A 72,089-nucleotide genomic window follows, 5' to 3' on the forward strand; every position below is an offset into this window, starting at 1 on the left:
GTATCAGACGTGAAGCCAGCACAATTCTAGTTTCACCCAAGACATTCTGTAACGACTCCCTGGCTATATGTTCTCTGAAGGTCCTGGGACTCTACAATCAGCAAGTGGCAAAACCGGCCAGGCCTGTGTGTTTCACTTCAGGTGGTGAGATTCCCCAGACCCTGGGCATGTCCAGAGGTGCTGTCCAGGAGCCAAGGACTACAGTTGAAAACTTAGAAGTCTACCTGCTGTTCTATAGTACTATGGCTGAGGTGGCACTCAAACCACAAAATTCCTCCCCTTTCCTCCCCTTTCCACAGGCAGAGGAGCCTCACCCCCTGACCACCACCACTTCAGGCCCATGGGGAGTACTGCCAGAGTCTAACCAATGTTTCCTTAAGGCCCAAGGGGTCTTCAGTTTGCTTGCGGTGAATGATGCCTGGCCTGGGGCTCACCCTTCAGGAAAATAGTCTCCCTTCTGGCCCAAAGCAAGTCTAAAATGCCATACAAAAACCAAGTCCCAGAATTAGAGACCACAAGAACCCACTCGGTGTTCTACTTCCTGTTGTTGAGCTGATACCTAATATTCAAGACAACATCCCTGTTGCTTTTTTCTTCACTTTTTTCAAGTGAAAAGAGTCTCACCCCATAGCCACCACAGCCGGAAATGTGCTGAGTGTAATCTGAAGCCAGCAAATCTGAGTGTCACCCAAGGCACTTAATACCTGGGTATCACTGTTGGTTATTCAGGGCCCAGGAGCTGTCAGTTAGCAGGTGATGAATCCCGTCAGGACTCGGTCCTTCCTGTCAAGGCATTAGGCTCCTTTCTGGCCCAGGAAAATGCCTGGGAGCTAGGGCCTGGAAAAGGGGCCTCATGGCTCTGACCGATGCCTTATCCTGCTGTAGTTGAACTGGTATCCAAGATGCAAGACAAAGTCCTCCCGACTCTTCCATCTCCTCTCCTCTGGTGAAGGGAAGCAGTTCCTTTTGCAGCCATGAGCTGTGAGCTGGGATTGGGAGGGGTGGTGCCAGCACTCCCTTGGCCACCCCAGATGATATCTCTCAATAGGTCTTGTGCCCTGGCACCCACCCAGTCCACTGACTCTGGGCTCAGTTCAGCACTAGGGTTCACCTAAGTGTTGCAGTTATTGTGGCCTAGAGTGCCTTTCAAGATTATTTAGGGCCCCACAGAACTTTAGCTTGAGGTGTCAAGGTTTGCAGGAACTCAAATTCTGAGTGCTGGGATAGAAGATTCTGACTAGGGCTAGTTTAAATACAACCTACAAGGGCAGCAACAGCTGAGTTTGGTCTGGTTTAGTTTTCTGTTATAATAAGGCAGCACTGAGTTTAATTCCTCTCAAATACTGTGAGCACCTGTTCCCCAGCACACAGAAACACTCTCCACAGCTCACCACTGCTGCCGGGGATGGAGGAGGGATGGTATCGGCGATTCAAGACTGTTTTTTTTCCTTCCCCTTCAGTGCCTTTTTCAGCAATATGAAGTTAAAACCAAGTACTGTGAGTGCTCTCTTGATATTGTGTTCTTATGAAGCTTTTTTTACACGTGTGTAGATAGTTGTTAAATTGGTGTCCTATGTGGGGGATGATCAGCAGAGAATTCTGTTCCACCATCTTGCTCTGCCCCCTCCCTGTAGGTCAATTTTTAAAATGGAACTTAGGCAATATCCCTTTATGTGCACTCATTGTTCTTTATCATAATTATGATATTAACAGAAGCTGCTATATGTGTCATATACCAGGGCTTATATAACATGTGAGCCAGATATAGAACCTACTTTAATACACTCAGAGACCTAAAAATGGTGTTTGTATTTTCAAAAATTAAATAAAAATATTTTGATGTTATAATTATATAGATTTCAAATATAAATGTCCATAAATAAGGTTTTATTGGAATGCATTCACACCCAATTATCTCTGTATCATCTATGAGTGCTTTTGCATTAAATTTATAGAAATGGCTGGTTAGGATGAAAATTGTATAGCCCACTAAGCAGAAAATATTTACTAGCTGTCTCTTCACAGAAAAAGTTTGCCAACTCTTGTTATACCCTATAGTTTATGCAAATATTATAAAAATCTTTTATTTACCTCAAGTGATTATAAACAAACATTTATCCACTCCTACCTTGAGCCTTTCAGAATTTCAAAAAATACCAGGAGAAAGGGAGCAAGCAGATGGATGGAAAGTGGGAAGAAGTCAGCATTCATTTAAATCTCTTTCTATCTTTCAAAAAACATGGAATAATTTATCTAAAAGAAAGAAAGAGAAACAGAGAAAGGAGAAAAAGAAAATGTCACTTGAGAATAAAATGTTTGACTTTTAATATCTTCAAGCAATACAATTTAAGGTTCCTATGATTACGTCACGTGATCGCAGAACATTTAAATGAATGAATTCAGAAAATAAGTAGTGCCAGACTCCCAAAAATGTGTAATGTATTTTATAATAAGGCTGATAGGTCAATTAACTTGGTAAGAGATGAAATTTCAAAGATATAGCCTTAAAAATGTTATGTGTAGCTATGTAGTTACTTCAAAGATAGCTTTCACCTTCTATGAAACTCCTAGTGGCAGCATACCTACTTACTAAGGACAAACCACCAGGCCTGGAAAAGGAAAATAATGTGAATAATCAATTTGTCAAGAACATGTAAATAAATAAAAGTGTTATTTTACTTATCTCATACACCCAGAGCTTATTTATTAATAAATTTTCTGAGCTCAAAAAGGAAAATGTTCAGCTAGAACTGAACATTTTTCTACCTTCACTATAAAATCTCAACTTTTATGTTCAGTGTTAATGAAAGAGATATAAGTATATAGAAAAGAGAACAGGCACTGGATTATTTATAAAGGTGAACAATAAAACAGCGTAGGGAAACTAGGTACCTTGGAAGATGGTGATGAAATACGAATCATTGTCATGATGACTTCTGATCACTGGTTTGATTAATAGACCTCCGTAATCATCAGATTAAATCAGTTCCCTTACCAGAATGCATATATAAATTTGTAGTCAGAATAACTAATTTGTTTTACTCCATATAAATAGCTTTTGTTATGTTCAAAATTTACTTTGGAAACAAGTATACATGGCAAATTAAAACCGATATATAGTGTGTATCATAAGGCAGGAAGGAAAATATGCCTTGCTAAAATTGTCAACCCTTATATTATCTACAATTTTATGAATACTTAAAGCAATATCCTCAACTCATCCTTGCTTAACAATGTGACGTGACAGAAAACACACAAAAGAAGCCACAGGTTAGGGATCCTCTGGCAACTGTAGATCAGTGCATATGGTACATCATTACCAGGCTGATTTTAATGGGGTTTTAGAGCTTTAAATTTCACATCATAGTTGGCGCTGATATTCATTTTACTGTTATTGCCTTCTCTTTGCCAGATAAAGATAATTGATGATTTTAGTGGATTTTGAGATTTCAAAGCAATGTCTATATTTAGCTTTGATATTGATTTTTGCACTATCTCCAGTTGTTCCCAAGTTCAATTTTCATGGGTAATTGTTATTTAAATTGAACTCCAGGAATTCAGTTTTAAAATCATTTTGATGTTTAATTCATTTATTGTCAGGTTGGAGTATCCAACCTAATACCATTTTTTGATATTAGCATATAATATCTGATTCTCTATTTTTATCATGTAACCAAATACATTATAAAAATTCTAAAATTTTATTGTAATTTTTATTCTTGATTTTCTGTTAGTTCATATCAAATAATTTAAGAAGCAAAAATATTAAAGCTGCATATACTGACTTCGAACTCCTCCAATTTGTGAAAGTCATAATTTCTATATTTTCTGAACTTTTATGAGGTATATATTTAATATCAGTAAATTTAATACAAAAGTATATTATAAATCTTTTCTAAATCATTTAGATATATATCCATATTGCTTTCGTAGCAATACTGTAACCGACCTAAGGACCAGGAGTGTATCTCACACTACCTTTATATTTCTCAAAGCAAATGGCATAATACCTAGCATATAAGACTTTCCCAGGGAATTTCTACTAGAAATACTACAGATTGAAAAGGATCAGAGGAAGACATCAAGCTCCACCCTGACCTTTCCATTTCAAAATAGTGAAATTTCTGGAATACAAGTGGATCAGATTCCATGTGAACTAAGGTGATGACTTCTCACTAAAAAATGAAGGGAGGAGACCTGACCATTGTTTGGGTAAGGATGTAAAATAGAAAAGTACTTTTTCCCTTGGGAAATTTTCTCTAGTCAACTTTGAAATAGGTATAAAATCAAGTCAGTCAGCTACTATATTAGGGTTGGTTGTAGTTGTAAGTTTTGTGTGTTAACGGGGACAGAAGCAGTAACTCAAAGAAACAATAGTGACTTGAAATGGGAACCTCTGTTGCTGACCACAAATTTATGTCTTCAGTACTATTATTTCATGTAACCTCATTTTTAACAACACATTTAAGGCATTAATAATCAACTTGTTATAAGCTCTCTATAAATATTTGTTTTTATTTGTAAGAAATTGAACACAATTAAGTTATAAAATGAATGTGGTTTCAGAATAATACTACACTTCACAAGATGAATAATTGGACATTCTGAAACTTATTAAAATGTATAATATTTAAAACATTTCAATTTCTGTAACATCAATGTTACCAACACTTCAAGAATTTTTACTTTATGCAGATCATAATTATAGGCACTGTGATCTCAAATTCACTCTAGGAGATGGTATATCAGTTCATTACACTGTGGTCATTTCCCTTTCTTCTTTCTTTGTAGAAGCCTGTCTTATAAAGGTATTCCCTACCCCTTCTTCCAATCTCAACTCAATTTTTTCACCAAGTGGAAAATGTCTGAACCAGCCTTGGGGAAAGTTAACATCACCTGTGAAACCAGGGGTTCAACAATGAACATGTGAACAAATTCAGGACAGATGCAAGAAGTACGTTGTGAGCCTTTAGACAAAATTTCCACCATCTAAAGAGGAAGACTTAGAAAGCAGTGATGTCTCTTTTTCCTTTGATTTTGTTGAGTTATGATGTATGAATATGGCCCTTGCAATCACAGCAATGTTCTTACTATAGGCGCATGAATGAAGCTATATAGTGAATGTTGGTGAATGATGGGATTCTCATCGAGCCACTGTCCAATTTAAACCACCTTTCATCTATCATATGCACATATCTTTGGACTTCATGCTATGCACAAAAATGCATGTTATTAACATTACATGAGCCAAGTCTGACGGAAGTGTTTCAGTTATTTGCAGATCAAACACATCCTAACTCATATCCCATGAACTTCAGTAACTCTTGAGAATTTGTTGAGAAATACACATAAAATTATAATAATTGACATTGAGAGGTTTACCATTGGCCTGATACAGGACTCATTACTTTTAAGCGTGTTACCTCAATAATCCTCCCACTAACACACAAAAGGTAAGAGAGATATATATACACACACACACATATATGTATGTATATACTTATATACGTATATATATACAGAGAGATATTTATATATATATTTACATATTTATATCTGTGTGTGTGTGTGTGTATATATATATATATTTAGCCACATTTTATGAACAGACAAACTAGGGCATATACTCTAAGTCACAGAACCAGGAGTTTTTTTTAATTAATTAATTATTTATTATAGTTCAAGTTCTAGGGGACATGTGCACAATGTGCAGGTTTGTTACATATGTATAAATGTGCCATGTTGGTGTGCTGCACCCATTAACTTGTCATATACATTAGGTATATCTCCGAAGGCTATCCCTCCACCCTCCACCCCGTCCCCACTCCATGGCAGGCCCTGGTGTGTGATGTTCCCCTTCCTGTGTCCATGTGTTCTCATTGTTTAATTCCCACCTACGAGTGAGAACATACAGTGTTTGCTTTTCTGTTCCTGTGATAGTTTGCTGAGAATGATGGTTTCCATCTGCATCCATGTCCCTACAAAGGGCATTAACTCACCCTTTTTTATGGCTGCATAGTATTCCATGGTGTATATGTGCCACATTTTCTTAATCCAGTCTGTCACTGATGGACATTTGGGTTGGTTCCGAGTCTTTGCTATTATGAATAGTGCTGCAATAAATATACGTGTGCATGTGTCTTTATAGTAGCATGATTTATAATGCTTTGGGTATATACCCAGTAATGGGATGGCTGGGTCAAATGGTGTTTCTAGTTATAGATCCTTGAGGAATCGCCACACTGTGTTCCACAATGGTTGAACTAGTTTACAGTCCCACCAACAGTGTAAAAGTGTCCCTATTTCTCCACATCCTCTCCAGCACCTGTTGTTTCCTGACTTTTTAATGATTGCCATTCTAACTGGCGTGAGATGGTATCTCATTGTGGTTTTGTTTTGCATTTCTCTGATGGCCAGTGATGATGAGCATTTTTTCATGTGTCTGTTGGTTGCATAAATGTCTTCTTTTGAGAAGTGTCTGTTCATATCCTTTGCCCACTTTTTGATGGGGTTGTTTGATTTTTTCTTGTAAATTTGTTTGAGTTCTTTGTAGGTTCTGGATATTAGCCCTTTGTCAGATGAGTAGATTGCAAAAATTTTCTCCCATTCTGTAGGCTGCCTGTTCACTCTGATGGTAGTTTCGTTTGCTGTGCAGAAGCTCTTTAGTTTAATTAGATCCCATTTGTCAATTTTGGCTTTTGTTGCCATTGCTTTTGGTGTTTTAGACATAAAGTCCTTGCCCATGCCTATGTCCCGAATGGTATTGCCTAGGTTTTCTTCTAGGGTTTTTATGGTTTTAGGTCTAACATTTAAGTCTCTAGTCCATTCTGAATTATTTTTTGTGTAAGGTGTAAGGAAGGGATCCAGTTTCAGCTTTCTACATATGGCTAGCCAGTTTTCCCAGCACCATTTATTAAATAGGGAATCCTTTCCCCATTTCTTGTTTTTATCACGTTTGTGTCAAAGATCGGATGGTTGTAGATGTGTGGTATTATTTCTGAGGCCTCTGTTCTGTTCCATTGGTCTATATTTCTGTTTTGGTACCAGTACCATGCTGTTTTGGTTACTGTAGCCTTGTAGTATAATTTGAAGTCAGGTAGCATGATGTCTCCTCCTTTGTGCTTTTGGCTTAGGATTGTCTTGGCAATGGGGGCTCTTTTTTGGTTCCATATGAACTTTAAAGTAGTTTTTTTCCAATTCTGTGAAGAAAGTCATTGGTAGCTTAATGGGGATGACATTGAATCTATAAATTACCTTGGGCAGTATGACCATTTTCACATTATTGATTTTTCCTATCCATGAGCATGGAATGTTCTTCCATTTGTTTCTGTCCTCTTTTATTTCATTGAGCAGTGGTTTGTAGTTCTCCTTGAAGAGGTCCTTCACATCCAAATACTTGGATTCCTAGGTATTTTAATCTCTGTGAAGCAATTGTGAATGGGAGTTCACTCATGATATGGCTCTCTGTCTGTTATTGGTGTATAAGAATGCTTGTGATTTTTGCACATTAATTTTGTATCCTCAGACTTTGCTGAAGTTGCTTATCAGCTTAAGGAGATTGTGGGCTGAAATGATGGGGTTTTCTAAATATACAATCATGTCATCTGCAAACAGTGACAATTTGACTTCCTCTTTTCCTAATTGAATATCCTTTATTTCTTTCTCCTGGCTGATTGCCCTGGCCAGCACTTCCAACACTATGTTGAATAGGAGTGGTGAGAGAGGGCATCCCTGTCTTGTGCCAGGTTTCAAAGGCAATGCTTCTAGTTTTTGCCCGTTCAGTATGATATTGGCTGTGGGTTTGTCATAAATAGCTCTTGTATTTTGAGATACATTCCATCAATACCAAATTTATTGAGAGCTTTTAGCATGAAGGGCTGTTGAATTTTGTCAAAGGCCTTTTCTTTTGTCTTTGGTTCTGTTTATATGCTGGATTATGATTATCTATTTGCATACGTTGAACCAGCCTTGCATCCCAGGGATGAAGCCAGGTTGATCATGGTGGATAAGCTTTTTGATATGCTGCTGGATTCAGTTTGCCAGTATTTTATTGAGGATTTTTGCATCGATGTTCTTAAGGGATATTGGCCTAAAATTCTCTTTTTTTGTTGTGCCTCTGCCAGACTTTGTTATCAGGATGATGTTAGCCTCATAAAGTGAGTTAGGGAGGATTCGTTCTTTTTCTGTGGATTAGAATAGTTTCAGAAGGATTGGTACCAGCTCCTCCTTGTACCTCTGGTAAAATTTGGCTGTGAATCCATCTGGTCCTGGACTGTTTTTTGGTTGGTAGGCTATTAATTATTGCCTCAATTTCAGAACCTGTTATTGGTCTATTCAGGGATTCAACTTCTTCCTGGTTTAGTCTTGGGAGAGTGTATGTGTCCAGGAATTTATCCATTTCTTCTAGGTTTCCTAGTTTATTTGCATAGAGGTGTTTATAGCATTCTCTGATGGTAGTTTATATTTCTGTAGGATCGGTGGTGATATCCGTTTTATCATTTTTTATTGTGTCTATTTGATTCTTCTCTTTTCTTCTTTATTAGTCTTGCTAGCAGTCTATCAATTTTGTTGATCTTTTCAAAAAACCAACTCCTGGATTCATTGATTTTTTGGAGGGTTTTTTGTGTCTCTATCTCCTTCAGTTCTGCTCTGATCTTAGTTATTTCTTGCCTTCTGCTAGCTTTTGAATGTGTTTGCTCTTGCTTCTCTAGTTCTATTCATTGTGATGTTAGGGTGTCAATTTTAGATCTTTCCTGCTTTCTCTTGTGGGCATTTAGTGTTATAAATTTCCCTCTACACACTCCTATAAATGTATCCCAGAGATTCTGGTGTGTTGTATCTTTGTTCTAATTGGTTTCAAAGAACATCTTTATTTCTGCCTTCATTTTGTTGTGTACCCAGTAGTCACTCAGGACCAGGTTTTTCAGTTTCCATGTAGTTGACTGGTTTTGTGTGAGTTTATTAATCCTAATTTCTAGTTTGATTGCACTGTGGTCTGAGAGACAGTTTGTTATATTTTCTGTTGTTTTACATTTGCTGAGGAGTGCTGTACTTCCAACTATGTGGACATCTTTGGAATAAGTGTGATGTGCTGCTGAGAAGAAGAATGTATATTCTGTTGATTTGGGGTGGAGAGTTCTGTAGTTGTCTATTAGGTCCACTTGGTGCAGAGTTGAGTTCAATTTCTGGATATCTTTGTTAACTTTCTGTCTCGTTGATCTGTCTAATGTTGACAGTGGGATGTTAAAGTCTCCTGTTATTATTGTGTGTGAGTAAGTCTCTAGGGACTTGCTTATGAATCTGAGTGCTCCTGTATTGGGTGCATATATATTTAGGATAGTTAGCTCTTCTTGTTGAATTGATCCCTTTACCATTATGTAATGGCCTTCTTTGTCTCTTTTGATCTTTGATGGTTTAAAGTCTGTTTTATCAGAGACTAGGATTGCAACCCCTGCCTTTTTTTGTTTTCCATTTGCTTGGTAGATCTTCCTCCATCCCTTTATTTTGAGTGTATGTGTGTCTCTGAACACTGAATACAGCACACTGATGGGTCTTGACTCTTTATCCAATTTGCCAGTCTGTGTCTTTTAATTGGAGCATTTAGCCCAGTTACATTTAAGGTTAATATTGTTATGTGTGAATTTGATCCTGTCATTATGATGTTAGCTGGTTATTTTGCTCATTAGTTGACAGTTGCTTCCTCGCATCAATGGTCTTTACATTTTGGCATGTTTTTGCAGTGGCTGGTACTGGTTGTTCCTTTCCATGTTTAGTGCTTCCTTCAGGAGCTCTTGTAGGGTGGGTGGGTGGTGACAAAATCTCTCAGCATTTGCTTGTCTTTAAAGGATTTTATTTCTCCTTCACTTATGAAACTTAATTTGGCTGGATATGAAATTCTGAGTTGAAACTTCTTTTCTTTAAGAATGTTGAATATTGGCCCCCACTCTCTTCTGGCTCAGAGTTTCTGCCGAGAGATGTGCTGTTAGTCTGATGGGCTTCCCTTTGTGGCTAACCTGACCTTTCTTTCTGGCTGCCCTTAACATTTTTTCCTTCATTTCAACTTTGGTAAATCTGACAATTATGTGTCTTGGAGTTGCTCTTCCAAAGGATTATCTTTGTGGTGTTCTCTGTATTTCCTGAATTTGAATGTTGGCCCGTCTTCCTAGGTTGGGGAAGTTCTTTTGGATAATATCCTGCAGTGTTTTCCAACTTGGTTCCATTCTCCCCGTCATTTTCAGGTACACCAATCAGACGTAGATTTGGTTTTTTCATATAGTCCCATATTTCTTGGAGGCTTTGTTGGGTTTTTTTTACTCTTTTTTCTCTAAACTTCTCTTCTTGCTTCATTTCATTCATTTGATCTTCAATCACTGATATCCTTTCTTCCAGTTGATTGAATTGGTTACTGAAGCTTGTGTATTCATCACATAGTTCTCATGCCATGATTTTCAGCTCCATCAGGCCGTTTAAGGATTTCTCTACATTGGTTATTCTAGTTAGCCATTTGTCTAATATTTTTTTCAAAGTTTTTAGCTTCTTTGCGATGGGTTTGAAGTTGCTCCTTCAGCTCAGAGAAATTTGACCATCTGAAGCCTTCTTCTCTCAACTCATCAAAGTCATTCTCTGTCCAGCTTTGTTCCATTCCTGGCAAGGAGCTGCATTCCTTTGGTGGTGGAGAGGAACTTTGATTTTCAGAATTTTCAGCTTTTCTGCTCTGTTTTTGCCCCATCTTTGTGGTTTTATCTACCTTTGGTCTTTGGTGATGGTGACATATAGATGGGGTTTTGGTGTCGATGTCCTTTCTGTTTGTTAGTTTTCCTTCTAACAGTCAGGACCCTCAGCTACAGGTCTGTTGGAGTTTGCTGGAGGTCCACTCCAGAACCTGTTTGCCTAGGTATCAGCAGCGGAGGCTACAGAACAGCAAATGTTGCTGCCTGATCCTTCCTCTGTATCTGTTTTTTACTTTTAGTAATAGCCATTCTGACTTGTGTCAGATAGTATCTCATTGTGATTTTGATTTGGATCCTTCCTCTGTATCTGTTTTTTACTTTTAGTAATAGCCATTCTGACTTGTGTCAGATAGTATCTCATCGTGATTTTGATTTGCATTTCTCTGATGATTAGTGGTGATGAGCATTTTTTCAATTGTTGGCCACATGTGTCTTCTTTTGAGAAGTGTCTGTTCATGGCCTTTGACCATTTTTTAATGGGGTTATTTTTTTTTTTGCTAATTGAATTGTTTAAGCTCCTTAAAGACCCTGGATATTAGATCTTTGTCACATGCATAGTTTGTGAATATTTTCTCCCATTCTATAGCTTGCTAGTTTTCTTTGTTGAAAGTTTCTTTTGCTATACAGAAACTAGTTAGTTTAATTAGATTAGGTCCCAGTCACCAAATTTTGTTTTTGTTGCCATTACTTTTTGGGACTCACTTATAAATTCTTTGTCAAGGATGATGTCCTGAATGGTATTTCCAGATTTTCTTCTAGGATTTTTATAGTTTTAGATCTTACATTTAAGTCTTTAATCCATTTTAATTTAATGTTTATATATGGAAATATAGGGGTTCATTTTCAATCTTTTGCATATAGTTAGTCAGTTACCCCAGCATCCTTTATTGAGTAGGGAATCCTGATCCTGGATAATTTATAAACAATATAAATTTGTACCTCATGATTCTGGAGGCTGGGAAGTCCAAGATCAAGATGCCATCAGTTTTGGTGTCTAGTGAGGGCCTGGTCTCTGCTTTTAAGAAAGCACCTTATATGCTGTGTTCTCACATGGTGGAAAGGATCGGGGGTACAAAGAGGCTTACCTATCTCTCTCCAGTCCTTTTATAATAAACTAATCCCATCCATGATGGCAGATCCCTCATAGCCTGAGTACCTCCTAAAGGCCCCATCTCTTAAACCTGTTGCACTGGGGATTAAGTTCCAACATGAAAGTTGGAGGAGATACAAATATTCAACCTATAGCAGAAGGGCAGGTAAAAATAGCCATGATACAGTAAAAAAAAAAAAAAGAAAGAAAGAAAATTCAGACAAGGGGCAGAGTGTGAAAAAAAACAAAGGTGGAAATGAGGTTTTACTTTTCTTTTCTTTTGAAAGGTAGTGATAGTGCCTCAATTCATGAGAAGATTGAGATGAAGAACACTTAGAGGAACGGCAGGTAATATAGCCGAAAAAATAATGCCCTTTTCCCTACAAAGATGTTCACACCATAATTCCAGATACCTGTGAATATGTTATCTTAATTGCAAAAGAAATTTTGCAGATGTGATTAAAAGTTATAGACCCTGAAATAGAGCGATTACCCCAGAATATATGAGTAAGACCAATCTATTCGCATGAGCCGTGATTCCACTCATCAGAGAACTTTCTTCTGCTGGAAGAGAAGAAGAATGAGGCAGAAAAGAGAGCCAGGGAGATTTGAAGTATGAGAAAGGTTCAACATACCATTAGTGTCTTTGAGGATGGAAAAAGTGGCCACAAGCCAAGGAATGCAGATGGCCTCAATAAACTAAGAATGATCCACTGGCTGACAGCCAGCAAGAAAACAGGGAACTGAATTCATAGAACTAAATTCTGCCAACAAACTGAGTGTGTCTGAAAAGAGATTCATCCCCAGAGCCTCCAGAAAGACTCTCAGACCTGCCTACACCTTGATTTTTGCCTTGTGTAACCCAGTGTGGCTGAGGCACACTATGCCGGGAGTTCTAACAATTAGGACATAGTAAAAGAGTGTTGTGTTGTTTTTAGCCATTAAATATGGGTGGTTTTTATAGGCAGTAATAGAAAACTATTAGAAGTACTAAACAGGTACAGGACATCAGACAAAGTGAAGATAAAATCATATAAGCTAATGTCTTTCACATGGTGTTCTACAGAAAACTAATTTTTGAAGTAAAAATTATACATTAAACAAAATTAACAAAGTGCTTAATCACTTCTTACATTTAATTTGACAATAAAATGCTAATGTGAATGTCTAAGAAAAGGAATATGCGGTACTTTTTAAACTTTGGGTTCACATCGTCTAGGATTTATTGTAAATGGCTGATCTATTCATCCCAGTTAAAATGTATTCAATTAAACATTAATTTTAAAATTATCTGAAACTATATTTACCTGTTAATTTACTTATATGATTTTAAAATTTATTTTTCAGATTATCTGATTTTTTCTGAGATCTGAGTTTTTTATATTTTCTTTTTTCATTTTTCTTTTTAAAGATTTTTGTCATTATTCCATTTACTGCATTAGCTATCAGCATTTTTTAGAGAAAGTTAAAAGTTACTTGCAATTTACAAACATATAAATTACTCCCATAATCATGGGGAAACATTGTGGGATTTCTATGTAGTTATATGTTAAATATTTCAGTCTAACAAAATTGTATGGTAAAAACAAAACACTAGGGTATGAGATTTTCCAATCCATGAGAAAGTATTGTTTTCCCACTTATCTGTGTTGTCTCTGACTTCTTTCATCTCAGTTTTGTAGGTCTTCTTGTGGAGATCTTTCACCTCCTTGGTTAGCTGTATGCCTAGGTGTTTCCTTTCCTTTGTGACTATTTTAAATGTGATTATGTTCCTGATTTGATGCTCAAGCCTGGACATTAGTAGTGAATAGAAATGCTAATGACTTTTGTACCTTGATTTTGTATCCGGAAATTTTGCTGAAGTCATTTATCAGTTCTAGGAGCCTTTTAACAGTCTTTGGGGTTTTCTGGGTACAGGACCATATAGTCGGCGAAGACAGATAGTTTGACTTCTTCTTTTCCAATTTGGATGCCTTTTATTTCTTTCTCTTGCCTGATTGTTCTGGCTAGCACTTCTAGTACTATGCAGAATAGGAGTGGTGAGAGTGGGCATTCATGTCTATTTCCAGTTCTCAAAAATGGACTAGTTCCAGCTTTTTCCTGGTCGGTATGATGTTGCATGTGGGTTTGTCATAGATAGTTCTTATTATTTTGAAGTATGTTCCTTTTATGCTTAGTCTGTTAAGGGTTTTTAAGATGAAGGAATGTTAGATTTTGTCAAAAGCTTTTCCTGTGTCTATTGAATTATTTTTAAAATGCTGTTTATTTGATGAATCACATTTATTGATTTGCATATGTGAAACCAACTTTGCATCCCAGGAATAAAGCGTAATTGATCATGGTGTATTAACTTTTTAATGTGTTGCTGGATATGGTTTGCTAGTATTTTGTTGAGGATTTTTACTTTGTTCATCAGGGATATTGGCCTAAAATTTTCCTTTTTCATTGTGTATCTGCCAGATTTTGGTATCAGGCTGATGTTGGCTTCATAGAATGACTTAGAGAGGAGACCTTCCCCATTGATTTTTTTTGTAATAGTTTCAGGAGTATTGGTAACATTTCTTTGTATGTCTGGTAGAATTAGGCTGTGAATCTATCTGGTCCAGAAGTTTACTTGGTTGGTAGGTTTTTTTTATTATTGACTCAGTTTCAAAACTCAATGTTGGTCTATTCTGGGTTGCAGTCTCTTCCTGATTCAATATTGGGAGATCTTGATTTTCCCGGAATTTGTCCGTTTCCTCTAGATTTCCTAACTCATGTACATAAAGGTGTTTATAGCAGTCTCTGAGGATCTTTTACATTTCTTTAGGATTACTTGCAATGTCTTGTCATTTCTGATTATACTTATGTAGATCTCATTTTTCTTTATCAATCTTATTTGTTCTTTCAAAAACACAACTCTTGGTTTTATTGATCTTATGTATAGATTTTTGTATCTCAATTTTGTTCAGTTTTCTTTGTGTAGTTATTTATTTCATTTTACTAACTTTGGATAGGTTGGCTCTTTTTTTCTCCTTCCTTTAGGCAAAAAGTTAGATTGTTAATTTGGAATCTTTCTAACTTCTGGATGAAGGCATTTAGTACTATAGACACATTTCTTAATAATGCTTTACCTGCATCCCAGAGGTTTAGGTAAGCTGTGTTCCTATTTGCATCAATTTCAAATAATTTTCCATATCTGCTTCAATTTTCATCTTCATTCAGGAGTTACACAGGAGCAAGTTGTTTAGTTTACATGTATTTTTTGCAGTTTGAGGGATCTTCTTGATATTGATTTCTATTTTTATTGCACTGTGGTCCAAAAGTGTGCTTGATATAATTTTGATTTTTTTGAATTGAGATTTGCTTTATGACCAAGCATGTGGTAGATATTAGAATATGTTCTGTGTGCAGATGAAAAAAACATATATTCTGTGGTTGTTGGGGGAGTATTCTGTAGATGTCTATTAGGTCTAATTTGGTCAAGCATCAAGGTTAAGTCCAGAGTTTCTTTGTTAGTTTTCTGCCTTGATAAGCTGTCTAACACTGTCAGTGAGGTTTTGAAGTCACTCACTATTATCATGTAGCTGTCTAAATCTTTTTGTAGGTCAAGAAGAACTTGTTTTATGAATCTGGGTGCACCAATGTTGGTTGCATACATCTGTAAGATAGTTAAGTGTTCTTGTTGAATTATACCCTTTATCATTACAAAATGCCCTTCTTTGACCTTCTTAATTGTCATTGATTTAAAGAATGTTTTGTCTGATATAAGAATATCAATTCCTGCTATTTTTGGTTTTCTGTTTGCATAATAGATCTTTCTCCATCCCTTTACTTTGAGCCTGTGGGTGTTGCTGCATGTGAGATGGGCCTTTTAAAGACAGGAGATGATTGGTTATCATTTTGTTATCCAGCCAACCACTCTGAGCCTTGTGAGTGAGACATTTAGCCCATTTACATTCATAGTATTTCTGTGTGAGATTTTGATCCTATTACTGTGCTGTTAGCAAGTTGTTTTGCAGACTTGATTGTGTAGTTTCTTTATAGTGTCTATGAGCTATGTGCTTAAGTGTGTTTTTGCTGTAGCAAGTATTATTCCTTTGATTTATGTTTAGCACTTCCTTAAGGACCTCTTATAAGACTGGTGTATTTGAACCAAATTCACTCAGTGTTTGCTTGTCTGAGGTGGATTATATTTCTGCTTCGCTTATAAAGCTTAGTTTGGTGGGATTGGAAATCATTGGTTAGAATTTCTTTTCTTTAAAGATGTTTAAAATAAGCCCCCAATCTCTTCTGGCTTGTAAGTTTTCTGCTAAGAGGTCTTCCACTAGCCTGCTGGGATTCCCTCTGTATGTGACCTGACCCTTTTCTTTAGCTGCCTTTCATAATTTTTTTTTGCATTGGTCTTAGTTAATCTGATGACTATGCTCCTTGGGGTTGGCCATCTTGTATAGTATGTAGCTGGGGTTCTCTGTATTTCTTGAATTTCCATGTCAGTCTCTCTAGTGAGATTAGCAAAAATTTTGTGGACTATATCCTTTAATATATTTTCCAAGTTGCTTATTCTCTCTTCTTTTCCCTCAGGAATGTGAATGAAACATAGATCTGGTAATCTTACACCAATCCCATATTTGTCAGAGGTTACATTCATTTTTAAAAAATTTTTTAAATGTCTTTGAATCTGACTGAATTGACTTGAAGAACTGGTCTTTGAGCACTGAGATTCTTTTGACACCTTGGTCTATTCTGCTGTTAATCCTTATGATTATATTGAAAAATTCTTGTAGTGAATTGTTCACCTCTGAAAATTCAGGTTGGTTCTTTCTTAAAATGTCTATTTTTTTTTTTTTTTTTTTCAGCTCTTAGGTCATTTTACTGGATACCTTGAATTCTTTGGGTTGGGCTTCAACTTCCTCCTTAATCTTAGTGAGCTTCCTTGCCATCTAGATTCTGAATTCTATGTCTGTCCTTTCAGACATTTCAGACTGGTTAAGAATCATTGCTGGGGAGCCAGCAGACTCATTTGAAAGTAACGGGACACCCTGGCTTTTTGAATTGTTAGAGTTATTGCACTGATTCTTTCTCATCTAAGAGGGCTGGTGTTCCTTTAACTGTGGTATAAGTAGAGTATAGTCAGTTTGCTTCGTTTCTGGGTGTTTTCAGAGGGCCAACGCTCTGTTTAAGGTCTTTATTTGTGGCTGAATTATTGCCCTGTGTTTTACAGGAAGGTATATTCACAGAATAATTTTGTTGTTATAGTTTGAGCTGCAATCCATTAGATACCACTTAAGTTTAACGGCCAGTAGATAGGCTTTTACTCAGCCACATTGTTTCTCTATTTTTCTTCATGTTTAGAGCCATGCTTTGCAGTGTGGTGGAAAGAGAGGTGACCCACCTCATCAAGTCCAGTCCTCAGCATTGGTCCAGTCCTCATCAAGTCCAGTCCTCAGTGATTGATTCCAATCACTGACACCATACTCACATTTCTTTTGTTAGGTGTTCCAGGCTGCAGGTCCTCCTCAGGCAGAAGGAGATAGGCCACAGGCTTTCCAGAGCCACTCTGTGGAGGAAGGCATGACATGCTCCTGCACCAGCCCACAAAACCACACTTCTCACCCCTCTCAGTGCTCTGAGAGTGTGGGCTCCTCCTTTGTTTGAGTTCCAGACACAGATTTAGGCTCAACGCTCTCAAGCTGCACAACACAGCTCTAAAGCACTGGGACTGACTGGTGGCTCCGTCCTCTGAATTCTCAGTGTTGAGTTCTGGGTGCACTGGGGGTCTAAAGTTCTCTCAGGTCACTGGAAACATACTCAGATAAAGCAAAGCACACAGACGGGAAGTGGAGGCTGTACTGTGCACATGCTCCTGCGGGGTGGCCAGGCAGGGCCCCTGGAGGGGCTGGCAGTCAAACGGTCCAGCGTAACAAACATACCCCAGTCCTTCACAGAAGCTATACCCACTTTCACCTGGCCCAGCATTCATCTGGTAATAGACTTTCTCAGAGGAAGATAAGGATCCCTTGGGGATGGGCACCTATTACCACCACATGCACAAAGGATCCTGGCACCATGCTGGCTAAATCCCCGTCTGCCTACTCTCCTGCTAGATCCCCCTGCCAACTCAAACATCCATGGGGGAAGTGGGATCCCTTGTAGCTAGGATCCCACAGGTTCATGGAAAGAGTGGGAAATCCCTCAGTTCCTGTACTCCTTCTCCAGGAGCTATTTGGGGTTGGAAACTAACCCTAGAATTTGGGTACCCCACACGGCTTCCCAGCTTTCTCCCTATTCGACCTCAGTGTCTATGTGGTATGTTCATCCACCCTTGGCATTTTCTATCCAAAGATCTATTCAAATTATGTTGGTTTACTCAAAATTTTGGTCTCTCTCAGTGGGAACAATGCATCCTGGCTACATCTAATTGACCGCCTTATCCCTCTCTCTCAAGATTTAGTATGATGACTCAAGAATTCCTGGTAAAAATAACTAGAGTCACAGCCACACTGAAATAAGAGGGAGTATTCCTTTCTGGATGAGATTTTAGAACATACATACACACAGAAAACTTTAAATGAATTATTGGATAAGACTAAAGAAGAGTCTCAATAGAGAACCATCCAAGTAATGAATAAACTGATGTCATGCATGAATGGACATAGGAAGCAATAAACATTTATTAGGGCAGCGTAGCAGAAATCAATAACTATATAGTTTTCATCTGTCAAAGTGAGAAGTAATGTGAAGTATTAAAAGATTTAATATATCAGGTTAATATTACCAATTATACATTTTTATGCATATAGGCTGAACAATCCTGAATTAAATTTTTTTAAATGTCTAAACAATAGGAAACAATGAGCTTTTTACACAGTGTCTGTGAAATGTATATGCTAAACATGCAATTTGTTCAAAATCAAGTATTTCTGTTACTTTATGCCCTATGTGTCTTTTTCACATTGGCAGTATCAACTAATTCAAAAGTTAGAAATCAGGTGTCAAGTTTCTTTGTTTTCTCTTTCTTCTATTTTTGGTTTTTGGTTTATTTTTTCATAAGCTCATTGATGTATGCTTAATATGACTTTTTTGTTATTGATATAAATTAGAAATATTATGTGGTGAAATAACGTATCAACTCTAAGTATAATCCAGATAATAAAATACATGTAGTGTGGCTTAATTTTATTCTTACATTTTCAAAATGATTGACTCCGCGTATTATCATAAATAATTTTGTATATATTTATACACTATATATTATATATATGAAATATATGCTATGTATATATTTCTATTGACAAAACCTTTATAAATATGGTACGTTTAAACAAAACACCAGTTGCATACTTAACAAAATAGGTCAAATGGGTTTTTTTAAATCCCAGTTATAAAATGTATCTGAGACTAAAGTTGATAATTTTATATTATTAACTAACATCAAATAAATTTTGATTTTTTTTACACAACTTTCCACTAAAAATAATTTGAAGATGGCGAACTCCTTTAGTCCATCAAATATAAGAATTGATAGGTACTGATGTTTTTTGCGGTTACTACAGAGGGCTTAACAGCATTAATATTCAGAAGAACTTTTCTCACAAGAGTCTTTATTGATACACATTTATTTAAAATGATTTGGTTGTCATAAGTTACAGAAATATATGGTAAAATTTAAATCATACATATTTACAAACATTCTTTTATACTTTTATTTTGTTAGTCCACATTTAATTTTTTTCCAGTAAGTAAATGTGATTTCCTCCACTTATTTTTTTTTCATAAAATGTAGCATCATTTATCATTATATCTGTTCCCCTTCTGTCTCTTATCATTTCTTTCATTTTCAACACCCCGATTCTCCCTTATATATACAGACACCTCCTCCCCAAGGGACTATTGACAATGCCTGAGATGCAAGTGGCAAGCTGAAGCTCTGCAACTTGCTTGTATACAACATACTAGGTAGCATGGGATACTTACAATATCTTATAAATCTGATAATACAGAGGCTTGACGAGACTCTTTTAGCTTTAAATAAAACCGAAATAATTTTACTTACTATTTCTCTTTTAGTTATTCCGAGGTATAAAGGAGGAAAATATACAAGTGCTCATGTGATGAGAGGTACTGAATCACTGAAAGTAAACTGGCCTAGAAGCAATATTAGGATTGAGAGAGATAAGTGACTGAACTCCTTTTAGACAATAACCACTCTGGGACGATCCACTAAGACCAAAACCAGTCTTAAAAATGGAAAATAGGCCGGGTGCGGTGGCTCAAACCTGTAATCCCAGCACTTTGGGAGGTCGAGGCAGGTGGATCACGAGGTCAGGAGATCAAGACCATCCTGGCTATCACGTTAAAACCTTGTCTCTACTAAAAATACAAAAAAATTAGCCGGGCATGGTGGCGGGCGCCTGTAGTCCCAGCTACTCCGGAGGCTGAGGCAGGAGAATAGCATGAACCTGGGAGGCGGAGCTTGCAGTGAGCCGAGATCGCGCCACTGTACTCCAGTCTGGGCAACAGAGTGAGACTGCGTCTCAAAAAAAAAAAAAAAGAAATACAAAGAGTGAATGATTATATAAAAGTAAAATGAGAATAAGTAAAAAAGTAATCTCAAAGTTTCTGCTTAACTTTCTAATTATCATCATATTTATTTTATCATATTTATCTAATTATCATCATATTTATTACTATTTTTAATCCTATATATTTATAGGATTACATTTGTAATATTCATAAATTTAAGAAACAGTTTTTGGAGTCTGGAAGTGCAGGCACAGAAAGACAAAGATTGTGTGATCTCACATGTGGAATTTTAAAAAGTCAAACTCATAGGAACAGGTGGTTGTCAGGGGCTGCTGGGGAGGGGTACGGTGAGAAGTTGGTCCAAGAGCAAAAAGAGTTAATTAGATAGGATGTATAAGTTCTAGAGATCTATTGTATGGTATGGTGACTATAGCTAATGAACTGTAGAAATAAGTATGTAAGGTGATAGATGTATTAATTAGCTTGAAAATCATTTTTCTACACATAGACATATATATATCAAAACATTATGTTATGTGCCACAAGTTTATACAATTTTATGTCAATTATACATTACTAAAGCTAGAAAAAAATTAAATTAAAAACAATCAAAATAAACCTTTTCTATTAAAAAAAGCAAAATGGTCTCTATTAAATCGTATGATTGGTTTTCTCTGCCATCTCTAAAATAAAATAAATACAATTATAATGTTTTACAGTTTTTTTTTTTTTTTTTTTTTTTTTTAGACAGTATCTCACTCTGTCGCGAGGCTGGAGTGCAGTGGCCCGATCTCGGCTCACTATAACCTCCGCCTCCTGGGTTCAAGCGATTTTCCTGCCTCAGCCTCCTGAGTAGCTGGAACTACAGACACGTATTACCACATTGGGCTAATTTTTGTATTTTCAGTAGATACACGGTTGCACGATGTTGGCCAGGATGGTCTTGATCTCTTGACCTCGTGATCTGCCTGCCTCGGCCTCCCAAAGTGCTGCGATTACAGGCGTGAGACACCACACCCAGCCTGTTTTACAGTTTTGAACTTAAAATTTATGAGCTGTGGAGACACACCTGAGCTGCAGTCAGAATCCGGAATGGAAGGGGCTATTGGGATGCTTTTCTCCATGTTCTCTGTAGATCCATTGACACCCTTCTCTAAGTGATCACTGCCTTGGGTGTTTATCTCCTTGGACTGCAGTGAGTGAATTTATTTTATCCACTTTTTCTGGTAAGTTTCAGCTAATAAGAGGCATAGCCAGGAGGTTATAAAATAAAAAGGGAGCTCAGTATTTCTACTTCTCTTCCTTCCTCAAGTTTCTGACAGTAGCTGAAACGTTCTATGATGAAAGCTCCAACTGGGAAAGCCCCTTCTACATGACCTTAACCACCCCTAGCCTCTGGGAATATTCTTTCTTCCCCTTGCTCCTTCAGGCCGAGGAGTGGTAATGGCTTGCCACTCAATGTATTAATACCCTGGAGTCTAAATATTTGTTGGTGCATCCTTTAACTTCACTTTTACCACTCCAGTCTGTTTAAATTTCCCTCAGAATGCACCTTTTCTTTCTGTCTGGAACTATGACTGATACAGATGAGAACACTGCTGGCTTATAGAAATGTATCAAGTGAGAAAAAAGTCACAAAATGTTGCAGCACAAAAGTCATTGTCAAAGATCTTATGACTCATGTGGAATTACACCTGCATTTTTAAGGTTTACTATCTAAGATAGGAAATTGGCTTCAAAGGAATCCATTAAAAAAAGAAAGAAAAGAAAAAAAAAAAGGAAGCTAGAAAAACTAGAATAGGCAAAACAATTTTGAATAAGAATAAAAATGAAAGATTCACTCCACCCAAATGTCAAAACATGCTATAAAAATTACTATAACTTAAATACATTGAAAACAATAATCAAGACTATGTGGTATTGGTGAAAAGACAAATACATAAATCGATGAAACAAAAAGTCCAGAAATAGATCCACATATAAATTTTCAATTGATTTTCAACAAAATCTAAAGATAATTTTATGTAGAAACAATAGTGTTTTCAACGAATGATGTTAAAACATTTAGTCATGAATATGTAGAATAAAAAACCTCAATCCATATTTTGCATTATATAAAACAATTAACACAAAATTAATTATAAACCTAAATATAAATCTTAAAACTATAAAACTTCTAGAAAGAAAAAAATTGTAACCTGTGTGCAGGAAAGATTACATAGGTATAATACTGAGAATATAATTAGTAGAAAAACTGTATGAAATTGACTTAATAAAAGTTAATATAGACTTAAAAAATGATAAAACACATCCATCAGACTGGGAGAAAATATATGCAGGCTTAATCCAAAAAGGAAGTTGCATGCAGAATATAAGAATATATAAAGAATTCTCAAAATTAAACAATAAAAAAATCTTCAATTTATAACTGGCCAAAAGATTTGAACAGACAAATCACAGAAAGATATACACATGGCAAATAAGCAATGAAAATAGGCTTGGTATCATTAGTTGTTAGGGAATTGCTAACTAATTACAATCAGATACTGTATACCCCTAGCAGAATGGTTAAAATCAAAGAAACTAACAATTCCGAGTGCTGACAAGGATATAGAACAAATGGAACTTTCATAAATTGCTAGTGGGAATCCAAAATGATATACCTACAACAGCTTGCTAATTATTTGTAAAATTAAATGTACACTTATCATGTGACCCAGCCACTCTTTGGTGATTTACCTGAGAGAAAATAAAATCTATGTCACCATAAAAACCTGTATGTGAATGTTTATGGCGTTTTATTCATAATAACTCAAAACTCAAAATCACCCTGATGTTCTTCAGTTGTAAATGATTAAACAAACCATAGTGAATCCACATAATGGAGTACTACTCAGTAATAAAAATTAATTAATTAATGATATATTTTAAAAAGAAAATAAAAGATTGAAATATTGATTGTGCTAAGTGAATGTAGGCAAACTCAACAGGCTACATGCTTTATGTTTCCATTCATATAGCATTGTTGGAAATACAAACTATAGGAACAGAAAACAGATTATTGATTTCTAAGGAGTGGAATTGGGGAATTGGGAATTTATGGCCAAAATAATTTTGAGGAAAATTTGTGTACTTAATGAAACAGTTTCATATGTCGATTGTGGTGGTGATTACACAATCAGGTACATTTACCAAAATTCATACAACTTTACAAATGCGCATACAAACACATACAAGTTTGTTGTAATAAGTTCTACATCAATAAACCTTACTTTTGAAAAATGAACACAGACATTTTACCAGACAGTAAGGAAAACTGCTTGGCCAGAGTCAAGTATTTTTATTCAAAAAGGTATTGCTAAGGTAGTCTGACTAAAGTATAATGAAACAAATATTAAATGTGTCATTGGGAGAAGATGTGTTTATTAATGGATGATTACATTAGCTTTCTGGGCAACAAACCTAAATATATCTGCTGATATTGATCTTCCATTCAACTCAGACTGAATAACATAACTTGTTCTTCATATAACTTACTTATTTTTAAAGCATTATTTCATGCCCTTATTTTATTTAAACTGAGACCTTCTTGGTTTCAGACCTTTATCTCAACCTATAGGTAAATATGTTTACAATTATAAATCTGCTTTTAAACATATTATCTAACTTCTTTCACATAGTAATCTTCGTATTCAACAGCTATAGCTTTAGTATCATATTAATTATATTCAAATTTTCCCTATTGCCTTAAAGGTTTATTTTGGCAGTTTGTTTGTTTAAATGAAGACCCAAAATTCACATATTTCCTTTTTTATGTATAACCTTCTAATTCCAAAACAACATTTAACCATTAGCACTTTTTATTTTTGGTTCGTTCAGTTTTGGGAAAAGGTTACTTAGGCTATGAAATATTCTATACGAGATTTGATAGATTGTTTTTTGTAATATTATTTAAATTATTTATCTATCACAGCTGGTAGCTCCTATAAACATAAAGTGAGATTTAGAGTCTTGATCTATTCAGGTCTATATTTTTAGACAAAAACTCATCTAAATATTGCTGTGCGTTTCTTAGCATCATCATGAGTGACATCTCATTTCCCCATTTTTAAATGATGCTAGGATTGATCACTACTCAGGTGGTATCAGCTGCAAACATTCATTATGAAGTTGCCCATCACTCTTTCACCCAGTGATTTTGGCTTTCAATGATGACCATTGCCTAAATCCATTCTTTCAGTAAGAATTACTAAACGATGATTTTTCTATTATTTCTTCTGCATTTATTCTCTAAAATTCTTCTATAAAAAACTCTCCGTCATCAACCACTTTGCTACTCTGAAATTCAGTTTATACAGAAAAGGCAAGATATAATAAACAGTTGATTCTTTACCTTTATTTGTAGATGTTTTAGAATAATGAATTGGAACCTAGTCTTCAATGGTGACTAAGCAACTTTATATAAGTTCCTTATATAAGCACGTGAGTTTAAATGGAATTATGTAAACTCATGAAATGTTATATATACAATGTGATCCAAACCTTTGCAGTTTTTTTATTGTTTTTCTCCTTCAAATATTGCCATATTATTCCAGTGTGAACTCTATTGAGATGAGGCCTGTTTCTTTTTCATATGACTTCGTTATGCCTTGAGAGATTGCTTGCTTTTTGGCACAAAATTGTGTCACAATTTTACATTTGTATTTCTTTCCCAAATGAATGTTCTTGACACCTTTTTCAAACAAAGAATGCATTTTTTGAAGTAGCCCAAGATTGTTCCACTAAGAAATGGTAGTACGATATCACAATTTTGGGTACTAGACATTCACATTGATTGTCTTTGCTTCTAGGCATTTTCAATGCCATGTTGGGAGATCATATTTATAAGACAAGAAAAGCTATGACTTGATACTGATGTTGCCAAATTTGATTACAGACTATGTAAGACTTTTAAATACCATTAACTACTGAATACAGTTTGGAGGGTGGGTCTTTGTGGTATATTTTTAATTTTTTAGTTTTAATTATGGATATATGATAGTTTTACATATTTATGGAGTACATGGGATATTTTGATATAAGCATATACTGTGTAATTATTAAATTAGAGTAAATGGAGTATCCATCACCTTAAGGACTTATTATTTCTTTGTATTAGGAGCATTTCAATTTTATTCTGTTATTTTGAAACATAAAATAAACTATTGTTAAGTATAGTTGCCCTATTGTTCTACATAACACTGGATCCTATTCCTGTTATCTAACTGTATTGAACCCATTACTATCCCCCTTTTTTCCCTCCACCCCTCTCTATTCTTCCCAACCTCTGGTAATCATCATTCTACTCTCTAGCTCCATGAGTTCAATTTTTTTTTAACTCCCACATATGAGAAAGAACATGCAATATTTAACTTTCTGTGACTGGCTTATTTCATGAAACATAATGTCCTCCAGTTCCAACCATGTTATTGCAAATAACAGGATATCATTCTTTTTTATGGTTGAATAATATTTCATTGTGTGTATGTGCATTTTCTTCATTCAGACACTGATGGACATTTATATTTACTCAATATCTTGCCTATTGTGAATAGTGCTTCAATAAATGTAGAAGAGCAGATATCTCTTTAATATATTGTTTCCCCTGCTTTTGATATAAACCCAGCAGTGAGATTGCTGGATCATATGGTAGTTCAGATTTGTAGGGTTTTTTTTGTTTTTGAGGAAACTCCATACTGTCTGTACTAATTTACTTTTCCACCAACAGTACAAGGGTTCCCTTTCTTCACATCCTAGCCTGCATCTATTACTGCCTGTTTTTGTTGGTTGGTTTGTTTTTGTATAAAAGCCATTTTAACTTGAATAAGATGATATCTCACTGTAGCTTTAATTTGCTTTTCTCTGATAACTAGTGATGTTGAGCATTTTTGCATATATTTTTTGGGTATTTGTATGTCCTCTTTTGAGAAATATCTATTCAGATCTTTGCCCATATTTTTATTGGATTATTTGATCTTTTCCTATTTAGTTGTTTGAATTTCTTATATATTCTGTTTATTAATCCCTTGTCAGATGGGTAGTTCACAAATATTTTCTCCCATTCTGTGGGCTGTCTCTTCACTTTGTTGTTTCCTTTGGTGTGAACATTTTTAGCTTGATGTGATCTCATTTGTCCACTTTTGCTTCAGTTACCTGTGCTTCTGAGGTTTTACTCAAAAAATCTTTGCCCAGACCTATGTCTTGGAGTGTTTTGCTAACATTTTTTTCTAGTAGGTTCATAGTTTCTGGTCTTAGATTTAAGTTTTTAATCCATTTTGATTCGATTTTTGTATATGGTGAGAGATAAGGGTCTAGTTTCATTCTTCTAAATACGGATATCTAGTTTTCCCAGAACCACTTATTGAAAAGACCCATCCTTCCCCCAATGTATGTTCTTGGCACCTTTGTTGAAAATAAGTTGACTGTAAATGCGTGAATTTATTTCTAGGTTCTGTATACTGTTCCATTGGTTTATGTCTGTTTTTATGCCAGTATCATGGTGTTTGGGTTTCCGTAATTCTGCCATATAATTAGAAGTCAGGTAAAATGATGTCTCCAGGCTTGTTACTTTTACTCAGGATGATTTTAGCTATTTTTTTTTTTTGTAATTTCATATGAATTTTAGAATCTTTTTTTCTATTTTAGTGAAGAATGTCATTGGTATTTTGATAGGGATTGTATTGAATCTGCAGATTGCTTTGGTTCATGTGAACATTTTAACAATATTGACTTTTCTAATCTATGGACATGGAGTAGCTTTCCATTTTTAGTGTATCTTTTTGAATTTATTTCATCAATATTTTATATTTTTATTGTAGAGGTGTTTTACTTCTTTGGTTCAGTTTATTCCTAGGTATTTTATTTTATTTGTAATTATTATATATGGTATTACTTTCTTGGTTTCCTTTTCAGAATTTTTGCTTTTGACTTAGAGAAATGCTACTGATTTTTGTATGTTGATTTTGTATCCTGCAATTTGACTAAATTTGCTATCAGTTCTATTACTTTTCTGATAAAATCTTCAGATTTTTAATAATATAAGATAATATCATCAGCAAATAAGGATAATTTGACTTCTTTCCAGTTTGGATGCCCTTTATTTCTTTCTCCTAATTGCTCTGGCTAGGACTTCTAGTACTAAATTGAGTAAAAGTGATGAAAGTGGGCATCCTTGTCTCGTTCCAGCTATTACAGGAAAAGCTTTCAGGTTTTAATCATTCAGTTTGATACTAGCTGTGGATTTGATATATATGGCTTTTATTTTATTGAGATATGTTTCTCTGTACTCAGATTGCTGACAATTTTTATTTTAAAGCAATGTTGAATTTTACATAATGCATTTTTGGCATTAGTTGAAATGATTTTATAGTTTTGTCTTTCCTTCTATTGACATGACGTATTATATTTACAGATTTGTATATGTTGAGCCATCCTTGCATCCATAGGGTGAATCCCACTTGACCATTTTGTATTACTTTTTATGTGCTGTTAAATTTGTTGTGCCAGTGTTTGGTTGAGGATTTTCTTAATCTATGTTCATCAGAGATATTGGCCTGTAGTTTTCTTTTTGTTGAGTTGCTGTATCTTTGTCTAGTTTTCATATCAGGATGATACTTTCCTCCTAGAAGGAGTTTGTAAGTATTCCTTCCTACTCAGTTTCTTGGAATATTTTGTGTAGGATTGGAATAGTTTTTCTTTAAATGTTTGGAAAAATTCAACATTGAAGCCATCAGATACTAAGGTTTTTTTGATGACAGCCATTCTATTACTATTTTTCTCTTGTTATTTGTCATTGGTCTATTCAGATTTTTTATTTCTTCATGATTCAATCTTGATAGCTTGTGTGGGTCTAGGAATTTATGTACTTCTTCTAGGTTTTCTCATTTATTGGCATTTGCCAGCTCCCAATATTCTCTAATGATCCTTGAATTTCTGGAGTGCCAGTTGTAATATCTCCCTATTATCCCTGATCTGATTTATTTGGATTTTCATTCTTTTTTTCTAATTTAGTCTGAATGATGGCTTGTCAATTTTTTTTTAAGGCAATGTTTTGTTTTGTTGACCTTTTGTATTTTTTAGTCTCAATTTTATTTATTTCTTCTCTGATCTTATTATTTCCTTTCTTCTACTAATTTTTGATTTGGTTTGCTGTTGCTTTTCTAGTTCTTTAAGATGCATCATTTGATTGTTTATTTGAAGTTTAGTTTTTACATATTTGATTTATTGCTATAAGCTCCCTGCATTTGCTATATCCCATAGGTTTTGATATGTTGAGTTTCCACTTTTATTTGCTTCTCGAAATTTTTTAATTTTTTTCTTAATATTTTCATTGAACCAATGATTGTTCAGGAGAATATTGTTTAATATCTATGTGTTTATATAGCTTCTGAAGTTTCTCTTGCTATTGATTTCTAGTTTTATTCCATTGTTGTCAGATACGATACTTGATATGATTTAAATATTCTTTGAATATTTAAAAGACATTTTGTGGTCTAATATATGGTTTACTCTTAATAATGTCCAGGTGCTAAGGAGAATAATGTGTATTCTGTAGCTGTTAGATGAAATGTTTTATAAATGCCTATAGAATCATTTGATCTATAGTGAAATTTCAGTCCAATGTTTCCTTGTTAATTTTCTCTTTGGATATTCTGTATGTGTTAGACTATTTGCATTCCTATAAAGAAATATGTGAGGCTGGGTAATTTCTAAAGAAAAGGTTTTATTTTGGCTCACAGTTCTGCAGGTTGTACACAGAGTAGTGTCAGCATTTGCTTCTGGGGGCCTCAAGAAGCTTACAATCATGAAGGAAGGTGAGCCAGCATGTCATATGTTGAGCAAGGAAGTAAGAGAGAGACGGGGAGATGCCAGGGTCTTTAAATGACTAGCTCTCAAGCATGAACTCACAGAGCAAAAACTCACTCATCGCCATGGAAATGATACCAAGTCATTCATAAGGAATTCACCTCCATGGCCCAACAACCCCACCAGATCTTGCCTCCAACATTGAAATTATATTTCAACATAAGATTTGTGGAGGACAAATATCCAACCATATCACTATCCAATGCTAAAAGTGTGGTGTTGAAGTTCTCACCTATTATTGTCTAGGGATCTATCTCTCTTTAGCTCTAATAAGAGTTGCTTTGTATATCTGGGTCCCTAATATTGAGTGCATATATATTTACAATTGTATTATAGATAATTTTAATGGCTACAATATTTGAGGTTGAAAGGTTTTTTCTTAATCGTTTAAAGTATGTCATTCTACTCTCTTCCAGCCTGAAATGTTTCTATTTAGAAGTCTGCTGCCGAATGTATTAGAGTTCCTTCATATAGTTTTTCCTTCTTTTTTGTGCTTTTAAGATCTTTTCTTTATCACTGACTTTTGAGAGTTTGAGTAATATATGCCTTTAACTAGTCTTATTTGGGTCGAATCTTCTAGGTATTCTACAACCTTCTTTTACAGGTATATTCCTATCTTTCTCTAGTTTTGGAAATTTCTCTGTTATCATTTCTTTGAACAAATTTTCTACCCTAAACTCCTCTACATCCTCTTTAAGATCAATAACTTAGGTGTTTTTTTGTTGTTGTTGTTTTTGTTTTTCTTTTTGTTTTTTTCCCTTTTGAGGCTATTTTCTAGCTCTTGGAGGTATGGTTTGTTCTTTGTTATTTTTGCTCTATTTTCTTCTCTGGCTGTGTATTTTCATATAGCCTGTTTTGAAGTTCATTAGTTCTTTATTCTGCTTGATTCAATTCTGCTGTTGAGAGACTGATGCAGTTTTCAATTTGTCAATTGAATTTTTCAGCTCTGGAATTTCTGCTTGATTTTTAAAAAATCATTGGACTCTCCTTGTGAAATTTCTCTGATAAAATTCAAAATTCCTTCTCTGTGTTATTTTGAAATTCATTGAGTTCCCTCAAGACAGCTACTTTGAATTCTCCTCTGAAAGATCATATATTTCCATCACTCCAGGATCTGTCCCTGGTGATTTATTTAGTTTGTTTGGTGAGGCTGTGTTTTCCTGGATGCTTGCGGATGTTCCTCAATGTCTGGGGCCTGGATTCAATTTTATTGGCAGAGTTGAATTGAACTGTGCATTGAAGAGTAAGGAATTTATTCTATTCTTCACAGTCTGGTCTTTATACCTGTCCTTGTTGAGAAGGTTTTCCATATATTCAAATTGAATTGAGTGTTGTAATCTAAGCCTGTGGTCAATGCAACCATATCAGTACTAAAAAGTTCGCTAGGCCTAGGAATGCCACAACACTTGCGGAGTTCTAGAGGTACCATTTATTGGTTGGGCTGGGTAAAAAGGGAGAATTCCCTGGGTCACCAGGCAAAGTCTCTGGATCTCTTCCTTCTCTTTCCTCTAGTCAGAGGGAGCCTCTCTCCAAGCTGGGCTGCCTGGACTTGGGGGAGGGGTGATATAGGCACATCCTTGGCTACCACAGTTGCTGTTGCACTGAGTCACAGGCACCACAAGTCCACTGCCTCTAAGCCCAGTGTAGCTCCAGTGTTTACACAAATACTGCAGTCCTTGTGGTCCGACTGCCAATAAAATTGAATCCAGGCCCCAGACCACTTTAGTCAGCAGCAGGTGGAGCCAGGCTTAGGTTCTTCCTGCTGGGGCTGAGAATTCCCCTCTGGCCCAGGGCTGGTCTAAATGCTCTCTCTGTGGGAATTGGCAGAATTCCGTTGTGTTCTGCTGTAAGAAGGCAGCACTGAGTTCCAATGCAAAGTTTTACATTTACTTTTCTTTCCCTCCCCCAAGAATACAGATTTTCTCTCCCTGTGGCACTGATGGATGATAGGGTAAGTGTGGTGTAGGAAATGCACAACTGTCTTTTCTACCCCTTTCAATGCCTCATTTCTTAATATTATATTAATATTAGGTACTGTTTCACTCTCTTAATTTTTTTGGTTCCTATGAAGGTGTTTTCTTGTGTGGATAGGTGTTCAATTTGGTGTTCCAATGGGGAGACACTTGCTGGAGGGTTCTATCCAAACATCTTGCTCCCTATAAAGATATTTTTATAGCAGACATACTGGGAAGATAAAAATAAGATCTCTCTCCAAGCCAGAGGGTAGATTTGTTTGCTGACTAGAAGAATAAAGAAATGCCTTCATCTGAGCAAAGTCTGGGTAGACTTACTAGCATCCTTTTAGAAGATCAGGGGATTCCTAAGCTAAAGGTTTCTCATCTGTAACACAAATCTATTGTATGTGGTGCATTCACCTGGGCCCCCTCATGTCACCCATGGAACTTAGGAGGCAAGAACAACTTAAACAAAGATGATACTCATGCTTCTTATTATGCCATGAGTTACAAAGTCCTTTGTCTCTGTTCCAGGAATATCCTGTCTTCCTCTAGCATTTGTGAAACTGGAGTAGTCTAACTTGCGTAAAATCTCAGATCCTTCACAGTTCTTCACATAGTTCAGTGAAAAATGAAAACAACTTTTTCCAATAAGAAACTCAGGGAAGTTTTTAAATGCTAAGTGAAAATAAATCAGAATTTAACATGTTAAGAACAGTATACTGCACAAATAAAACAAGTGATCGATATACATGGACATGTTAATAGTGGTTTTCTCAAAGTTACAGGATTGAAATTTTTTTCAACACTTCACATTTTCACTTTTCTCACAGTAAGAATGTATTATTCTTATAATAAGAAAAAATTCCATGATATCCAAAAATTACCCTTTTTAAAATAATATAATTATATCTTTTTAGTTATTTACTTTAAATACAGTTAAAGCAGTTGAAGGAGTCATTGGCATATTATTTTTAAAATGAAGAAAAAGGATTTCTTCTTTCATTCAATGAAATGGCTGATTTAGGCATTAAAAGCTATATGAAGAAATATAAAAAAAGAAAAGAATTTTTTATAAAACATGTTGAAGTTAAGATAAACTATAAAAAGTCATTTTATAATTAGCAAATTTTGAAAGGAAAAAGGAAAGGTGGCTCAATTAAGTTTGTAGGCTGCCTTTCTAAAATAATGTTTTTCACAACCTATTTAGTTATGGACCTTTAAAGGAATCATACCTGGAAAACTTTAAATATAAAGCAGATAAAAGGCAAGCTGCCATTGTTGAAATAGAGCTGAGGTGACACTGGCCAGCAGTCCCCTCTATGATAACCCTGGTCACAGTCTAAATGTCACTTTTCTGGAATATAGGAAAGAGCAATAAAATTAGAACTGAAAATGTTAGTAACAAACGAGCCATGGTATATACAAGCATTATTTAATTCCGTGGATAATAAAATATCCCAAATCCTTGAGATGAGTCTGTGAACAATAACAGAAAAGAAAGGAGAAAAAAAAATCAAAAGAAATATCTAAAGCCTAGAAGCTTATTCTGGCTAAAGGGCAGAGATTTATGTTGGCAGCAGCTAATGAAAAAAAATAACAGTGCTGTATGGCAATAAAGCTAAAGAAGAATACATTTTCATAATCACTACTTTACAGTTAAAAAAAAATCCTCAGATTTTGAAAGCAAAATTGTATAATATGACTGTGAGATGCATAAGGTCCAGGAAGAGCAAAATAAGTTTTATAAGTCCTTAAAGATCAGTTTATTCATTGGAAATGGCATTAGGTACCTAATATACACTATAACCATATGTACAGGCAACTGTGCCATAAGAACAAACTTAAGCATGACATATCTATAAAATACTAAACTGAAGAGAAGCAAGACTAATTCCAAATGATATAAACCAGCTAGAATGTGATGCACACAGATGCAATTAGTATGTTGAATGAGCAGGATTGGATTTAGAAAACTTAATTGTTCTCTCTTTGTTCATTTAAACCCATTTAGTGGAAAGATTCTTCCCGTTCCCCTAGATGAGATCTAACACAAGCCCAATAACTTTTCCACTCATTCTCAGATAATAAACAGGCCTCCAGGTTCAGTAATGGGTATACACAGTCCTGTGTAACAAAAATAAATTAACTTGTTGAAGTAAACTTCAACTTTCATCTCCAGTTTAGGTTCAAGATCCTATATCTCCAATTCTTTAAGAAAAGAAAGGAAGGGGGGGAAAGCTGAAGATATGAAAGTTGAAAAAAGAAAAGGAAAGAGAAAGGAATAGAGAGCAAGTCAAGGAAAAGGAAGATAAATATCTAAACTTCACTTAGAGGTAGAGCTCCCCACCCTGCTTGGACCTGCTTCAAATTGGTGGGTTGAGAGTAGATATCCTTAGCTCATCTCTCTTTCCTGGTGGCAATCTCATACCCAGGAGGCCTCTGGATTCTCCAAGGCTCAAGAGAAAGGGGTAGCGGGGGATGGAAAGTAGAGGTAAGGTAAAGAAAATGTCGTACATGAAAGTGCCAATCTAATCTGACTGCCATTTCTGATGACTTCTGCAAATGTTTAAAGCAAACTGTTTTCTTTTATTATTTTAAGTTCTAGTATACATATGCAGGATGTGCATGTTTGTTACATAGGTAAACGTGTGCCACGGTGGTTTGCTGCACCTATCAAGCCATTACCTAGGTATTAAGCCCCACATGCATATTAAGCCCCTAATGCTCTCCCTTTCCCCACTGCACCCCGGCAGTCTCTAGAGTGTGTCATTTCCCTCCGTGTCCATGTGTTCTCATTGTTCAGCTCCCGCTTATAAGTGAGAGCATGTGGTGTTTGGTTTTCTGTCCCTGTGTTAGTTTGCTGAGGATAATGGCCTCCAGCTCTATCCACGTTCCTGTAAACGACATGATCTTGTTCCTTTTTATGGCTGTGTAGTATTCCATGGTGTATGTATACCACATTTTCTTTATCCAGTCTCTCATTGATGGACATTTTGGTTGATTCCATGTCTTTGCTATTGTGGATAGTGCTTCAGTGAAAATACACATGCATGTATCTTTATAATATAATGATCTATATTCCTTTGATTATATACCCAGTAATAATATTGTGGGTCAAATGTATTTCTGGTCCTAGATCTTTGAGGAATTGCCACACTGTTTCCACAATGGTTGAACTAATTTACTTTCCCACCAACAGTGTAAAAGCATTCCTAATTCTCCACAACCTCACCAGCACCTGTTGTTCCTTCACTTTTTGATAATTGTCATTCTGATTGATGTGAGATGGTATTTCATTGTGGTTTTGAGTTTCACTCCTGTTATGATCAGTGATGTTGAGCTTATTCATATATATATATATTATTCATATATATATAATTTGTTGGCTGCATGAATGCCTTCATTTAAGAAGTGTCTGTTCTTGTCCTTTGGTCACTTTTTGATGGGGTCATTTGTTTTTTTCTTGTATATTTGTTTAAGTTCCTTGTTGACTCTGGATATTAGACCTTTGTCAGATGGATTTCATAGATTGCAAAATTTTTCTCCCCTTCTATAGGTTGTCTGTTCACTCATATGATAGTTTATTTTGCTGTGCAGAAGCTCTTTAGTTTAATTAGATCCCTTTTCTCAATCTTTGCTCCTGTTGCAATTGCTTTTGACATTTTCATCATGAAATATTTGCCCGTGCCTATGTCCTGAATGGTATTACCTAGATTTTCCTCTAGGGTTTTCATAGTTTTGGGTTTTACATTTAAGTCTTTAATACACCTAGGGTTAATTTTTGTTTTAAGTGTAAGGAAGGGATCCAGTTTCAATTTTCTGCATATGACTAGTCAATTCTCCTAGCACAATTTATTAAATAGAGAATCCTTTCCCCATTGCTTGTCTTTGTCAAGCTTATTGAAGATCAGAGGCTTGTAGATGTGTAGTCTTATTTCTGAGTTCTCTATTCTGTTCCATTGGTCTAGGTGTCTGTTTTTGTATCAGTACCATGCTGTTTTGGTTACTGTGGCCTTGTAGTATAGTTTGAAGTTGGGTACTATGATGTTTGCAGCTTTATTTTTTTTGGCTTAGGATTATCTTGACTATCTGGGGTCTTTTTTGGTTCCATGTAATTTTAAGATAGTTTTGTTCTAATTCTGTGAAGAATGTCAATGCTTCTTTTTTTTTTTTTTTTTTTTTTTTGAGACGGAGTCTCACTCTGTCCCCCTTGCTGGAGTGCAGTGGCCGGATCTCAGCTCACTGCAAGCTCCGCCTCCCGGGTTCAGGCCATTCTCCTGCCTCAGCCTCCCGAGTAGCTGGGACTACAGGCGCCCGCCACCTCGCCCGGCTAGTTTTTTTTTGTATTTTTTTAGTAGAGACGGGGTTTCACTGTGTTAGCCAGGATGGTCTCGATCTCCTGACCTCGTGATCCACCCGTCTCGGCCTCCCAAAGTGCTGGGATTACAGGCTTGCTTCTTGAATGGGAATAACATTGAATTTCTAAATTAGGCAGTATGGTCATTTTCACAATGTTGATTCTTCCTATCCATGAGCATGGAATGTTCTCCCATTTGTTTGTGTACTCTCTGATTCCCTTGAGCAGTGGTTTGTAGTTCTTCTTGAAGAGGTCCTTCACTTTCCTTGTTAGCTGTACTCCTAGGTATTTTATTCTCTTTGTAGCAATTGTGAATGGGAGTTCATTCATTATTTGGCTCTCTGCTTGTCTACTGTTGGTGTATAGGAATGCTTGTGATTTTTGCACATTGATTTAGTACCCTGAGACTTGCTGAAGTTGCTTATCAACTTAAGAAGCTTTTGGACTGAGATGGTGGGGTATTCTACATATAGGATCATGTCATCTGCAAATACAGACAGTTTGACTTCCTCTCTTCCTGTTTGAATACATTATAGTTCTTTCTCTTGCCTGATTATCCTGGCCAGAACTTCAAATACTGTGTTAAATAAAAGTGGTGAGAGAGGGCTTCCTTGTCTTGTGCTGGTTTTCAAGGGGAATGCTTCCAGCTTTTGTTCTTTCAGTATGATATTGGCTGTGCTTCTTAGTGACTTTTCTCTCAGGTGTACTGACTGCAGCTGCCATAGAAGTGGCAATCTTGTCTTTGGCTTGCTGGTTAAATTCTCCCCTCAGGGTCTGCATTTGTCACCTCTCCTGATCATGACACCATTCCACCTTTAGCTCCAAGGAATCACACACCTCGTACCAATCATCAGTGTGAGCAATTTAATAACCCCACAAACCCTGCTCTCTGCTGCCTGGTCTCCTTTAGCCACTGTCACCTCTAGTTCAGTTTGTTTATAGAGGTAAGTCAGGCATTTGTCTACTGTCTTTCAAACACCCAGAGACACAAGTTAATTATCATAGCAGTGTTCCCTTGGAAGCTCTGTTCCCAAGGCTTAGAGTGGTTAGTAAGTATTTCCCCACAGAGCAGCAAGGCTATGGATCATGTCAGAACACTTAAACAACTTATCTAAAGGAATCCTCTCCCTAATCCCAGGGCAATGAAACTTCAAAGCTTTAATACTTCAAGTGGGTGAGTGTCTACAAAACCAGTCTTCAGATGTCCCTTTTCCAAGTCCTACCACTTTTTTTAGATTGTACAGGGACAATTAATAATTATATAATTTTATGGGATACAAAGTGGTATTATAATTTATTAATACAAGGTGGAATAATTAAATCAACAAGTATATTTGGAATGTGGAAACACTTAACCACCTGCAGGTTTGTATGTGTCCTTTGGGCTTCAACTAAAAGTACGAGAAAAATAGTACAATTTTACATTTTATAATATTAATTAATGAGGAAAAGATGATTTTTGTGTACATGAAATAATTCTCTTTCAGTGGTGCCAGAAAACTATCTGAAATGAAAATGTGATTATGAACAGAGAGAAGACCGTAAGTGGGAAGAGTCCCTTCATGATATTAAGAAATAACTTAGAAACATCAGAAAAAACTATTGGTGTAGAGTAATGCTTGTCTGTAGTGTCTCTGCGTGTTTGAAAGACAGTAGACAAATGCCTGACTTACATCTATAAACAAACTGAACTAGAGGTGACAGTGGCTAAAAGAGACCAGGCAGCAGAGAGCAGGCTTTGTGGGGTTATTAAATTGCTCACACTGATGATTGGTATGAGGTGTGTGATCCCTCGGAGGCAGATATTCATATATAACCTATATATAATCATAAATTATATATTATTTATATATTATTTATTATATTATACATATATTTACTATTTATTATATTATATTATTTGTTATATTCATAATTATATATTATATAGATATATTATATAGACATACAATTATATATTATATAGACATATATGTATAAATATATATGTATATTTATACACACACCCCTCTGGGAGCCAGATATTCATATATATATATATATACACACATACACACACACACACACACACACACACATATATATATAATACTGGTAAAATAATAAATCACCTCTTATTAATATACTTAACTTTAATAAGCAAGATATTACAAGAAAGATTGAAGGTCAAATCTTAAACTCAAGCAATTGTCTCCCTGAAGTTGAACTGTAATATCTCCTGAAGTTGAACTATAATATCTCCAATACTCACACCACGCATCTGACATATGAAGACATGCTGTGCTGATCAAATTGATGATTATTTCTCGTGATTTGGAAATGGTTCAGAACATAAAGATTCTAAGTGTTTCTAAAGGTTTGGGTAATGACTCTGGAACTTGGGATACCACAGGAAAGCAAAACCAAACACAAAATATGTGTAGTAAAAAAAAGCAAAGTGGATAATTGAAACAATTATCTTGAGCATTCGTGACTAATTTGTTGAAATAAATCCACAAAATATTCAGATAATAACAATTACAGACTATGAGTTCAAAGTGTCTGGAGAGAGGCGTCATCTCAAACCAGCACTGCACTGTTTGGCAATGAAGTACTCCTGTTTTGCGGGGGAACAAGGCTCTCTTTAACAATTTTTTGTTTAACATATGGTTACTGAAGGCAGGCGTCTTTTTACAGAAAGAAACACTTATGACCATATGCAAAAAGAACTGAAATATAGTAGAAGGATCTGAAGACACAGGGCATTCTTACTACACTGATTTACCACTTTATAATGGGAGAAAAATGTTTAGAATTTTCTGAAGTTTGTCCATCCAGCAACTGATTTCTCTATTAATTATTTCTTCTCTTTTTCTTTTCCTTCCCTCTTTCCTTTGTGTCCTACTGAGTTGATAGAAGTACTCAAGTATGTTGGAATATATTTTTAATAGATATTTTAAATTTTAGATTAGTTTTTGATTTGCAGAAAATTTGGAAAAATAGTTGCCTTCTACCCCTCACCCAGTTTTCCCTATTGTAACATGTTACATTTGCAACAACTGGGAAACTACCATTGGCATATTACTATTAACTGCACTTAGATTTTATTGAATTTTCAAGTTTTGGGGTATTTTCAGTTCCAGGAATCCCATCCAGCATCTCATCTAGGATAACACATTACAATTAGTCATCTTGTTTCTTTAGTCTCCTCTGATCTGTGACTGTTCATCAGATTTCTTTGTTTTTTATAACCTTGACTTTTTTTGAGTACCAGTAAAATATTTGGTACAATATTTCTCAATTTCAGTTTGTCTGATGTTTTTTTTTATCATGGTTCAATCAGAGTTTTAGGGTTTTTTTCCTAGGAAGAAAAATGTAAAAGTGAAATCTTCTTGTAGAATAATAAGATAACATGTTATCGACTTGACTTATCACTGATAATATTTAAACTTGAACACCTCCCTGGCCAAGGTAGTGTTTTCCAGATTTCTCTACCATACATGTATTCAGTTTTTCCTCTTTCCGTACTCTACTCTTTGGAAATAAGCCACTAAACATAGCCAACAGTTAGGGTGGAGAGAGAAGAGTAAAACACATTTTAAAGCACATCACTGTCCTTAGTAATAGTCTTGAATGTGATTCTTCCACTGAATAGAAAATGTATAAGTTTGGCTGCGTTATATTTTGAGAGGAAAGCAGAGCTATTCCATGCGGATTTTCATATTGTTCAAATTCAGACAAATTTGCCTTCTTTGTTGATGCTCAGTGTGTATGTTACATTTAAGTAAATATTTCAAAAATAAATTTTAATATTTAAAGGTAACAGAGTAAATTTGTAAATGCATAATATCTAATATCTGACAGTAATTTGGCAGTATGTCAATGGTCTTATAAGCTGAATATACTTACAACTAATATATACCAATATTCAAAATAATTATTTTTATTACATTTCACTTGTTAATATATGTTCTTTATAGGACAACAGTAACTAAAAGAAATATAAAGGAAATTTGAATTCTGTCTGTTGTAAATGCATAGAATTATAATTACCTGGGCATCAATTATGTGTATTTATAAATCTTTCTACTCAATGCTTTTTAAAAAGATTGTTCCCGTTTACATTTTCTCTTACCGTGCAGTGAACACCCTTTTCTTTCATAAGTAGTGTAAAAATCAGTATACCCTACAAACCATGGGTCAACTTGTCACAAATAATTGGAAGTATATTTTTAGCTTACACTTGTAGAAACCATGCTGCATACATTTGGCACAGAATTTCCTCTTCCCAAGATAAGGTTTCTCACTATCCATGTTCAATCTATCAAACGATGTGATTCCTTGTACATAGAGGATAATCAAACTACTGCACCAAAAATGGAGGTAACATGGCTAGTGGAAAAATAAATTTAAAATGTGACATAATAGAACACCTGTAAGACACGTATTAACTTTCAATACAGAATAAGGTTGTCTCCAATTTAATTGAAGATAATAACATTCACTTACATAATCAACAATTATTTATTGATTTCTTACTACAAGACAATAAATCTTCTACTTAGTTTCAAGAATAACTGCCTGCCTTTTCAACATCATATCAGAGAATTGTTTCACAGGCACACCCTGGATTATTGAGCTATCTACGTGAATGTGCCTTTGACTTGCCATTTCCTGTTAACCAGGGCTCACATGTTATGAAATTAGTTGGTACTTGCAGATTTTTGTCTAGTAGAGATTTGAATATATTTTTCTGATAAAAAATTTAGCCACAATTTTATTATTACATTTCCCTGAATGACATTAACTACTTTTATACCTAAGTTATCCACATTATTCCATCTTTAGTGCCTAATATATTCAGTTTCTTAAATGTGTTTTACCAGTTTTACCACCTTGTCGGTCCCTTCATTAAAAAGTCAAATAAATTTTTAATACAGGCTTATTCAATATCATATGAGTCATTTTACTTTGGCAGAAGGACACCTTAGTGAACAAAGCACTAAAAAAAAAAAAAAATGTGTTCTTTTAAACTATACCATAGTGGGATAGAAACAATACAAAAATAAGTAGGATATATTGTATGCTGAACCTGATAATTCTTTTCATGAAATAAAAGTAAGAAATTGGGGAAAGGAATGCAGGATTAGAAATGGTAATGTAAAACAGGACGGTAAGACAAGGTAAATAGGATGGTGTGACACTATTTGGAAAAAAAAAAAGTGAGAGAGTAAGTCACAGAGATTTTTAGGGGAAAAACATTCCAGGCAGGAAGCAGTATGTTCAAAAGTCTTGTGGTGGGAGCATTCCCAGTCTGATGGAGAGAAGCCAGCAGAAATACATGGAGGCAGAAGAAAAGGGCGTTATAGACTTTGAAGTTTACTGTGATTGATATGGGCATTATTGGAGGTTTCTGAGCGTTGGCTGACATAAGCTGATTTCCTTTTTTAGAAGATTATTCTAGATTTTTAAGAGTAGATTGTGGGAGTCAAAGGGCAGAAAGAGAGAAACCAATTAGAAGGCTATTGCAATAGCATAGGTGAGAGATGGTGGGGACCTGGACCAGTGTGGTAGTGATGGAGGAAGTGAAAAGTATTCTTTTCTGGAATATAATTTGTCATATGTAACGAAATAATGGGCCAACTACAAAAGAGATTCAATAGTCCACAGGGAGGAAAAAGGCAGAGCTAGGGTATGAGGGAATCAGTATTATGTCAATATAGTAGAAAGTAGAAGAAAAACTGAACAAGAAAGAGGAGAAAACCTTTATAAGATTTCCTTAATGTAGGAAATGAATTTTATGCTACCTTAATAGAGGGATTTTCTTAAATTTTGTTTTTTGATGATAAATACAACGTATGGCCAGACGTGGTGGTTCATGCCTGTAATCTCAGCACTTTGGGAGCAAGGGCAGGAGGATTCCTTGAGCTCAGGAATTTGAGACAAGCCTGGGCACATAGTGAGAACCCAACTATACATAAAGTAGCCAGGCATGGGGTGCATGTCTGTAGTTTCAGCTGCTTAGGTAACTAAGGCAGGAAGATCTCTTGAGCCCAGGAAGGGGAGGTCGAGTCTGAGTGAGCCATGATTGCACCACTGCTCTCTAATTTGGGGGACAGAGTGAGACCTTGTCTCTAAATAAGTAAATAAATAAGTATAATATAATATATGCCTATTAAAGAGCAATGGAAAATACAAAACATGTATGTATTAGTCAATTTTCATGCTGCTATAAAGATACTATCCAAGACTGGGTAATTATAAACAACAGGAGTTTAATTGACTCACAATAGGGGAGGCCTCAGGAAACTTACAATTATGGTAGAGGCCGGAGAAGAAGCCAGTATCTTCTTCACAAGGTGGCAGGAAAGAGAAGAGAAGAATGAAGAAGAAACCTCCAAACACTTTTAAAATCATCAGATCTCTTGAGAACTCACTCACTATTATGAGAACAGTATGGAGGAAACTGCCCCCGTGATCCAATCAGCTCTTTCCCTCAATATATGGGAATTACAATTCAGGATGAGATTTGGGTGGAACACAGAGCCAAACACTATGTATGTACAATATGTAAAAATAAAAGCAATTAGTATCTGAAAGAGTACAAGATAAATTCATACAGTAAAAGCCTTTACCTCAAATACTGGAACAGTGTATTTGGGGTTTTGGTTTTGTTTTAAATTTTAAGTCAATTCACTGAGCAAATAATATCTTACTAGGGAGAGAAATACATAAAACTGTCAAAAGCAAAGCTTCTTTACTTAAAGCTGGGATTTGGGAACAAGAACACAAATTGGTTAGACATTTTTTCCTCTGTACCAATCCTTGATGCATCACTGGGGCCATTCAGGGTTCAGGAGAGCATAACAGCTTCTCAAACCTATTGTCTCTCCACTAAACCCAGATAAATACATACTTTCATTCAAAAAAACCATATTCAGTTACATATTTTTTCAATAGATTATGGATTAAGAAAATAAAATCTAAAGCAAAAGAAAAAAATAGTTGAAGACACTCCTGAGCTAATCCTTTTTCTATTTAGCATTCTGAATAAATTAAATTATTCTAAGAGTTTTAGAAGAAGCTGTCCAGTAAAAGCAAGCCTGGGCTACAAAATGGAACATTAGTTCAGTAAGTCAGTCCAAAATGTGCTACGTATTTATCTGATTCTCAATAATGTTATCTGTCAAATTTAGTGGCAAGATTACAATAGATTACTTACCAAATACTACAATAATTTCTTCACAAAGGAGTTAAAATTTTGGATCAGATTTGAGTTTTGTTTTGTTTTGTTTTTTGATTTGGGGTCTCGCTCCATAGCCCAGGCTAGAGTGCAGTGGTGCAATCTTGGCTCACTTCCATCTCCGCCTCCTGGGTTCAAGCGATTCTCCTGCCTCAGCCTCCCCAGTAGCTGGGATTATAGGCATGTACCGCCACACCCAGCTAATTTTTGTATATTTAGTAGAGATGAGGTTTCACCATATTGGCCAGGCTGATCTTGAACTCCTGACCTCAGGTGATCTGCCAGCCTCGGCTTCCCAAAGTGCTGGAATTACAGGCGCAAGCCACGTCACCCAGCCCAGATTTTTTAAATAAAAATAAATTGTCAGAAAAGGAAACAAACATGCTTTACATAGTATGTGCTCTTGGGCCTCTATTATGTTATCCATCTCCCAAGTGCAAAACGTGCTATAAAAATAAAGAGCATATTGAATTCATAAATGAAAAATTAGGAAAGGGAGAAATTGTACTTTTTGTAATGTCTGTTAATCATCCAGTATTAACTTTATCAGATTGTGGTAAATCAACATCACTATCGTTGGCTATATTTTAAAGATACAAACAATTAAAAGTTTTAGGGAGACCTTAGGACAGATAGAAAATAAAATGTCACCCAGGAATTGACTAACATTCTCTATCTATCTATCTGTCTATCTATCTACCTATTTCTCTCTCTCTCTCTCTCTCTCTCTCTATCTACCTATCTCTGTCTATCTGTCTATCTATCTATCTATCTATCTATCTATCTATCTATCTATCTATCTATCTATGTAATGGATTGTTTTAAATAAAACTGGGTCATCACATGACCAGGTTCAGCACTTTCCTACAATACAAGAAAGAAAAGTCCAGAAAAGTCAAAACTGAATAATCTTGGTACGGACTATAGACCTGTCCTACAGGCCTCTTTAGTTATCTTTTCTTATTAATAAAGCTTCATCTTACTTTCCTTCTCCCTTTCTCCTCAAGCCACAAAACCGCCATCAGCCCTATTGCTCTCTTCTTACTTTAACATACAGGATCCCAGCCTCTTCCCATCAAACACACACACACACACACACACTCAGAGTGAATGCTTGTACTTTCTAAAAGAATTTGATCTCCCCATTCCTTTAATATCTCTCATGTGCATTCCTGGGCATGACCTGTAAAATTTTTAAGAATACTTTTTTAAAAAAGAACGCTTCTAAGGACTCACCTTTAATAACGGTGAGGGTAGGGTGTCATTTTTAGTACTTATGATTTAATGTTTTGTCCCTGTCACCTACATGCAACAGAAATAAATCATGCAGCATATATTATAAAACACTTTTATAATTTCTCTCGTTTTGGCCAAGAATAAGTGTATTATAACATATGTCTTCAGTTATAATTATGTTATTTTCCTCATATTTTAAATATTTATAAAAATTTCATTTTAATGACATTTGGCACTTATGGTGTCTCTGATTTTCTTTGATATTCAAAGGTCCAAATGGGTTTGAATATTTAATAACATCTGTAATCTCTTAGGAAAAATTCTTAGAAATCAAATTTGAAGATCAAAGTACATGAATACTTTTAGGGCTGCTAATATATATTACCAACAGTCCCTCTGGAAAGCTTATGGATTTTGATTGTGTTGCCTACTAAAATGTTTTCACCTCTTATTTCTCAGATCTCGTTTAGTCAAGTTACTAGTTTTATTGTGGGCTGATTTAGTCCATTTTATAGTTTTTGGTGAATTTTAGTTAGCTCTCAACTTAGACTATAGGTAATTATTGCTCATTTTTATGTTATAGGTCTTTAATATAAAAATTTCTAAGACAGATTCAGCAGCTTAAGTAGTTTCAGCAGTTATGGAAAACATCCAGGCTCTTTAGTATTTAATCACTGCCTTCTTTGTGTGTGTGTATATATATATATATATATACACATTTTTTTTTCCTGGAATGGCTTTCAACTACTATTTAAGAGTGCATAGATTCAGAGATTTAGTATTTCTGCTTTCAACAATTAGACAATAACAATGAAGGTCTAGGTCATAAAGTTATTGATAATTTTGAGAAGCAATATTTGGATGGGGCAATGTTAGTTTAGGTTGGGAGTGAGTCATTTAGTTAATGTGTCTGCCTCTGTCTGCACATTTGATTCACTGGCAGACTCTTCTCTGCTGTCTCTAGGGAGGGATTAATTCTTCTTTTTACTGTGAGAAAGTGAGAAATAGGACCTAGGAAAAAATTCACCTGATAGAATTGGAGCAGAAACAACAGACAAAATAATGGAGTTCCAAAAGGTTATGGATATTGTTCAAAAAATGGAAGTCTTGGTTAAATCAAGTGGCAGAAATTCTAATTTGGTTGTAGATCTTATCTAAGCTATTTTTACATTTACTCCATGCTGAGTATAGAAATCAAGGCAATTCTTGCACTTTTCAGCAAGGGCCTTGACAACATGGTTCTTCAAATATAGAGGTGAAACCATGGAGAGTTTAAAACTGACTAACCTGGTTTTTAAGGATATTGACAGCACGTGCCTCTCTCTTAAAGAAAATACAGTTCAAGTGAAAACTAGGAATCTGTACATAATCATAAACTTTCTGAACAACATATTACCATAAATAAAAGTTGATGTCAGAATTTCAAAAAGAAATTAACAAGAGAAGCAGCTTTAGCCAAATATGTGCCTGCCAAAGCGTAGCATCCCAAGCCAAATAACTTCATAAAAGAGAAGGACCATAGGCTAGAAACAAATAGTCAATGAAGACAAACCTGTTTGTATTGGAAGAAAGTACCTTCCTGACCAGGAAAGCATTTAATTCATGCAGTGCTCATCAGTAATAATCATTCATCACCATTGATTCACTTTGCTGACTCAGAGAAGTTCATAGTTAGGTTACTACAGTAATGATGTAATGTACTTTGGAGTTTATTTTAATGGCATAATTAATTTTAACAGCTTTATAAATTACTTTAGTTCTGTATTTATAGAACCATTAAGGTTATGAAAGGGTCAGTCATATTTTCAGTTATACTTTACTACATTTATAAAGCAAATTATATGTTATGTTGGTATGAGTGAATTAACAGATTCCAATAGCTGTAAGAATATAGCACTGAAAAATCTACTCTCTTCTGAAACAACTCATGAGTTTTCACAATCCCAGCTGTAACTACTAGTTTATTTTTACACATAACTGACTATTCTCCCCAACATCTGCTTTCTCCTGGGAATCAACAAATTCTGAGAAATCTAACCACCTTTAAAAAGTAAAATGCTGATAAACTAAAGGTACAACCAGGCTTCTTTGTAAATGCCTCTATTGTTTTCCTTTTTCATCCATCATGTCCTCTTGCTTTAAGCACCCTGTGACCAGCCATAGAAGATATGAATTAAAGAAGAAAAATTATAAAGAAAAAAATATACTAAATGGTTACTCCCTCCAACATATGAAGTGTAAGAGTTATACTCAAATGCACACAAAGTACACTTGATTATCAAAAAGGATATAGGAAAAGAGGCTTGCTCTATGAGTAACAAGATATTACAATACTAGAGATTTTATATGTTGCCACTTTAAGCTCATGTTTAAAATTAATTGAGATATTGTCTTAAGGATAAATATCTCTCTGACTAAGGATCCTAGAAAAATAAAAAAGATACTGTCAAACATATTTCAGTAAGCAGTAAATGAACCTCGCTTGCAACCATAAATCATTAATCTTTAATCACCAGCCAATTTCTGAATAAGCTCATTGGCATGGAAACTCTAAGATACTCAGAGGATAGTTCTCACAGAACTGGCATGCATGGTTGGCTTGTGTGTTTAATTACTGTTTATGCATCAGCAGAATCCAGGCTTTTGTATGTAATAAATAGAATGCTGTCATGGAGTCCAGATGGTTTTAGATTCAAGGCCCAGGGAGCATGTTTGGAGATAATAGTACTGATTTACTCCCTGTTTGCACCAGTTGAATTGTGAAAAATCATACTAATAGCAGGCATATCAAGAATTCTGAATTGTGGAAATAAATGTATTGCTATAGTAGTAATTTTGAAAGTCATTTAAATTTAACTGTATCTTATCAGAAAAGGTAAAGAAACCTTGAATCTAAATTTATTCCTTCGTTTAATATGATGTTCCTTTATTTTTGAAGGAGATTTGGGGAGAATACTGCCTAGAGTCCAATAACTATTCTATAAAATTCAGCTTTTAAAATAAATGAATAAGCGGGGTGCAAGGCTCATGCCTGTAATCCCAGCACTTTGGGAGGCCAAGGTAGGAGGATCACCTGAGGTCAGGAGTTCGAGACCAGGCTGACCAATATGAACAAACCCCATCTCTACTAAAAATACACAATTAGCCAGGCATGGTGGCGCATACCTATAATCTCAGCTACTCGGGAGGCTGGGGCAGGAGAATTGCTTGAACCTGGGAGGCGGAGGTTGCGGTGAGTCAAGATTGCGCCATTGCACTCCAGCCTGGGCAACAAGAGTAAAACTCTATCTCAAAAAGAAGAAAAGTAAATAAATAAATAAATAAATATAGGAACACAGTTGTTTTCTAATAACACCATAAAACAATCTTTTCATAAACTAAAAAAATTCTCATTAGTTATGATAAAATTCTTACTGATAAATTTTAGGAGTAAGGAAAGTATATCAATTAAAGCACATTTGTCTCACCTTTTTTGGCTCATTTTAATATCACATTATAATATTTTTTACCAACAGAATTATGAAATTGAAAGTGAATTAGAGAAAATATTTACCCCATTGATGAAATATCTAATATTGTATTAGATACAATATTTACCTGTTTACCTATTGATATTTGCCTATTTTCTCATATAAATTATCACTTTTTTTGAAAATTTAAATCCAAACCTTTAAAGTCCACTTTTGCTAAAGTAATAGAGATTTTTCAGTATATGAATAATTTAAGTTGTTTTAATATTATTCTAACTGGTTTGAATCCTGAGATCTGCAGCAACTCTTTTTTAAGTGAATTTTTTTTTTCTACCTTTATTTTAGGTTCAGAGGGTACATGTGCAGGCTCATTACCTGGGTAAATTACATGTCACTGAGGCTTGGTGTACAAATGATCCTGTCACCCAGGAAGTAAGCATAGTACCTAATTGGTAGTCTTCTAACCCACGCCATCCTCCCAATCTTCCCTGTCAAGCAGTCCCCAGAGTTTATTGTTTCCATCTTTGTGCACACGTGTATTTAGCATTTAGCTCCCACTTAAAGAGAACATTTTCTGTTCCTGCGTTGGTTTGCTTAGAATAATGGCCTCCCGCTGCATCTGTGTTGCTGCAAAGGACATGATTTCATTCCCTTTTATGACTGTACAATATTCCATGGTGCGTATGTACCACATTTTGTTAAATCCAGTCTACCATTGATGAGCATCTTGGTTGATTCCATAACTTTGCTATTGTGAATAGTGCTGTGATGAACATACAAGTATATGTGTCTTTTAGGTAGAACAATTTATTTTCCTTTAGCTACATAACCACTAGTGGGATTGCTGGGTCGAATGGTAGTTGTTTTTAAGTTATTTGAGAAATCTCAAAACTGCTTTCTACAGTGGCTGACTAATTTACATTCCCAAAGCATTCCCTTTTGTCTGCAACATCATTATCATCTGTTGTGTTTTGACCTTTTAGTAATAGCCATTCTGACTGGTGTGAGATGGTATCTCATTATAGTTTTGATTTGCATCTCTCTAATAATTAGTGATGATGACCTTTTTTTCACGTATTTGTTGTTTGCATGTATATCGTCTTTTCAGAAGTTTCTGTTCATGTTCTTTGCTTATTTTTTTTTTCATGGAGCTATTTGATTTTTGCTTGTTTATTAGGCCTTTATCAGATGCATAGTTTTTAAATATTTTCTCCCATTCTCTAGGTTGTCTGTCAATAGTTTCTTCTCCTGTGCCAAAGTTCTTTCTTTTAATTGGGTTCAACTTGTCAATTTCTGTTTTTATTGCAATTGCTTTTGGGGAGTTAGTCATAAATCCTTGGTGAAGGACAACATCCAGAATCGTATTTCCTAGTTTTTCTTCTAGGGTTTTTATCATTTTAGGTCTTACATTTAATTATTTCACCTGTCTTGGAGTTAATTTTTCTACATGGTGAAAGAAAGGCATCCAGTTTCAATCTACTGCATATGGCTAACCAGTTATCCCAGCACCATTGATTGACTAGGGAGTCCTTTCTGCATTGCTTTTTATTGTCAGCTTTGTTGAAGATCAGGTGGCTGCAGGTGTGTGGCTTTATTTCAGGGTTCCCTAGCCTTTTTGATTGATCTATGTGTCTGTTTTTGTACTAGTACCATGCTGTTTTGGTCACTGTAGCCTTGTAGTATAATTTGAATTCAGGCAGTGTAACATCTTTGGCTTTGTTCTTTTTGCTTAGGACTGCTTTGGCAATTCTACCTCATTTTTGGTTCCTTATGAAGTAATTTTTTTTTTCTAATTCTGTGAAAAATGGCATTCGTAATTTGATAGGGATGGCATTATATCTATAAATTGCTTTGGGTAGTGTGGTCAGCTTAACAAAATTGATTCTTCTTGTCTCTGAGCATAAAATATTTTTCTATTTATTTGTGTCATCTCACAAATTTTTCAGCACTGTTTTGCAATTCTCATTGCAGAGATTTTTCACCTTCTTAGGAAGATGCATTCCTAGGTATTTTATTTTATTTTATTTTGTTTTATTTTTGTGGCTACTGTGAATGCAATTGAATTCCTGATTTGGCTCTGAGCTTACACATCATTGATGTATACAAATGCTACTGATTTTTGTACATTGATTTTACTGAAGTCATCTGTCAGTTCTAGGAGCCTTTGGGTGGAGTTCTTAGGGTCTTCTAAATGTAGAATCATATCATTGGCAAACAGAGATAATTTGATTTCCCTTTGGATTTCAATAATATTAGATTTTTTATGAGAAGATTCTAACTGTTATTAGTCAAGAGGACACAAGGACCCAAAAGAGAACTCCTTATCATGATACATCCACATTGGGAAAAACTGTTTAGTGGTATCTACTAAAGCTGGATATGTACTTACTTATGATTTAGCAATTCTATTCTAAGTTTATATTCAAATAGATATTAGTTCATATGTTGACAAAAAGACATGCTAAAATATTTATAGTAACATAATTCATAATATTCCTAAGTGGAAACTACCCAAATGTTTATAAACAGTATATTTACAGTAATGATTATAAAATATGACATGCAAAATATGATTAAGTCTCGTAGAAAATATAATATTGAGGAAATAAAGCTAAGCATGAAATACATTTTGTAATGATACCTTGTATTTAAAGTTCAAAGAGAGTTATAACTATGTAGTTAGAAATCAGTATTTTTTTTCCTATTTTTACTTTAGGTTCAGATGGTACATGTGCAAGTTGAGTAAAGGCTATAAGATAAACTAATTCCCAGATACCATACATATTTTATTTTATATCTGCACTGCAGTTTTTTTACTTTGGCTGTAATGGCTTCAACTTATAGTGCCACTGATATCCTCTCTACTTGTCTAAGCTGATTCTTCAGTTAAGATGCATTAAATATTGGCAATATAGCATAATCTAGAATAAAAACTGTGAATTGAAAAATACATAATATTGGCCGGGCACACTGGCTCATGCCAGTAATCTCAGTACTTCAGGAGGCCGAGGCGGGTGGATCACGAGGTCAGGAGATCGAGACCATCCTGGCCAACAAGGTGAAACCCCATCTCTACTAAAATACAAAAAAATTAGCTAGGCATGGTGGCACATGCCGGTAGTCTCAACTACTCAGGAGGCTGAGGCAGGGGAATCACTTGAACCTGGGAGGCAGAGGTTGCAGTGAGCTGGGATCGTGTTACTGCACTCCAGCCTAGCGACAGAGCAAGACTCTGTCTCAAAAGAAAAAAAAAATATGTAATATAGATATTTTCTATCCTCAAGATACTCTCAATCTGTAAGACCAATTTCACTTGTAATAATGATTTTAATACTGTATAATTGCTTTTTATTTAATACAAAGCAAAGGAAAGATAACATTCCCCACTTCCCTTCTCAGAAATCACTTATAGTGGTTAGAAGAGCATGAATAAAAAACCCAAATATCTTCTGTGAAATAGATAGATAATTATATCTCTGGACTACAGTAGCGATCAAGGTCCAAAAGAAGTGTCACACGACTTTGAGAGAGGATACTCATCACTGCTGACATCAGACAATGCTAGCAGAGAATCATACTTTGAGAAATGTGGCACATACCTGAGGACAAAAAAAAAAAAAGAAAACCTTATTATCTACAACAATGAAAATCATTGCAGTCACTTGCTTGAAAAACTTTCCTAAATGAAATAAACAAGTCAAATTTACAGAAAGAGATTTACAGATGAAGCATGGTGAAAAAGAACACACTATAAGCTGACCTATGATTTCCAATCTCTGTGGCATGAAGAGGAGTGAAGCCTAAATGATCTTTCTCTCTCTCTCTGACACACACAGACACACACACAGACATAGGCACACACGCACGTGCACACACACACACACATATCTGCATTACAGAGAATTCTTGCTAGCCAGAAACTAGGCTCTATCTTTTTCTCCTCGATATAAGTTTCTTGGTCCAAGACGATCTCATAGAAAGATAAGTCATGATCATAAAGAAACCTACAGCAACATAAGATGTTTCATAGCAAAAGGATAAAGAAAACAAGAAAGGCACGTGGCAAGTAAAAATCTTAGCCAGAAAAATCTTTTAATACCAAAATGAAATGTATACCCTTACATATGGTCATGAATATACAAAACAATACAGAAATCATAATTCTAAAATAAGGAACTAAGGCACAGATACAAGAATTCAGGGAAAATATGGCAAGACAAAAATAAATAAACCAGGAATTGGTAGAGCTCAGAAGAAATGGAATAAAAATTCAAACTAATAGACAAATATTATAAATTATCTGACATTGACTGGGATGAGAGGGCATCTTCAAAGAAGAGAAAAAGTTTAATAGAGATATTGAAGTGTGAATTGATGTGAGGACAATCAGAAGACAGAAAGAAGTCTGGCCAAAGGTAATATGAAGAAAATCATAAGTGTATTTTCAGGAAACTAAAGAGCATTACCTATATCTGAAGTGCGGGCTATAAAAGAGAGAGATGATGCGTGGGACTGGAATTGCAGAAAATTACTGGATTTTGGAGAGTATTTTATGTACTAATGAATATAACTTTTTGCTATTAACAGAGATGATCCACTGTTGGTTTAAATCAGAGGATTAACATGATGATTCTTAACAGAACAGAGTCCTCAGAAATAATACCACACATCTACAGCCATTTGATCTTTGACAAACCTGAGAGAAACAAGAAATGGGGAAAGGATTCCCTATTTAATAAATGGTGCTGGGAAAATTGGCTAGCCATAAGTAGAAAGCTGAAACTGGATCCTTTCCTTACTCCTTATACGAAAATTAATTCAAGATGGATTAGAGACTTAAATGTTAGACCTAATACCATAAAAATCCTAGAGGAAAACCTAGGTAGTACCATTCAGGACATAGGCATGGGCAAAGACTTCATGTCTAAAACACCAAAAGCAATGGCAGCAAAAGCCAAAATTGACAAATGGGATCTCATTAAACTAAAGAGCTTCTGCACAGCAAAAGAAACTACCATCAGAGTGAACAGGCAACCTACAGAATGGGAGAAAATTTTTGCAATCTACTCATCTGACAAAGGGCTAATATCCAGAACCTACAAAGAACTCAAACAAATTTACAAGAAAAAAACAAACAACCCCATCAAAAAGTGGGCAAAGGATATGAACAGACATTTCTCAAAAGAAGACATTCATACAGCCAACAGACACATGAAAAAATGCTCATCATCACTGGCCATCAGAGAAATGCAAATCAAAACCACAATGAGATACCATCTCACACCAGTTAGAATGGCAATCATTAAAAAGTCAGGAAACAACAGGTGCTGGAGAGGATGTGGAGAAATAGGAACACTTTTACACTGTTGGTGGGATTGTAAACTAGTTCAACCATTATGGAAAACAGTATGGCGATTCCTCAAGGATCTAGAACTAGATGTACCATATGACCCAGCCATCCCATTACTGGGTATATACCCAAAGGATTATAAATTATGCTGCTATAAAGACACATGCACACGTATGTTTATTGCAGCACTATTCACAATAGCAAAGACTTGGAATCAACCCAAATGTCCATCAGTGACAGATTGGATTAAGAAAATGTGGCACATATACACCATGGAATACTATGCAGCCATAAAAAAGGATGAGTTTGAGTCCTTTGTAGGGACTTGGATGCAGCTGGAATCCATCATTCTTAGCAAACTATCACAAGAACAGAAAACCAAACACCGCATGTTCTCACTCATAGGTGGGAACTGAACAATGAGATCACTCGGACTCAGGAAGGGGAACATCACACACCGGGGCCTATCATGGGGAGGGGGGAGGGGGGAGGGATTGCACTGGGAGTTATACCTGATGTAAATGACGAGTTGATGGGTGCAGCACAGCAACATGGCACAAGTATACATATGTAACAAACCTGCATGTTATGCACATGTACCCTCCAACTTAAAGTATAATAATAATAAATAAATTAAAAAAAAAAAAAAAAAAAGAAAGAAAGATCACCCTGCCAATAGGTAGGTGAATACATTGATAAAAAATAGGGGGCAGATAAAGCTGTGACAATAATGGAAGTTTCTTTCAGTAATTCAGATAAGAGATAATGTTCATAATTGTTGACAATGGTTGCAGGGATAGAAAATAGTGGGAAAAATCAAGAAATATTTAATGAAAAACATCCACAAAACTGTGTGATAGATTGAATATAGCATGTAAGGAAAAAAACTGAAGAATGACTCCAAGTTTCCAAATTGCTTGATTGATTTGCTGACATTGTAACAATCAATATAGAAACACTGCTGGATATGCATGTTTGGTAAAGGGAAGCAGGAAGAAGAGATGATAAGTTACCCTTACGTGAGCACATTATAATAAACCAAAATGATACAGATAAAAAACTAAAACAAAAGCTAAACATCAAAAATACATTTGACAATTTTTGGTTATTGATTAAGAAAACAATCGTGTTTTCACATCATATTTTGTAAAGAATTTTTATCTAGCATGGTTTTAAATGTCTTGGAATATTAAAATTAATCATGACCTCTAGCTCTCAGAAGCAGTAGACCTCAGAGGAGAATTCCTGCGGAAATTACAAAGTTTTGAAATTAACCTTTTGGGAAATCAACCTAAAATATTGAAATCATGTATAAACTTGGCTAGAAAGCATTAGTACTTTCCAAAAAAATACTTTTCTTCTTTTCTTTCTAAAATTAATATGTTCTGTGTTAATTTATTATAATAAAAGTCCATGTCATAGCAAACGCTTTCTACTTATTTCAAACTTTCATTTAACTTTTAGTTTAACATTGACTTACATAGTAGATATAAACCAGATTTTCTGTTGTGCTCTAGAAATCTAAGGATGCCTGGGACATTATTCAATAAAATGCTGTGAAATGTTAGCACCAAGCAAGGTGGTCAGTGACATGGGAAATGCAGATAAATAAAATGGGTTTCTCTGTTCACAGGCTATCAGCTCTGTATTAAATAGCACCACATTTATTTACTTACCTTTTGTGTTTCTTACTATGATGTAATGAAAGAAGCACTTTGTCTTTTTCTTAGAGTGAGCCTTTCTTTAAATGCTTTTCTTGGCTTTGCTTTTGTGATTTACTTTTCACCTTTATTTTTATTTCTATTTTAATTTTGATGATGCTTCTTCCTACATAATTATGAAAGACATAACTTTTGAACAGATATATAGTAATGTATTTCTGATATATACAGGTCACAGCACAAAAAGACTTAGAAAGAGATATGTGATAGCTTTAACATGTGTAATTAGAATTAGGTTGAAAATGGTAGGTATCCATAAGAAAATAATGTTCCTGATCGTGCAGAGCTGTGTTGGTGGCTGTGCGATAAGCAAAGTTATATGAGAAAATCTCTGCCCTTATGAAGTGTATAATATTCTTGCCATGAAAAGTAGGTGTTATGGACTGAACTGTGCTCCCTATCCCCAGTTCATAGGTTGAAGCTCCAACCCCCCGGTATGACTGACTGTATTTTGGACTTGGGCTTTTATGGAAGTAATTAAGATAAAGTCATGAGGGTGGAGTCCTGATCTAATAAGATTAGTGTTATAAGACGAGACACCAGAGAACTCGCTCTTTCTCATCTCCATCCTGTAAATAGAGTGAAAAGGCAGTGATATACCAGCCAGGAAGAGGATTATCCCCAGAATCTGGCCATGCCGGTTCCTTGATTTTGGACTTCCAGGTTCCAGATCTGTGAGAAAATACAATTCTGGTTTTTGAACCATGCAGTCCACAGTACTTTGTTATGACAGCCCAAGCTAAGACAGCAGGCTTACAGCTAAGCACACCAGGTAGGCTACATGTATGTCCTAGGGAGCACTGCGTACATACGGGACATATTAATTCTGTCTTGGGAACAGAGCCAAGGAGAAAAAGAAGATGCCTTTGCAGTGAATCATAAAAGATGAGCAGTTTTTCTATGAGAATAATGTTCCAACTGGATTAACTTGAACAAAGGCACAAAATATGAGGTATGTATGGAGAACTATGGGTCACTTGTGGTGATTGCAGTGTCAGGTATGAGCATGTGGAGAGAATAGAGTAGGAGCAGAAAGAGGAGAGGAGTGTATAACATAAGAGGAGCTGGAAGTGGTAGGTGTTGGGCTTTTGTGGGAGTAAATACGTAATAGCCCTTGTTGAATGGACAAATTAGAATCAATTTAAAAATAAGATTAAAAAGTAAGGCAGATTAAAAATATAGCATATTTATTACTGACAAAGCTGATCATTTTGCTATTTATGAGACCCATACTAGTTACACTACTCATATCGTTATGTAAGGGAATTTTTCAATACTGATATATCCAGTCATGGGCAGCACTAGGTAATGGAAAGTCTCTCCATGCAAGAGCCTGTGACCATGTAAAACCTCAAACAGGCTGCTCTGTCTATGGAGTAGCCATTCTTTATTCCTTTACTTTCTCAATAAATTCATTGTCACTTTAAAAAATAAAATTAAAGCTAAAACATAGAAAAGTGGAACAGAATGTACACTTCCCACAGATAACTGGCTCAAAAAATAGGAGAAGAGTAAAGTAGGCACGTTCAATTTCTCTCATGAACATACCATCTAAAACAGTCTCTTGTCTCCAGGTGCAGTGGCCTCACACCTGTAATCCGAGCACTTTGGGAGGCCCAGGAAGGCAGATCACCTGAGGTCATGTGTTCATGACCAGCTTGACTAACACGGAGAAACCCATCTTACTAAAAATACAAAATTAGCCAGGCGTGGTGGCGCATGTCTGTAATCCCAGCTACTCGGGAGGCTGAGGCAGGAGCAAAACTCCATCTCAAAAAAAAAAAAGAAAAAAAAAAGAAGAAAAAGAAGAAATCTCTTGTCTTTACCAAGAAAGAAGAGAGCAAAGAAGCAAATAGAGGCCAGGAATGTAGGCTAGTGAAGCCACCCTAAGCTAAGTCTGGATCAGGGGCCTTTGAGCTAGCCCTTTTATATAGAAATTTTGAAATTTGCAGCAAATGAAACCCAATGGTTAGGACTTGTTTGAGGTACCTGTCATGTAATAAAAGCTTATTAGTTTGCATTTGCCCTTTCAGCCGGTGTTTACTGAACCCCTACACTGCATGAAAGGTGGTTACAAGCGAGAGAGGCTTAATTATCTTTTGTGAGCATTTTTATTCATGTGCCACAGTAGTTTGAATGATTTCCTCTGCCTTTGGAATTTCTTAGCCCTGTGCAACACTAAAGGTGATTTCTCTACTCTCTTCCCATTTTTTTTTCACTGGACAAACATCCTCAGCAAAGTCCTGATCTGAAGTTGCTTTGTTTTATCAAATCAAATACATTTAGAATCTTCAGGGATGGATACTTAAAACTTCACTCTTCCTTAACTTTTGCACATGCTAGTCTCTCAGCATCTTTTCTTTCTGCCACGGTTTTTTCTAAAGCTGTGGGCATGGAGTAATCATTTTATTTCCTACAGTTTTCTCCATTCCTTTCATGCAGTCTCAGTGTACCACAATGTTGCTGAGGCCTGTATACTCTTGCTCACAGTCAATTTAGCAAATATTGAAACAACTTCTAGCCTGTGGTTAAAGCTGCCATAAGTTGAAGTGTACCTTGAAGTAAAAAATCACGTGACCAGAGGATTAAAAGTGTTTGTGCAGGCCGTATCCGTTTTTTAAAAAATAACTTAATTAGACTACTATAAAGACCAGCTGTAATGCACAATATGGGCTATTGTGAGGTTCCAGGGTCCTAACCCCATATGCCCAGACCAACAAAAGCTTGATATTTGAGTCTTAATTTTTTTTTTTTAACGCAAATTGTGTTTATTCCTCAAGATTTCAGTCCAAGGCAGGAGACATTATGGTTTTGAGGGAGTCAATATATAACACTATTGGTTTCCTCATTTGGATTCCAAACCAAATAAAAAAGAAAAATAAGACATATTGAGATTGCTACTGTACATGTAACATATATTTAAGCAGGTAGGCTTCCTAATACTGATGCCCAGAATTAGAAAAATTTACTCACTCAGCTGTCAAGAGCTGGAGTGAGCTGAAAAGGACTGAATTGTCAGATACGGTAATTGTGTTAGGCTGTTGCTGCATTGTGATAAAGAAATACCTGAGACTGGCTGATTTATAAAGAAAAGATGTTTAATTGGCTCATCATTCTTCACGTTTTACAGGAAGCATGGCGTTAGCATATGATCAGCTTCTCAGGAGGCCTGAGGGAGCTTATAATCATGGTGGAAAGAGAAGGGGGAGCAGGCACATCATAAGGTAAAAGTAGGAGCAAGATGGAGAGAGAAGTAAGGGAGGTGCCACACACTTTTAAGTGACCAGATCTCACAAGAGTTCACTTACAATCACAAGGACAGCGCCAAGAGGATGGTGCTAAACCATTCATGAGAAACTGCCCCCATCATCCAATCGCCTCTCCACAGGACCCACTTCCAACATTGAGCATTATATTTCAACATGAGATTTGGGCAGGAACAAATATCCAAACTATATCAGAGACTTGGTGAAGGGCTTCAATAAAGAAGCCAATAAATGAAGGTACCTAGGCTAGGAATACAGATATATCTAAGATCATGGTTGGTGTGAAGAGGAGAAGGAGGTATGGAGAGAGCTGCTGGGTGCTTGACTACAATTTCCTTCAAAAACTCTAATGTACGGGTTATGTACCACGTTGGTGTGGGGAGGGCAGCTTTCCTGAGAAGTCTACAAGTGGAGACATTGCAATTGTTCAGCAAATCATTTTGAGATGAGCAGCAGCAATCAGTAGGGTGATCATACATAGGATTTAGGCCAGGAGTTAGACCCCTTACCAGTCACAACAGAACTGACAACTGAAGAGTACTCCATCTCCTTCACTTGAGGTCATGTCCCTGTAAAACTCAAAGTCTGAAGGTTTGAGGAGAAAGTGTGTTTCTCATAACTAGAAGGAATAATGTAAAGGCACTGCACATGCACTCTATTTTTTTTTTTTCCTCTAACTTAGCAGCAAATATGTCATTTCTCTGACCCAGGGACATTGCAAGTAAAGGAGTAGAAAGATGCTGGTAGTTGAACATTGATGAAGATTCCTAGATTTTTTTAACTTTATTTTCTATATAAGATAGCAGCTATGATTAAACAATATCAATCAATAAACAAGATGCCCACAGGCATCCATAATTTGTCAACATTTGAACAAAGCATCTTACTTATTTCCAATTTTATTTTTATTCTCCTCCGATATCTGGTATCAAGAAAAGTCAATTCAACTTATAAAAATGAGAGGAGAATTCTGGAAAGAAAGCAGACCAACCATATAGAGCAACTAGCAAATGAAGACATTGACAATGTCTTCAGAAAAAAAAAATTGACAATGTATCCTCATAATTACCAAAATGCAAGTGGGTGGAGGCAGACCTCTGACGGGCTCTTTGCATGAGAACAGAAGAAAGCAAAGGGCATCTAATAAGCCTGAAATCACATACACACACAAAAAGAGTACTAAATTGAAATTAAGTACAGCAAATTATTTTGAGACTAGTTGCTGTAATTGGGAAGGTATACATACCAATAGTGGTTGAGAACAAGGAGTCTCTATAAAGTCCAAAGTATGGGGTATTCTGCATCCTAAGAGCTCTTGGAACTAGTTTCATTTCTTTTCCATGATAATACTGCATGATGAGCAGAAGTTTCTATAATTAGAACTCAAATAAATTAGAAAAATATAGAGGCAAAGGAAAAAGGAGTTAGGATAAAATTGATAGGGAGAAACAGCCAGGATTTCTTAGAAAATAAGTTGCTATGTTCTAGGGTACATGTGCACAATGTGCAGGTTTGTTACATATGTATACATGTGCCATGTTAGTGTGCTGTACCCATTAACTCATCATTTACAAAGTATAATAAAAAAAAGAAAAAAGGAAATAAGTTGCTATTTTTTAACTCTTTACAAAACAGCAGAAGACAGAGATTTAGATCTATGAAATTAGAAATTATATTCTAAGGTTTAATACAATTAAATTGACAAAAATAACTCACAAATAAAATACAAATCAAAACTAAAATTATAAGCCCCCCAGCCAACTGAATGGACCCCTTTTTTTAGTCAAGGGGATTCCAAGAATACCTGATAAACTCGTTCAGGCCGTAATGGGAAGGAGAGGTCAGACATATCTCATTATACTCTCTCCCTTTTGGATTTTACATGTAACTGACCAGCATTAACATTAAAATAGAGATGCTAAGACTGACACTGATACTCTTCATAGCAATAAGATACCAGCTTAAACATCACATGACAGACCACAGGCCTTAAAGATTCCAGCTCTTTAGATAATAAGTTAACTTTTTCAACCTTTTCAACCAGTTGCCAATCAGGAAATATTTGAATCCACATATGACCTGTAAGTCCCTGCTTCAAGTTGTCCTGCCTTTCTGGACCAAGGTAATGCATATCTCACATGTATTCATTGGAGTCTTAGGTTTTTGCAAAATATCTAAAACCAAGGCACATCCCAACCACCTTGGAAATATGTTCTCAAGACCTCCTGAGGCTGCATAATGGGCCAAGCTCCTTACATTTGGCTCAGAATATACTTATTCTAATATATTATGGAGTTTGGCTTTTTCATCAACAACAATTATTGTGAAAAAAGAGAGGGACAGAGTCTAAAAAAGAATGAATGATGTCCATAGAGACAATGAAAATAGGGCAGAAGAAAGTTCTACAAAACTTTAATATATTAAAATAGCTTAAAAGATAAAGGAAAAATATCGGGGGAACACGCCCCCAATATTTTAACATAGGTTCTTTCTATTTTCCATAAGTGTCGGCCGGCTGAGAAATAAAGAGAAAGAGTACAAAAAGAGGAATTTTATACCTGGGCCACCAGGGGCAACATCGCATATCGGTAAGACTGTCATGCCCACCTGAGTCTCAGACCAGCAAGTTTTTATTAAAGGTTTCAAAAGGGGAAGGGGTGTAAGAACAGGGAGTAGGTACAAAGATCACATACTTCAAAAGGCAAAAAGCAGTAAGGGTCTAACAATGATCACATACTTCTAAGGGAATAGGACAAAGGGCAAAAGTAGAACTACTGATAAGGGCCTATGTTCAGCGGTGCACATATTGTCTTGATAAACATCTTACATAACAGAAAACAGGGTTCGAGAGCAAAGAACCAGTCTGACCACAGATTTATCAGGGTAGAGTTTTTCCCCATCCTAGTAAACCTGAGGGTACTGCAGGAGACCAGGGCATATCTTAGTCCTTATCTCAACTGCATAAGACAGACATTCCCAGAGCGGCCATTTATAGACCTCCCTCAAGGAATTCATTCCTTCCCTAGGGTATTAATATTAATATTCCTTGCTAGGAAAAGAATTTAGTGATATCTTCCCTACTTGCACATCCATTTATAGTTACTCTGCAAGAAGAAAATATGGCTCTTTTTGCCCGACCCCATAGGCAGTCAGACCTTATGGTTGTCTTCCCTTGTTCCCTAAAAATCACCGTTATTCTGTTCTTTTTCAAGGTTCACTGATTTCATATTGTTCAAACACACATATTTTACAATCAATATGTACCATTAACACAATTATCACAGTGGTCCTGAGGTGATGTACACCCTCACCTTATGAAGATAACAGATTAAGAGATTAAAGTAAAGACAGGCATAAGAAATTATAAAACTATTATTTGGGAATTGATGAATGTCCATGAAATCTTCACAATTTATGTTCCTCTGCTGCGGCTCCAGCTGGTCCCTCCATTTGGGGTCCCTGACTTCCTGCAACAGAAAAGTCATTCAAAATTTAAGAACAATATAATTCAGAAATGAGGGGATAGAAATCAGAAAAGAATTAGAAATAAAAGAAGGAATCTTTCTAAAATAAAGACCAAGAAGAGAAAATACACTGACAATATGTTCAGGGAAATAGAACATGTTTAAAAGGAAAAAAGATTAAATTTAAAAAGTGAAGAAAATGGTAATTTTATATCTAACCAAACTTATTTTCAAGCACAAAAGTTGCAGAAAATTTGTCATCATCAGCATGGAAGGTCTCACAGAATGTTGTTTTAAAAAGTAGTTTCTTAAAATCTACTAAAGAATAAGCTTCAGACAACCAAAATGCCTGGAGATACTTTGACATAAAGACTTCTGGTGAGCATTACAGACACTGCAATTTACCTATAAAATGAAAACTGACAGAGGATGAAAAGGAGAGAGTATAATTTGTATTGACTGTTGTCATGTGTGTCCATGTGAAGAGACCACCAGACAGGCTTTGTGTGAGCAACAAGGCTGTTTATTTCACCTGGGTGCAGGAGGGCTGAGTCCAAAAAGAGAGTCAGCAAAGGGTGGTGGGATTATCATTAGTTCTTATAGGTTTTGGAATAGGTGGTGGAGTTAGAAGCAATGTTTTGTGGCAGGGGGTGGATCTCACAAAGTACATTCTCAAGGGTGGAGAGAATTACAAAGAACCTTCTTAAGGGTAGGGGAGATTACAAAGAACCTTCTTAAGGGTGGGGGAGATTACAAAGCACTTTGATCAGTTAGGGTGGGGCAGAAACAAATCACAGTGGTGGCATGTCATCAGTTAAGGCTATTTTCACTTTTGTGGATCTTCAGTTGCCTCAGGCCATCTGGATGTATATGTGCAGGTCACAGGGGATATAATGGCTTAGCTTGGGCTCAGAGACCTGACAACTGTATGTTCTGGTCATGAGTATAATAGGAGAGAATGGATACAGCATTTGCAGAACACACTTTTAAAACATAAATCAGTGGCAATGTTGGTGTTATTATTCTGAAGAAGCTTTGTGTGTAAGCTAGATTACAAGAAACAATTCTACTTATTTATTTATTTTTTTTATTTTTTGAGATGGAGTCTTGCTCTGTTACCAATGCTGGAATGCAGTGGCATGATCTCAGCTCTGAAAACTCTGCCTCATGGGTTTCAGTGATTCTCCTTTCTCAGCCTCCTGAGTAACTGGGATTACAGGTACGCACCACCATGCCTGGCTAATTTTTGTATTTTTAGTAGAGACAGGGTTTCACCATGTTGATCAGTCTGGTGTTGAACTCCTGACCTAGTGGTCTGCCCACCTTGGCCTCCCAATGTGCTGGGATTACAGGCGTGAATCACCACGCCTGGCCACAATTCTACTTTTATCATTTCCGGTATCCTTGCTATTCTTTATCTTCTTTATGGGGAAAAGGAGTTATACACATAACATTGAAGAGGATAAGTTTTATTGAATATGAGTAGAAATTTCAAGTAACATCAAATGACATTTTATTTTTAAAATACCTACATGTGTATTTCTTCTTCTACATACATATCTATATTAATGTAGACATATGATAGATAGATAGATAGAAAAGTATAAAGGTTAGATAACACATGTGCACACGCACATGTGTGCACACTCAGACATACATACATACAGAAGTTCTAATATTGTTTGCCATTAGAAATGACACTCCTTTGTCCAAACTGTGTTTTCTAAATACTGTTTCCCATGAAAAGGAAACAGAAACACTAGGATAATTGGCTAATTCCAGGTCTGAGGCATAAAATCTACAATATATTATTGTCCTACAATATTTCTGGAGAAAGTTGTTCTGATAAAAAGGTATTTGAAGAGAGATATCATTGACAAGGGGGAGAATAACCTGAGTTTCTGGGAAAGAACATTCTAGATAAAGGGTACAACAAATGCAAAGTCCACATGTGGAACTGTGCTTGTTGTACCGAGAGTAAGTAGGGAGGTTTTCTTGGCCATAGCTCTGAAAGTGAGGTCAAGAGTAGTAGTCAATGGTACAATGGACTGGAAGTGTGCCAGGTCATGAATTACTCTGTAGGTCATTTTAAGTATTTTGTGTTTTCCTTCAGAGAAATACCTTATGGAATATTTTGATCGTATAAGTAACATGATTTGACTTCTGTTTTAAAAGGGTCATTTTAGCTGCTATGTTGCGTTAGACTATTGAGAGAGGAGACTGGATGTGGTGAACCTACTGTAGTAATCTAGGAAAGATTTCACGGATGCTTAAATTAGTATGAGAGAGTGGTGGTGAGTGAGAAGTGGAAGAATTCCAATATCTCTTGAAGTTACAATGAATGAGGCTTTGTGATGGCTAGATGCAAGGTGTGAAAGAAAGCAAAATTAAAGGCAATCTCAAGATTGTGGACCTAAGCAAATACAAAAATGGAGCTGGTAATTCCTGAAATATGAGGACTCAGAGGTACAAATGTTGACAGGAAAAACAAAGTGTTAGATTTTGCACTAATTTCTCACCATGGTTATTATTAAAATTGTGTAAAATATATTCATTTTGAAATATTGCTTTCTTGTACTACATTTTATTAAAAACTATAGTCAATCTTTAAAAATACATCTTTAACGTTAGAGGCTTTGTCAAAATAAGAATGAGTTTTCAAGCCATCTCACACATTTTTAAGAGAGCATCATCTTCACTTTCTTTTGAGTTGTAAAAAATATCACCTTTTCAATTTAGGTGTGATATTGTCCCTGGAGATTTTATCCCATATAAAAAGTATTAAGACAATCTTTTGAAAAATTTGTCTTATAAGTGTGAATATGTGATCTCAAAATATAAACCACTTATTATAGTAAAATAAATTTTGCAGAGTTCTATAAAGTATTCTTTAAAGGACTGAATTAAAACACCATGCACATTTGCAATGTAGATACTGACACTTTAGGAAAATATTATTCAAACATGTAAAGTCCTTTTGAATTTTTTTCTAATTGAAACTGATGATCTCATTTAAAATGAACACTGGTTTTGATTAAGGTTATTTTAGAAGAGTATGTCTTACCCAAACAGTATTAGCTTGTTCAAAATAAAGTAATTGTGAAAGTACCTTTTAATATGAAAAGCATTGCAAGTACAAACATAAGAAGCTACTCTGTTTTCAAAGTAATAATTTTTGGTTGCATGGGAATAAAAACAAAAACAAACTGAAATACATTAAAAAATAAACAGTTATTCACTGACCCAAATTTTTAGCAATCTCTATATTTTTCAATCCATGTAAAATGTATCAATCTAATATTTAAACATTTGTATTAATCTCTGGAATTTCAGGGACATAACTGTATTTACACATACCTTTATAACCCACAAGGGAAGAAATTTAAAACTACCCAACCCCTTCTAGTCAATAACATTTTATAGACAAGGTAGCAACATCAAAAACATTCAATATTATAATGTTTAATGCAAGCTTAAATATCAGTTATGTTCAGCAAGTTAAGAAGGATTAATAGTCTGGTAGGTTTCAATTACTGCTCACTTACATTTTAAATTGCTTCATAAAGCTTTTTCCCAAATTTCACATCTTCTCAGTATACAGAGGATAAAATTAATGCCATTATTTTTAAGAGACCAATAGCATTGTTGGAGAGTAAAATTTGAGACTCACTGATTATAACCCAGAGAAGAGTTATGTGATGCTTCGCTAGGAAACAGTACTCCTGAGGTCAAGATATTCTGTGACAAAACTGAATGTATTCACATATTTAAAGAAAGAATGTGTCAGTTGGAAAGAGGTTGAGAATCTATGGAATACTAGAGAAAAAAACAGCATTGGAAACACTGGCATATCCATCTTCTCAGGAATGGCAGCATTTTACCTAAGGATCTCCCAGTATGTCCCATTGAAAAACATTACTATTATAAAATAAATACAAAGGGTCTATATTAATTTTTCTAACCCCATTCATCCTTATGACATGTTTTTCAACAGAATTTCTAATTATAGATTCTTGGTGCAGAGAGAATCAGCTGATTCTATCAAAATACATTGAAATAATTCACAGCATTTTTTAGTTTGATCTGAAATACCCCTTCTTATTATTCTCCAATTCTTTGTTTCCTTCTACATTATTCTTAATAGTTTTCTGGAGTCTCTTGATAATTCTTCTTGAGTTATTTTCTTTTGAACATACCCAAAGCACAATTTTATCCTAGTCTTGCCACTGAAACTGTTCTTGTTAAGGTGACCACTGTAATGCCACGACCAACAGTCAATTTGTCCTCTTATTATGTGATATTAGCAGCTTTAAGATTATTAATAATTTTCAACATATACCAAATAAAAAAATACAAGACCCCATAGAACGCTTACATATTCCTTTATTATTATGTATTATAATTTGCTAAAAACACTTCACATGAGATCTACTCTTTAAATTTTTTAAGTGCACAATATAATATTGTTGACTATAGGCACAATATTGTATAGAGGTATATTAGTTTGTTCTCATGCCGCTAATAAAGACATACTTAAGACTGGGTAATTTATAAAGGAACGAGATTTAATTGACTCACCATTCCACATGGCTGGGCCTCACAATCGTGGTGGAAAACAAAGGAGGAGCAAAGTCAGGTCTTACATGGTGGCAGGCAAGAAAGCATTTGTAGGGGAACTCCCCTTTATAGTATCATCAGATCTCATGAGACTTATTCACTATCACGAGAACAGCACAGGAAAGACCCACCCCTATGATTCAATTGTATGTATCTGGCCCTGCCCTTGGCACATGGGTATTCTTACAATTTAAGATGAGATCTGGGTGGGAACACAGCCAAACACTATCATGTGTCTCTGTAATTTATTCATCTGTGTAACTGAACGTACATTACCCATTGAAAAGCAACCCCCTATTTCCTCCTCTCTCTAACCTATATATGGCAACTACCGTTCTACTATCTGTTTCTATGATTTTGACTATTTTAAATACATTATATAAGAGGAATCATGTAGTATTTGTCCTTCTATGATTTGTACACTGTTAGTGGGAATGTAAAATAGTACAGCCATTATGAAAAACAGTATGGAAGTTCCTCAGAAAATTAAAAAAACTATGATGTGATCTAGTAATCCCACTTCTGGGTGTATATATACAGATATCCCAAAGAGATATCTGTACTCCTATGTGTATTGCAGCATCATTCACAGTAGGCAAGGTATAGAAATAATCCAAATGTCCATTATAAGTAGATAAATAAATTGTGAGATATATATAACATAAAATAGTATTCATTCTCATAAAAGAAGGAAATCTTGCTTTGTGCAAAATCATAGATAAACCTAGAAGGCATGATTCTAAGCCCATACATATTCAAACCATGCTCTTCACCTATTTCTCAGATTCAACCATTATCAAGATTTTTTTACATTTGCATTTTTTTCCTTTGCTGAAGTATTTAAAGAACATGGGGCTGAAGCATTTTAAAGCAAATCCTTCATGTTATAGCATTTCATCACTCTCTACTTCAATATGCATTTCTATAAAATAGAAACAATTTTCTGCTATAGACATTATCACATCTAATAGAACAAACAATGACAAAGTTAACAATAAAATTAATGTTTATTTGGTAGTCATACTTTGCCTATTGTTTCAAAACTATGTCTGCATAGTTGATTAATTCTAAAGAGAATCCAGACAAGATTCACACGTATTTGTTTTTTAGGTGTTTTATGGTGTTTTTAAATAAGCAGCTCCTTCTGAATGTTTTATTGTTGAAGGGGAGAGGTGGCTAATTTGTTTTGCTTTTATGTCATTGAAGATTAGTTGTCATGTGCTTTTTTCTTGTGTATTTTTGGAATGGTTCCTAAATGTGACTGGGTTAAGAATAAATGCATACATTATTTTTTAATTATTGCTCAGTTTGTCTCTGTAGAGGTTATAATATCGTTTATTCCCACCAACAATAGGAGAGCTTTTTTTCCCCACAGCTTTCGTATTAGGGAATATTGTCAATTTTTTGCATGGTTTTCAAACTAATAGATAATAAGTGGTATTTCAATATAGTTCAAATTTGTATTTCTTTTATTAGGCATCATTACTTTATTTTCAGATGCTGAAAGGACAGTTTTATTTCCTCTTCTGTTAAGTATTTTTGATGTCAGCAGCTTTTGAAACACTTGATCACTACCTCTTTGATAAAATACTTTTTCCTTTCACTTCCAAGACAGCCCACTCACCTTGCCTCTCCTCTCCTTCATGACCCTTTCTTCTCTCCTCCCTCTACCAAGTGATTCTTCTCTTACCAACCTCTAAATATCAGGTAGTCCCCAAACTCAGTATTTGAACATCTTTTATCCATCTATACTCACTCATTAGGGAATTTCATCCTGTCTTGTGGCCTTAAAATACCATCCACACACTGATGGCCATTCCCAGATTTATACTTTTAGACCCTAATATTGCCTTAAATAATATACAAATATATAATTGACAGTTTGACATCTTCTTCAACATTAAACCACATACTTCTTCACTCTCACACGTTAGGGTGAACTCCCTTGTTATCCCTCCTCTTCCTGCCTCTTTTGCTATAATTGCTCAAGCCAAACTCCTTAGAGTCATCAAGAACTCCTCTCTTTCTCTCGGACTCCACTTCTAATCCAGAAACACATTTAGTTAGTCCTACCAAAATCTAGCCATTTTATCACCATCTACATCATTACAATCTCCGACTGAGATAGCACCATCACTCTCTTTGAATTTGTCAATGGCCCTCCGGCTGGTCTTCCTGTTTTTATGTTATTTTAGCTTTCACCTTGTCTCCTCGCCATACAGCATCCAGAATGATCCTTTTAAAATATATCAGATTAAATCCAACAATTTCATCTCTGGATATATACTCAAAAGAATTGAAGAAAGGGTTATGAAGACCTGTTCATAGCAGCCATAGCCAAGAGGTAGAAACTTATTGTCAAATGTCCACCTACAGGTGAATAGATAAACAAAATGTAATATATACATGCAATGGAATAATATTTAGCCTTAAAAAGAAGGAAATTCTGATATATGCTACAGTATGGGTGAACCTTGAGGATATTATGCTAAGTGAAATAAGCCCCTCAGAAAAAGACAAATACTGTATGATTCCACTCACATGAGGTTTCTAGAGTAGCTAAACTACTCTAGACATGAGATATCTAGGGGTATCTAAAAATGGAAAGTAGAATGGTGGTTGCCAGGAGCTAGAGGGAGTGGAAAATCGAGAGTAATTGTTTAATGAGTATAAAGTTTTGATTTTGCAAGATGAAAAAGTTCTGGAAATTGGTTGCACAACACTGTGAATGTACTTTACTGAACTGTAGACACAAAAATAGGATGGTAAATTTTATGTTTTATGCACTTTAACCATAATTTTTAAAAAATAAATTTAAAAATATGTCAGATCATGAGGTAGATCTTCTTCAAAACCACCTGTAAATTGCCTTTTCACTCAGAATAAAGTCCAGAATTCATATTGGAACCTTCAAAATATTATATGATCTGCACATCTCCGCCCACCACCCACCCCTGACCTCATCTTCTACTCGTCAGTCTTTGTCTCAATTATCCATTGTTTTCCCTCTGATCCTTGAGTCAAAAGTGTTTCTCACTTGGATCATTCACACATGATGTTTTCTGAGATATTTATATGACTACATTTCCCCCTTCAAAGAAGCATAAATTTTATAAAAATTTATAACCAATTGGTGAGAGGAGAGGAGAGTAGAGGCAAGGTGAGTGGACTGTCTTGGAAGTTAAATGAAAAAAGTGTTCTATCAAAGAGGTAATGATCAATTTCAGCAAAAGGAAAAAACAACAACAGAGATTTGGTCGGGTGCAGTGACTCACTCCTGTAATCCCAGCACTTTGGGAGGCCGAGGCAGGCGGATCATGATGTCAGGAGATCAAGACCATCCTGGCTAACATGGTGAAACCCTGTCTCTACTAAATATACACAAAAATTAGCCAGGCGTGGTGGTGGGCACCTGTAGTCCCAGCTACTCAGGAGGCTGAGGCAGGAGAATGGTGTGAACCTGGGAGGCAGAGTTTGCAGTGAGCCGAGATCTCACCTTTACACTCCAGCCTGGGCGACAGAGCAAGACTCCATCTCAAAAAAAAAAAAAAGAAAAAAGAAAAAAAGAGATTTTACTTTTTACACAGTACTACTACATTTCCAGCAGCAGAATAGTGTCTGATACATAACTGAAGCTTGACAAATATTTGTTAAATAAATGAGTAAGTAGATGAATACATTGTATAAACTAAGTGTTCCAATTCCTAGTACAATTACATTTTTCAAAATATGTATTTTTTAAAATTCTGATTTGGGAGGCTTTGTTTAAAGCCACAAATAGACACATTGGTTTCAAGTGCTGATAAATCACATTTTTTTGTCATCAAGACGAAGGTAGATGATAAATAATGACAGATGTCATTAAAATAATGCATTCTGTCTCCTTATGTCTTTAGAAACCATCTAGGATATCTACTCCATGGGTTGCTTTTTCTTCACCTGATACTCTTCTTTCCTCTCCAGTTGATCATAAGACTTTTTGATTGATTAACTATAACCAGTAATGGTGCCAATTTACTAGAGTCCCATTAAAATAGGATCCTCTAATATCCTAATAGTAAGAAATATATATTTAGTTGATTTTTTTTGTTTTGAAAGAATTGTATTATATACTGTGCATATAAAGCACATATATAGTTTAAAAAGTGATAATATTCACACATGTTCACAAACCCAGCTTGGTAAATAGAGCATTACTATACCTTTGAATATCATGTGCTCCTTCCAGATCATGAACCCCCTGCTCCTCTACAAGTAACTACTATTCTCACATAAAATGTTATCACATGTGTATAACTTTTACAACAGTATTGAATTTTAAATGTATTTTAATATTAGCATTTGAGGGAAAAACAGTTAAAAAGTTGTTAGAATAGGGCCAGATGCTGTGGCTCATGCCTGTAATCCTGGCACTTTGAGAGGCTCAGGCAGGTGAGGGTTTCATATGGTGAAACCCCACTTCTACTAAAAATACAAAAAAAAAGGGCCAGGCCTTGTGGCAGCCACCTGTAATCCCAGCTACTCAGGAGGCCAAGGCAGGAGAATTGCTCGAACCAGCAGACGGAGGTTGTAGTGAACCAAGATCATGCCACTGCACTCCAGCCCAGGCGACACAGCAAGACTCCATCTCAAAAAAAAAAAAAAAAAAAAAAAAGAAAAAAGAAAGAAAGAAAGAAGGAAAGAAAAGTTGTTAAAATAATATAAGTAAGAGCATCTGCAGAGATGAAGAAGATGAGAAACAGCTCAGAGGACTTAAATTGGGAAGAGGGGCATTGGAGAGAATTAGTATTGTTTATTTGTTCCTACACGTATATTTTTTACATGTACATTTTTCTAGGGGCTTCAGATACAGAGATGAACAACTGCCCCCCTCACAACCATTTCAAAAAACAAAAAATGACAATATCCCTGCTCTCATGGAGCTTATAGTTACTAATCAAAGATTGACACAAATTTACATAAAATTACAACTTTGATTAGTGTTTATAAATAAAATGCATGGAGTTCAGAGAGAAGTAAACATACTAGTCACTTCGTAGATCAGAGAGGCTTCTCAGATAAAATAATAACCAAATATTATTCTGAAAGGAGAGTAAGAACTGACTGGAGAGAGAAGCTGAGGTGGAAGGGTGGTGATGAAGGCTGCAGACTTCAGGTTCGAGGCGGGAAGTAACATGGGGCTTTCTAAAACTGAAAGAAGGAAGGCCTGTGAGCCAGGAGAACACATTAGATAATAGACTTTGTCAAAACTTAGAGCACTTAGAAATTTAGGTCCTTTTTTTGGAAAAGCAATGGAAGTCTATGGTATAGTACTTTGTGCTTGGGGATAGTGGTAAGAGAGAGGTGAACAGACAAGCTTTACAAAAGCATCAGTTTCACTGCAGATTGAAAAGGAACCATAGTGAGTCCAAAGAAATGTTGGTATGCTATTATAGTAGTCCTGGAAAATGATTGTGGTAGTTTTAAGGACTAGAATTACAAACAAATTTGAGACATACTTAGAAAACAAAATTAAACATGAAAGTAGCCAGTGAGTTAGTATAAGGGTTATAATGCTAAGTGCTGCACAAAGTGTTGCTTCAAAATATTTAATGGAGCAGCAAGAGTGGGAATAATTGACCAACTAATGTGGAAGGAGACTAGATTATGATTAGAGAGAATACATGACTTATGAAGGGAGCAGCGATGGCAAAGATTGAGAAAGTGAGGAGAAAAGCAAAAGGAGAAGGAAGGAATTTGAAATTGACACAGGGTAAGACAGTGGGGGTCAAACATGGGACTGGTCATGCACATCAACACTAAAGTCACCCAAGGTAATGGAGTTGAAGACTGAGAGCTAGATAAAATGTCTCCGATAAGTAAAAGAAAATGAGCTTTTGGAAGGCAAGATTTAATGGACAGAGAGAGAAGCTTGCCAATGAGCCTGAAAAGAAGCACACAGTTTTGTTTGTATGGGTGGGGACAGTCGATGTACAATTTAATTTTTTCTATGAGGAATAAAATCAGTCTGGCAATAGAAACAGACTAAGTGTATAGAGCTGAGTGACCCAGGGTCAGTGTCATCTTTAAGAATGACTAGTTGCAGTATAATTGAAAACAGGGGAAGACTAACATTTGTCCCAATTCTTCCATTTACATTTACTTCTTTATGTCACATCCATCTCAATATCTCCCACAAATGCTGAGGTTTCCTTTTCTT

Source organism: Macaca fascicularis, chromosome 8 (assembly GCF_037993035.2).
Source record: "Macaca fascicularis isolate 582-1 chromosome 8, T2T-MFA8v1.1".
In the NCBI taxonomy this organism is placed as follows: domain Eukaryota; kingdom Metazoa; phylum Chordata; class Mammalia; order Primates; family Cercopithecidae; genus Macaca; species Macaca fascicularis.